The sequence below is a fragment of the Nicotiana tabacum genome, chromosome 16, assembly GCF_000715075.1.
Source record: "Nicotiana tabacum cultivar K326 chromosome 16, ASM71507v2, whole genome shotgun sequence".
Classification (NCBI taxonomy): Eukaryota; Viridiplantae; Streptophyta; class Magnoliopsida; order Solanales; family Solanaceae; genus Nicotiana; species Nicotiana tabacum.
In genome coordinates this window covers 80,512,623-80,584,711 of record NC_134095.1, presented here as the reverse complement: position 1 = coordinate 80,584,711, position 72,089 = coordinate 80,512,623, and the positions used below count along the sequence as shown (strand labels likewise).

Genomic DNA, 72,089 nt, shown 5'->3' with positions numbered 1-72,089 from the left:
GAAAGACGTAGTATTTTCAGACAAAGACTGACTAGACAGGTTTGTCACACCTCCTTTTTCAGCCGCCGCGAGGGTACAAGGAGTTTTTTCGAATTAAAGGACAATCGAAACGGGATCTGTTTGTTTATTTCAGAGTCGCCACTTGGGAAATTTAGGGTGTCCCAAGTCACCAATTTAATCCCGAATCGAGGAAAAGAATGACTCTGTATTACAGTCCGCGAACCAGAAATCCGGATAAGGAATTCTGTTAACCCGGGAGAAGGTGTTAGGCATTCCCGAGTTCCGTGGTTCTAGCACGGTCGCTCAACTGTCATATTTGGCTTAAATATCTGATTTTATACAATTATGAGCTCATGTGCAAATTTTTAACTCTTTACCGCTTTTATTATTATATTTTTAAAAGAATGTGAACATCGTTTAAAAACATGTCTTTGGATTGCGTCACATAAAATGCACCCGCGATCCGGAACGTATTTTTATTCAATGTTTTGGGATTTGGATTTGAATCGCATAAACGCGCACCCGTGTTTAGGAATGTATTATTATTATTATTAAAATCGTGCCTAAAGCGATTAGCGTATTATTATTTCTGGGTAAGACCGCGGAATTCACTAAACGGTCCATCCCGAATTCTAAATATTCAATTAAACATTTATTGAGGGCCCCGCAATTGGTGCATTTTATTGGGCAAGGCTCATCTCATTTTATTTTTAAAGGACAGTCCTAAAATGCCTACATTTTTCTCTTATTAAATTTGTCTCTACAAAATAAAAGAGAAAATATCTTAATTTATTTACATGCTTGAGTTGTTATAGATGGGTTTCGAATATGATTCATAAAATCTGAAAATGATGTAAACAGGACAGTCCGTTGCCACTGCGGGCCCAGGCCTAACGTGTATGACATAAAACTAGACCTGGACCGTCTTATTCACATGTTACTACCTAGTTACATTATACTAGGCATGTTCTCAGTTTGTCAAATTAAAAAAAAAACTTAGCAATCTAATTTTAATCCTAGACCATTTACATGCTAAAATTAACCAATATTATATAACTAAACAATATTCCTACCAAGTTCCTAAATGGTCTATTCGTTTGATTTTTTGACTAGACGGAGTTACTACACCATTTATTTATTTTTAGGCAATATATAAATAGTTCGTCCGTTAAGCTATCGTCGGATGTTCCACTATATATATTAAATAGCTACATGATTCTGATTTTTGCAAGCTAAATAATTTATATATACAAATAAAATTCAGAATATAATTAAATTAAATTTAGAACTTCAACTCTTCATTTTCGTATTCATGCTTCATATTTCGGTTTACAATAACCAGCGTGTCAGTTGTGTACCTGATATTGGAAGCAAAAGAAAAGGGAGATCAGCAGAAATTCAGTAGCATACAACAGCAACCCCAGCAACCAGTAACAACCAGCAACGAGAAACTTAGTGACAGATTTTAAAATCAAGACAAAATCCAGAAACACCAACAACAATCAACGGACAGAAGCAAAGGGAATCTTTTCAGATTTTGAAAGACTAGTTAGTGTTTAACCCTTAATTTCTGAATCCGTATATCAGAATATTTGGATTGTATATCAGGTGTATACTATTCTTCTTTTGAATTTCCAGAATGTTTTTCTTTTTTATCTTCTGAAGTCTTAGTATTTTTCGGAATTTCCTCTCTCTTCAGATTTTCTTCTGTATTCTGTCCCTCTCTTGTATTCTTATTCTGTCCGTCCTCTTCTCTTATTTTCTATCTCTCCTCCCTTCTTCTTATTTAGTCCCCAGCTCTCAAATGTAAAAGTCTGTCTAAAAACTCTCCTGTCTAAAAACTCTCCTCCAAAAATCTGATCAAGTTTTTCCATTTATTTCTCATCCCAAACCCTTTAATCAATTAATAAAACCATCACTTCCTCCTACCAAACCCACTATCTTCTCACTCATCCCCCACTACATTAAACAAATATATCAACTCCACCCCATTACATTTTGTCCCCCATGCCTAACATAAACAATTACCATATTCCCCTCCACTACATTATGTCTTGTCCCCCATTTATATTAAACAATTATATCACCCACATCCCATTACATTTTGTCCCTCATGCTTAACATAAAGAATTATTCAAAATGTTCAATTACCAAACTACCCCTCCGACCTTACTAAAATAACCAATTTAACCCTGAATGTACTGCAATTTACCAAACTACCCCATCAGCTATAACCAATCAATTAATCAAACTCAACCAAAATATAGCCAATATGACCAATTTCTACATAAATTCAAACAACAAATCACATGAACACGGTTTCTGAACCAATTCAACAACAAATCACATGAACACAAATTGAACAACATCAAATTAATGTGCATAAATTAACCATATTGGGAACCAATCCTGGTTAACTTAGACCAAAAATTGATGAACAAGGAAACAACAATATTAACAACACAATACATGATTCAAACTAAATCAACAAATCAAAAAACCAAAACATAAACTCACATTAAATTACTGGTTGAACTTCAAACAAAGAATAAACATGCATTAGATCCATATTAAATAACAAAAATGACGGATTCAAATGATTTAAACTAAATCTAACAATATTAAAATTAAACTAACAATTTCTTCTACAAAAATACAAAATAAAAGGACATGAAATAAATTGAAAAACTAATTAATCAAAGTTCCATTTGAATCTGAAAATTAAATCAACAAAACATATGAACAAACTAAAAAAACTTATTTCAACGATGAACAAACAAAACAAGAATTGAATCATTTATCGATTTTGGATCCGAAAAATATCAAACAAAAATATGGACAAAATGAAACTTAAAAACAATCCACTAACCGGATCGAAATGACGAACAATGACTGACCAACGACGAACTTGTATGGACTGTTTTGACGACCCCAACAAAAACTCGCACAAACGACGACGAAGACGATCCTAAGAAGCAACTGAAGGAGGTGAAGCAAACGTGAAGCAACAACGATGGGGTATGTAGTGAATAAGAAGCAGTAGCAGCTGGTCATTTGGATGGAGACAAGTGAAGCGAAGCCTCACGTCTATGGTTAGAGCTCGGAAGCTCGACCACTCAACTCGAGCTCGACGAAACGAAGAAGATGAAGGAGAAAGCAAAAGCAGCGGGGAGCAGAAGCAGAAACGTGAGCAGTAGCAGCAGCCCGGAGGAGTTGGAGAAGATAACGAAGCAGTGACAGCATCAAAAATGGAGGAAAAGAAGCAGCAGTAGCGGCGAAGAGGAAAGGACGCAGCAGCAGCTAGCAGGCAGCAGCAGGTGGTGACGGGGTGGGGCAGCCATGGCGAAGCTGTAGCAACAGCATAAAGAAGAAGACGAAGCAGTTCTGAGGGGTCGTTTGAGCGTGAAGGTGGAGGAAGAATAAAGCAGAAGCAGCTGCAGCAACACGGAGGAACTGGAGGATGCAGCAGCGGCGCGTCGAGCTCAAGCTCGATGAAGCAGGCAGCGATGGGGTTTGGCTTCGATGAAACAATGGCGATAGTGGTCGTTCACGTCGTTGCTGGAACTTGACGAAGAAGAGGTAAGCCATGGACGAGCTTTTTTGAGCTCGACATGGAGAAGATGAAGACGCAGCAGAAGGCAGAAGCGGCATGGCCATGGCTGTGTGTGTTTTAGAGTTTGGAGAAGAAGAAGAAAATGTGGGGGGGGGGGCGGATAGTTTCTTTAGGGTTTTTCTTTTGTTTTGTTTTTTGAAATGCAAGATAGGGGGGTGTTGGGTATTTGGGTATGGATTGGGTCGACCCGGTTTGAAATGGACCGGGTCGTGGGGAAGGTTGGACAATTATTTGGGCCTGTGGCTTACAATTGAAGAAGTGGCCCAATCCGATTTTTCTTTGTATTTTTGCTCTCTTTTCTTCTTTTATTTTTCTAAAACTAAATTATAAAAAATACTTGAATTATTATTAAGAACTAAATTAAGTTATAAAAGTGCAAATTAACTCCCAATAACAATTAACGCACAATTAAGTAATAATTAAGCATAAAATTGAATATTTGGACATTAAATGCTAAAAATGCAAAAGATGCCTATTTTTGTAATTTTCATTTTTTGTAAACTTAATTACTAACAATTGTAGGATTAAATCCTAAATGCAAAAATGCGACATATTTTTGTATTTTTTATTAATTTAACAAATAAACATGCACAGACAAATTATTCAAAAATATCACAAAATTGCACACCAAGAAAAATCATTTTATTTTTTTGAATTTTTTTGGAGTAATTCTCATATAGGGCAAAAATCACGTGCTTACAGCTGCCCCTCTTTGCCCGAAGACACGAAGGGTTTTCGTGCAAAGATAAAGTGAGCGATTTTTGCCCATCCGAGTACTCCGTGTGAAGCATTTTTTGAAAAACGTTTAACCGATCCTTTGCTTCAAAGGTTTCCTACATATCCCTGGCTAAAGGGGAATCAGGTTAATGTAGTTCGGGAAATTTTGGTAGCTGGGACTACCGTGGGACTGCAATGTTACTGCTGTTGCATGCTACTTTTACTTGTTTGCTGACCTTCTTATTATACCATGCTTAAAATAAAACAAGAAGCTAGGCTAGACTGCAACTTGTTCTTGTTGCCTTGCTTTCTTGTCGGCTTGCTTCGATTCCGGTGTTTCTTTTCTTCCGAAAACTGACGGGGATGACACCGACCTTTTGCTACTCTGAATAACAATTCTCATTGTCTGGTTCGGTCCGCTGGGGATATGGCTTTTCTTCATTAAGCTTTGTTATGTTAGGCATAATTCAATGTTCACATGCCACTTCTTTCAAGATGCGTCTTTTCTCCCTTTTGACTCATGCGCTTGAGTTTTTGCTAGGACCTCTTGTTGCAACTGTCACACCTCCTTTTTCCGCACCCGCGGGGGTGCAGAGGAGTTTTTTTCAATTAAAGGACAATCGAAACGGGATTGGTTTAATTATTTCAGAGTCGCCACTTGGGAGATTTAGGGTGTCCCAAGTCACCAATTTTTAATCCCGAATCGAGGAAAACAGTGACTCTATATTACAGTCCGCGTACCAGAAATCCGGATAAGGAATTCTGTTAACCCGGGAGAAGGTGTTAGGCATTCCCGAGTTCCGTGGTGCTAGCACGGTCGCTCAACTGTTACATTCGGCTTGATTATCTGATTTTATACAAGTGTGAACTTATGTGCAAAATTTAACTTTTAACCGCTTTTATCATTTACTGTTATTTTATAAGACTTGCAACGTCGTGAAAACATATCTCGAACCATGTTACATCAATGCACCCGTGGTTGTTGACATATCTCGACTCGGTTGAGATTTGGATTTGGGTCACATAAATGTGCACCCGAATTAAGGAGAATAAATTATTAAGACGCGCCTAAAGCAACTAGCGTATTGTTGTTTTGGGGAAGGCCGAAAAATTCGCTAAACGGCCTGTCCCGAATTCTAAGTGTTTTAATATATATATATACAGTTAGAGGGCCCCGCAGCTGTGTACATTTTTGTTTGACGAGGCTCGTCTCATTCTACTTTTAAAAGGAATTTGCGACGTCATGGACATGCATCTCGAACCACGTCACAATCAATGTACCCGTGATTAGAAATACATTTCGAATCCGTCGAGATTTGGATTTGGGTCACATAAATGCGCACCCGATTTTAAGAAGGTAAAATTATTAAATACGCGCTTAAAGAGGCTATCGCGTTATTATTCTGGGAGGGCCGTGAGGTTTGCTAAACGACCCATCCTGGAAAACTGAATGCTTCGATAATATACATTTAGCGAGGGCCCCGTAGCTTGTGCGTTTTTATTTGTCGAGGCTCATCTCGTTTTTATTTTAAAAGGATATCCTATAGCAACTACGTTTCTTGTCGCATTTGTCTCCATTAGTTGAGAATAAAAAAATGACCCTACTCAATTACATGCTTGCAGGTTATTATAACGGAATTCCAAGTGCCTTTGCAGAGTAAGAAAACATGGCCATGCACATGGGCAACTAATCGAGCATTGTGGGCCCAAACCCAGCCCACACAGTATCGGCTGGACCTGGGCCGATGCCTTTCTGATGAAAGCCTGCTGGGTTCGTTTGATCCGGGATCGACCTTCGTGAGGTTGAGAAGTGCAGGCTTGCGCCGTTTATTTTAAGGCAATGGTTTGCCAATTATAGGGGGACAATTTATCAAAAGGACACAAAATTAACTAACATGGATAGTTCTATGTATTTAAAGACATGCTAACCTTATAAAACCTAAGATACAACCTACTACATTGGGGACCCTTTTATCTATCAGCCTACATATACAAACTAACATTCAATCACCATATATTGATATCTACTGGGCACACAGGCTACCTTCAGCATCTAAACAAGAATGTAAACTATTATACATAAAAATGAGGTTCAATATAACAGTCTATGTACGAAATAAACAACTTCAGCTCTTCTCTTTTATATTCATGCTTAAACTCTCAAGTTACATTGGCACTGTTAATCGCGTACCTGGTATAGCAAAGCAGAAGAAGAAGGAGAATTGTCAGCTGAGGGGTATGCGGCAAATACAACAACAGCAGATAAACAGCAATAACACAGCAACAATCCAACAACCACAAATGTTTTCCACAGCCCACAAACAACCAGCAATATTTCCCAGAACAAAGAAAACCAGCAAATAGTCGAGCACCAAATGAGCAATCCCAGGAAAGAGTGATGAAACAACAGCAATACCAGAGTATTCAATGTAGCAACACCAACAGTTCAACAATCACAAGCAGCTCAGTCAATGCAAACCACAGAACTTGGCCGAGACAGCTTGACCAATATGAACTCTTATACAACTTTTCAGACAGTGTTTGGTTACAGTGTTTACTGGAAATTAACTTATGTTTTCAGTCTTTTTCTTTAAACTCACAAGACCTCTCCTCAGACTAAAAAATTTTCCAGCCTTTTGTTTTCTCTTTTTTCTGAAGACTAAAAGTCCAGCCTAAGACTCAAAACTCCAGCCCCCCCTTATGTTCTAAAACAACTTCTTTATAAGCTAATCGACCTAGTGCAGCTAAGCTGCCTGCATCCTCAACTTTGCAGTCTGCCCATACTCTTTAAAGCCCATGCCTAAGCATCTTTTGGTGTCAGCCCCTTTGTTCCCCACGCCTGGTCTTTGTTTAATCAAGAGTTATGGGCTCGTTTTATTTATTCATTTTAAGTCCCATACTCTTATGTCTTGTTCCCCATTGGCATTAATTTAATCCCAAATTAGTACCCTACTTGTCAGCTCATTTAAACTAATCATTTTTGTTCTTTTCAAACCCCAGACTACCCTTGCTAGCCCTTGATTATCACTGCCCTGCCCATTGCAGTATCGGGGCACTTTGGGCTTTAACCATTCGATTTCAGAATTGCCCCAGCCTGGCTTTTTTAATTGCTTACAAGGTAGTTACAAACTAATATTCATAGGCAATGCCCAATTCAAACCACAATACAGGCTTATTAGTCATGCGACATTATTAGTTCGTTCGTTTCATTAGTTATAGAAAACTAATCGACGACATTATCGAGTCGACTATACTAATTATAGCAGGTAATAATCAATCGCTCACATAAACAATACATTTAGGGACCTAAAGGGCATCAGTCAATTTTTGTTCAATTACTGGGGCCTATATGAGTTAACTTATCTGACGATTAAACTAATCGACGATCATGTTTATCACAGAGTACATTCAGAATCATACACAGAACACAATCGACCAAATAAAAAGGTCTTTACAGAGATGAAAGAAATCCGAATGAAAAAATAACAAAATAACAACCAAACACAAAGAGATATGCTGACAACTTATTTAGAAATAAAACAAAAGAAAGGAAAACTTACCAAAATGTTTAAATCAAACAGACCCAAATCTGATTCAACTTCGAATTTTTGAGGCCGAACAAACTTCAATCAGGGTGTTCTCACATGAGAACACCTTGATTAAGGTCTATTAGACCTCAAACCCATGTCAAAACTGGCCGGGTTCCCCAGGTGCATGTGTTTCAAGTTCTGGATTTCCAGATCTGGATTTTTAGGAGTTGTGGGTAGATTTGGACCAAACCAAGCTTGGTTTGGTCACGAGGAAGGTCAGGGGAGTGTCTGGTATGAAGATGGGATGGTTTGGCATAGATCCGGGTTCGACTCAAATCTTCAAATGAAGATTCGAGACGAACGGAAGTGATTCGAGGCTCGTGGTTAGTGGATTTGTGTTCAGGACAGTGAGGTGGTCCCAGGGTGTTCAGGAGGCGGTCACCGGCGTTCGTGCCGCCGGGTTCTGGTGAAAGGGAAGCTAGGGCGGCTGCTAGGGTTTGGGGGGCTTCAGTGTTTGGATGAAGACGATGAGTGGGGGGGGGGGGTTAGAATAGGGGGCGTGGGGTGTGATAGGAGGCTTATATACGGGGAGGCTGATTCAATCCTGGCCGTTGGATTGATTAAAATTGATGGCCAGGATTGGGGAGGCTAGACCATACGGTGCCGTTTGGTTAATCAAGGGGTCGGTCAGAAACGGGAATGGGTCGGGTCATGAGGGCTAATAAGGGCCATCGGATCACTGGAAATGAACGGCTCAGATTAATCATCCCTGAAACGACGTAGTTTTGGTGTTGAACTACGTCGTTTTGATGGCCTGGGGGATGGGTCGCTTGGGCTGCTGATTTGGGCTGCTTTTGGGCTTAGAATATTCAAAACAAATAGGCCCAAGTCCGGTTAATCTTGCACTATTTTCTTTTTGTTCTTTTTTCCTAATTTTAAAATTAAATAAATAGAAATTAAAACAATTATTAATTTAAACCTTTAACACAGTTATCACTCGCATATTGAAATATTCAAGTAGGTTTAAATCACCACCTAGATGCATTTCATATTTTTTGTGGATTTTCTTTTAACGACCGAATTTAATTACCCTGACATACACGCTTTGTATTTTGATCGGTAGGACTAAATGCAAAATGGACAGACCCGCACATGATTAACAACACATGTAACGGAAAACTTGAAACATTGTATAGCGCAGTCATTTGTCGCTATTTTTTTATTTTCTTTTTGGAGCGATTGCCGGTAAAGCAAAAATCACGTGCTTACAGCTGCCCCTCTTTGCCCGAAGACACGAAGGGTTTTCGCGCCAAGATAAAGCGAGCGATTTTTGCCCGTCCGAATACTCCGTGTGAAGCATTTTTTGAAAAGGATTTGACCGAACCTTTGCTTCAGAGGTTTCCTACATATCCTGGGCTGAACAGGAATCAGGTCAATGTAGTTCGGGAAATTTTGGCAGCTGGGACTACCGTGCGACTGTAGTGTTTGCTGTCGTTGTGCGCTGTTGTATGCTGCTGTAGGATGCTACTGTTCAACCGATCTCCCTATTACATTGCTCAAAGGAAAACAAGAAGCTAAGCTAAACTGAGGATCCTGAAATCTCATCCATCTTCAACTTGTTCTTGTTGCCTTGCTTTCTTGTCGGCTACCACTTTCCTCCGATGCCTTTATCTTGTGACTTTGGGAGATGATGCTGGTCCTTTGCTGACGTTTGAATGCCAGTTTCATCACTTTGCTTGATCCGCTGGGGACACGACTTTCTTCTTTAAATTTTCCAATGGTTTCTTCAGTGGTATGTTTCTTCATCAGCATCGTCATACTGGGCATGCTACAACGCTCCCAAACTGCTTCTTTTGAGATGCGTTCCTTTTTCCTTTTGAATTGCGCGCTTGCCTCTGCAGTTGTCTGCTTCTTGGTGCTGGGGATTTTATGGTTTCCTGCTTGGGGATCTTTGTTGTAACCTTCCGTCTTCAGGTGGGGCTACTGATTCCAAACTCTAGAGCTAAAATATATTCCCGCATTATACTGGTGGGTGACCTAGAACTTAAAATGTATTCTCGCATTATACTGGTGGGCGACCTAGAACTTAAAAGTATTCCCGCATTATACTGGTGGGCGACCTAGAACTTAAAAGTATTCCCGCATTATACTGGTGGGCGACCTAGAACTTAAAAGTATTCCCGCATTATACTAGTGGGCGACCTAGAACTTAAATGTATTCCCGCATTATACTGGTGGGCGACCTAGAACTTAAAAGTATTCCCGCATTATACTGGTGGGCGACCTAGAACTTAAAAGTATTCCCGCATTATACTGGTGGGCGACCTAGAACTTAAAAATGTTCCCGCATTATACTGGTGGGCGACCTAGAACTTAAATGTATTCCCGCATTATACTGGTGGGCGACCTAGAACTTAAATGTATTCCCGCATTATACTGGTGGGCGACCTAGAACTTAAAAGTATTCCCGCATTATACTGGTGGGCGACCTAGAACTTAAAATGTATTCCCGCATTATACTGGTGGGCGACCTAGAACTTAAATGTATTCCCGCATTATACTGGTGGGCGACCTAGAACTTAAAAGTATTCCCGCATTATACTGGTGGGCGACCTAGAACTTAAAAGTATTGAAATTGCTTCCCCGTTTTTCGAGAAAATTTTCGACAATCGGCAGAAAATTTTCTGCCCCGGTTTTGGTGACTTCCATGGCGTTGCATCTTGCTGCCATCATCAATTCTTTGCTCTCCTGCAACAGACAAAAGGATTTAGTCAGTTTTAATCGTGGTGGTGCCTTTCTGGCGAGCCATTTTTCTCTCTTCCCCCTTTCTTGCTCTTTGTCCCCATAATTGGTTGGCGGGCAAAGTTGCCTGTTGGGGGTCTCTAGCCTGCTGGGGATTGGTTTTCAGTTTATCCCCTACTCTGCTTTCTCTTTAAACACATGATGTGGGAGTCTGCTTCTAACTCCCGAAACCACTCCCTTTTGGAGCTTACTTCTTCCAAAATTTCCGGGCACAATCACTGCATTGCCCGGGACCGGCCTTTAAGACTGTTTGTATTATCCTGCACTGGATGAATTCCCCTTTGGTTCCTGGTAGTAAGCTTTGAAAAATCCTTTAAAGACACTTTTTTAGGAAAAGAAATAAAGATATGGAAAAGAGAAAAACTTTCTGAACCAATATTTTGTGGGAGGAGACAATCCACAGAACTTATCTGGAGGACAAAACTAGTCCCCGTGATCATGGCGTGCACCATAGATTCCGACCCAGTCTATTTGTATTGATTGATCTGCTCGATGGTTTGACTTGCTGGGGATGATAAAGGAGTGTTCACTTCGTTTCGAATGTGGTAGCTTTGCTGATCTGTCTTGTCGCCTCATAGTGCCCTTCGAGGGGTTTTCACTAATGAGACTCTCTCTTTTCTCTCATCTCCCGGTGCCTTATGGTGCCTGTGAAGGTTTTCACCAATAAGACTCTCTCATTTCATAGCCCTCATCTTACATCGCCTCTCGGTGCCTGTGAAGGTTTTCACCGATAAGGCTCTCTCATTTTATTTCTTTCGAGGATCCGGGGTGTTGTAGATACGACCCTCTCTTCCGGGGATTCCTTTGACTATCAACTCATTCCTAGTCTTACGATCCTCTTCTTTGCTGGGGATCAGTGTATTACTCTTGGCCTTATTTGCCGGATTTGGCATCTCTCGAACATTGATCGGGAGGTCTTTTGGATGTTGATGTTGGTTCTGGTGTGGAGTTAAAGAAAGGCTATGAAAAAATGAAAATAATTTGATGGGTGATGTGCTACAACTTTTGGAATCAAACCTTTGTTGGAATTTTTAAAGCATAACTTCTGCCCCCAGTTTTCTTGCTTGGGGAATTTATTTATTTTTTACTCTTATGTTGTGCTACGTGCGTTACGCACGCTGTGTCTATTATGCACACTATGTACATTATGTATCCTATATTTATTATGATGCATACTATGACCGAGCCGTGAGGCGCCTACGTATCCTCTTTGAGGAATCAGGTCAAACGTAGTTCCCACGGTTTTGTATTTCTTATGATTTTATCTTCTTTTTTTTTTTTTCATGTCCTTTCCATTAGTGATTCCAAAAGAGGGGTATTGAAAGAATTTGCTTAAAGCTCAAAGGGGGAAGCGAGGGTTAAAAGTGTTTGGATAGAAGAAAGAATTGCCTCCGTCATCTCATTATTCAATAAATGCCAAATACAAACAAATAAACCAAAAATTGCCATAATTAAAGAAATTACGCATAATATCTCTTGACTGCATCTGAATTGATAGCCATGTCGACACATCTACCCTCGACATCTGTCAAACACAAAGCACCGTTGGACAATATTCTGGTCACGATATAAGGCCCTTGCCAATTTGGGGCGAATTTGCCTTTCGCCTCGACCTGATGTGGGAGGATCTTCTTCAATACCTACTGCCCTACTTCAAACTTCCTGGGGCGCACCTTTTTATTATACGCTCTTGCCATTCTCTTCTGGTACAGCTGACCATGGCACACTGCTGCCAATCTTTTCTCATCTATCAGGCTTAATTGTTCCAATCGAGCTTTGACCCATTCATCATCATCAATTCCGGCTTCAGCGACAATTCGGAGGGACGGAATTTCGACCTCCGCTGGTATCACGGCCTCAGTTCCATACACCAACAAATAAGGAGTTGTGCCTATGGAAGTCCGGACGGTAGTGCGGTAACCCAACAAAGCAAAGGGTAATCTCTCGTGCCATTGTCTGGACCCTTCCACCATTTTTCGCAGTATCTTCTTGATATTCTTATTGGCTGCTTCGACTGCTCCATTCGCCTTGGGACGATACGGGGTGGAGTTGCGGTGTGTAATCTTGAATTGTTGGCATACTTCTTTCATCAGGCTGCTATTAAGATTCACACCGTTATCCGTAATGATCACTTTTGGGATCCCAAATCTGCAGATGATATGGGAGTGAACAAAGTCCACCACCGCCTTCTTGGTTACTGATTTGAAGGTTTTAGCCTCAACCCATTTGGTGAAGTAATCAATGGTCACTAGAATGAACCTATGACCGTTGGACGCTGCTGGCTCGATGGGCCCAATGACATCCATGCCCCATGCTACAAACGGCCAGGGTGCTGACATCGTATGCAACTCTGTTGGCGGAGAGTGAATCAAGTCTCCATGTATTTGGCACTGATGGCATTTCCTCACGAAAGTGATACAGTCGTGTTCCATGGTGAGCCAATAACACCCTGTTCGAAGGATTTTTCTTGCCAATACATATCCACTCATGTGTGGCCCACAAACTCCAGCATGTACTTCTGCCATAACTGTCGTTGCCTGCCTGGCGTCTATGCATCTCAACAATCCCAGATCCGGGGTTCTTTTGTACAATATTCCCCCACTGAGGAAGAAACCATTCGACAAACGCCGGAGGGCTCTTTTTTGGTCTCCAGAGGTATGTTCTGGATATACCCCCATCCTGAGGTATTCCTTGATATCATGAAACCAGGGTTCGCCATCTGCTTCTTCTTCTATGGCGTTGCAGTAGGCGTGCTGATCACGGACCTGGATGTGTAGAGGATCAACATACATTTTGTCAGGGTGGTGCAGCATTGATGCCAAGGTGGCCAAGGCATCCGCAACCTCATTGTGAACTCTCGGGATGTGTTTGAACTTCACCGATCGAAATTGCTTGCTCAGATCATGCAAGCATTGTCGGTATGGTATGAGCTTTAGATCTCGTGTTTCCCATTCGCCCTGAATTTGATGTACCAAGAGGTCCGAGTCTCCCAAGACCAAAACGTCTTGGACATCCATGTCGGCAGCCAGGCGCAGACCCAGAATGCAAGCCTCATATTCGGCCATATTGTTGGTGCAATAGAAGCGCAGTTGAGCCGTAACAGGATAATGCCGTCCTGTTTCAGAAATGAGTACTGCTCCTATTCCAACCCCTTTTGCGTTCGCAGCTCCATCGAAGAAAAGCTTCCAACCCGGTTCCTCAGGTAATTCCAACTCATTCGTATGCATCACCTCTTCGTCAGGAAAATACGTTCTTAAGGGCTCGTATTTTTCATCAACGGGATTCTCTGCCAAATGGTCTGCCAGTGCCTGGGCTTTCATGGCCGTCCTCGTTACGTAGATGATATCAAATTCTGTGAGCAGAATTTGCCATTTTGCCAACCTTCCCGTGGGCATAGGTTTCTGAAAGATATACTTCAACGGGTCCAAACGGGATATGAGATAAGTAGTATACGAAGACAGGTAGTGCTTCAATTTCTGAGCTACCCAAGTTAGGGCGCAACACGTTTTCTCGAGTTGAGTGTACTTGACCTCATGCACTGTGAATTTCTTGCTAAGATAGTAGATGGCCTGCTCCTTCCTTCCTGTGTCATCATGTTGCCCCAGTACACAACCAAATGAATTTTCCAAGACCGTCAGGTAAAGGATTAGAGGTTTCCCGGGCTTAGGCGGGACCAATACGGGTGGATTAGACAGATACCCTTTGATTTGGTCGAAAGCCTCCTGACACTCTGCCGTCCAACCTACCGCAGCATCCTTTCTCAGCAGCCGAAATATGGGCTCACAAGTTGCTGTGAGTTGAGCGATGAACCTGCTGATGTAATTGAGTCTACCCAGCAGACTCATTACCTCTGTTTTGTTCCTTGGCGGTGGCAAATCTCGGATGGATTCAATTTTGGACGGGTCTAACTCAATCCCCCGTCGACTGACGATGAATCCTAGCAACTTTCCTGATGGAACCCCGAATGCGCATTTGGCCGGGTTAAGCTTGATATCATACCTCCGGAGTCTTTGGAAAAATCTCCTTAGGTCTGCCACATGGTCCTCCTGATGCCAAGATTTGATGATCACATCATCGACGTACACCTCTATTTCTTTGTGTATCATGTCATGAAACACAGCAGTCATTGCTCGCATGTACGTTGCCCCGGCGTTCTTTAACCCGAACGGCATTACCCGATAGCAGTAGGTTCCCCATGGCGTAATAAACGCTATCTTCTCAGCATCCTCTTCGTCCATTAGGATCTGATGATAACCCGCATAGCAATCCACAAAGGATCCGATCTCGCGCCCAGCGCAATTATCGATCAGGATATGAATGTTGGGTAACGGGAAATTGTCCTTGGGGCTTGCTTTGTTGAGGTTGCGGTAGTCGACGCACACCCTGATTTTTCCATCCTTCTTTGGGACTGGTACCACATTGGCCAGCCACTCGGGATATCGAGTGACCCGAATGACCTTCGATTGCAACTGCTTGATCACTTCTTCTTTGATTTTTACACTCATTTCTGTTTAAAATTTCCTTAGTTTTTGCTTGGCCGGAGGGTATGCCGGGTCAGTGGGTAGTTTGTGAACCACTAAATTGGTGCTCAATCCAGGCATATCATCATATGACCATGCAAAAACATCTTTGAATTCCCTGAGAGTTTCGATCAATTCTGCTTTGACATTCGGCTCAATGTGGACGCTAATTTTGGTCTCTTGGATGTTAACAGCGTCTCCTAGGTTCACAGCCTCAGTGTCATTTAGGTTAGGCTTGGGTTTCTCTTCAAATTGGCACAGTTCTCGGTTTATTTCTTCGAAGGCTTCCCCTTCGTCACATTCGGATTCATTATCACAAACGACCTCTTGCATCATTGAGTCAGATTCAGATTGATTTATTAGACTAGGTCGAGGATCCGCTGTGCATGCCATATCATTAGGACCAGTAAAAGGAGAACTGTTCAGAAAGAAAAAGAACAAAACAAGAAATTAAAATGGGACAAAAGAAAAGAACTTTATTAAATTTGCAGGATAAAAAGGGTTCACACTTTTACAAAACGATAGTAAAATTGGGATTACACCCTTGAATAATCCGATCAAACAAACAAACAAACAAAACATTAATCAAAGCCTACTACCAAGACTCCCCTCGGACAGGAAGAGGAGTAACCGTCCAATTGTTGGTCTTGGCCTCAGGCCCCACGAATTGTATCTCTGCTCTGCTGGAACCCTCTCCAGCTTCCACCATACTGACATCCGCAAATAGCCTCTCAAAACTCTGATTCAGGTCTTCATTTATACCGATCAAAGGTCCTCGAATCTTTGGGATCGCTGACCCCTTGGCACTTGCTTTAACAAAAGACCTTGAGAGGCGTGGCACTGGTTTAGGCAGAGACCAGACTATCTTCTTCATTTTTCGCGCTTGCTTCCTGTCTGCTGCGGTTGGTTTGAACCCCAACCCGAAAGTTTCCAGATTCTTAGGAAGGGAGACAGGTTGGACTATCCCTTGAAGTTCAACTCCCATGCCTTTTCCCGGCACAAACCCATTACCCAACATTTCTGATACCATCATGACTGTTGCGGCAGTCACCCTAGGGTGCGGGATGATTTCTCCTTCAGAAATTTTGTTGGCCGACCCTGTATCGAGAATCTGGTAGACCCAGGGACCCTTGTCATCAGTGGTCTCTATGAAAGGCACAATGGTTCCGCCCATGGTGCATGTCGTATCCTCGCCGTGCAACACGGCCTCTTGTCTTTCCCACTCGAACTTCACTGTCTGATGTAGGGTGGAAGGCACCGCTTTAGCTGCATGAATCCAAGGTCGTCCTAACAGCAAGTTGTAAGATATCGTGGCGTCCAACACCTGGAATTCCATGGTAAATAGGACCGGACCAATGGTTAATTCAAGTACAACATCCCCCACAGTGGCTGTTCCGTTTCCGTCAAACCCCCGGACACAGATGCTATTCTCCCGGATTCTTCCACGGTCAATCTTTAACTGGTCCAGGGTGGATAAGGGACAAATATTGGCGCTTGAGCCGTTATCCACCAATACTCGGGTTACCACCGAGTCTTCACATTTGACAGCCAGGTATAAAGCTTTATTGTGCTCTGTACCTTCCACCGGCAGGTCATCATCTGAGAATGTTACCCTGTTCACCTCGAAAATCTTGCTGGCAATGGTTTCCAGGTGGTTTACAGAAATCTCACTTGGTACATGGGCCTCGTTCAATATCTTTAACAGGGCCCGACGATGCTCCTCAGAATGGATCAGCAGCGACAACAGTGAGATCTGGGCTGGTGTTTTTCTCAGTTGTTCGACCACAGAATAGTCATGTACTTTCATCTTCCTCAGGAATTCTTCAGCCTCTTCTTCGGATACTGGCTTCTTGGTTGCCACTGGGTTGGTTTTTCTTAACTCCACCGGAGCAAAACATCGACCTGATCGAGTCAGCCCTTGCGCTTCACAACTGACTTCTTCCACCTGTTTTCCTTGGTACGTCACCACTGCTTTTTCATATTTCCAGGGCACAGCCCTGCTGTCAAGCATTGGCAGTTGGACCACCGGCTTTATGGTCACCCGTTCTCCACATACCCCTTTCAACATGACTGCCGGTGTGGGCAGGATCCCTGGTATTACCAACTTGCTTGGCTCGGGTTTGCTTGCTATGACGGACGGGCTCTTCCCCCATATTACTACCGGCTTGACGCCTTCTTCCTGCGACTGTACATTTGTTCCTCCACTGGTTAAGACTTCTTTTGGGGCAGCCTGGATCATCATCACTGTTTGTGAGGGTTTTCTTAATTCTCCTCCCTCACACACCAACTCAATCATGTGAGTTTCGTGGTGCGCTGGCAGTGGGTTTTGGTTGATGTTAGGAGCCTCCGGTGTCTGGACCTCGATCTTATTGGTGTCAATAAGATCCTGTATGGCATGCCTTAACTTCCAGCACTTCTCGGTATCGTGCCCGAGCATCCCTGAACAGTATTCACAACTGATTGAACGATCCAAATTTTGAGGCGGGGGATTTGGTTCCCGAGTATGGACAGGACTAACCAAACCCAATTGCCGCAGCTTGTGGAACACAGCGGTGTAGGTTTCTCCCAGTTCGGTGAAGGTTCTTTGCTTCCGCAACCTGTCATTTCTGGCATCTGGATTTCCCCGAAAACCTGCCCCTGAAGGATTTCTATATGCCTTTGGTGGAGGGTAAGTGTTTTGTGGTGGTGCATATATGTTCTGGGGAGCCGGTGCGCGCCATTGTGGGCGAACCGGAGGCTGAGTGTATACCTGGGCTTGGTGTACGGAACAATGTGGTTCTCGAGGTGGGTAGAAATTTTGTGGTGGGTTGTATGGGTAGTTTGACCTGTGAGGCCTGGGTTGGTTGCAGTGCGGCCTGCCAGCCCTGGACCAACTGCCTGCCTCGATCGTGGCAACCTCTTCTTTCTTTCTTCTTAACGCACCTCTCGTGCCGCTTTGAATAGCCTGGGTTGTGGCCTTAAGTGCCGAATAGTTTAAGATCTCTTCCGACCTCAAACCTTCTTCTATCATGACCCCTATTTTGACCACCTCGTTGAAAGATTTTCCAACCGTTGTCACCAAGTGACCAAAGTAGGTTGGATCCAATGTCTGCAAAAAGTAGTCTACCATCTCTCCCTCTCTCATGGGAGGATCGACCCTAGCTGCTTGTTCTCTCCAGCGGAACCCGAACTCGCGAAAACTTTCCCCGGGTTTCTTCCCAGTTCTCAGTAACGTGAGACGGTCAGGAACTATCTCCAGATTGTACTGGAAATGACCTGCAAAAGCCTGCGCCAGGTCATCCCACGTGTACCACCTGCTGAAATCCTGCCTGGTATACCATTCCAGTGCAGATCCGCTCAGACTTTGGCTGAAATAAGCTATCAAAAGCTCATCCTTGCCTCCTGCCCCTCTCATTTTGCTACAGAATCCCCGCAAATGTGCCATGGGATCACCGTGCCCTTCATATAAATCAAACTTGGGCATCTTGAACCTAGCCGGGAGTTGGACATCTGGGAAAGGGCACAGATCTTTGTATGCCACGCTGACTTGATTGCCCAACCCGTGCAAGTTCCTGAAGGACTGCTCCAGGCTTTTGAACTTTCTCAACACTTCATCCTGTTCAGGGGCCTTAACCAGCTTCTCAACCTCTGCCGGTATTTCCAAATGGGGATCGTAAGCCTGTGGTTCCGGTGCGTGGAATGTAGGCTCAGGGGGATAGTATTGCGTATCGTGAGCCTGAAACAATGGCTCACTGGTCGTTCGCTGCAAAGGGGCTGATGCAGGTCCCACAAAAATGGGAATATTGGGTGTTGGGAGAGGTTGATGGGGTGGTGGAGCTTGGGAATCATGAGGGCTTCTTTCTTGATGATAGAGGGGATTTGGGCGGCTTGTGGAAGGGCCAGAGTGAGGGTACTCCGGCACGTGTCCCACTGTCTCAGGGCTCTTTTGCGTTTTGGCCAGGGCTAGCTGCATTGCATGCATCTCTAGTCCCATCCTTTCAATCTTTTCCATTGCCTCTTTTAGCAACTGGCTCATCGGCCTTTCTTCCTCATTACTATTCTCTGAAGTAGTCATGCTTGTTGCTACCGGTCCTTTGGATCTGGTTTGGTATGAATGTGTTGCCAGAATTCTTTAACAACTAACTGTCTGGTATCAGACAACAACAAACTTTGTTAGTGTTAGAGCTTAACAGATTTGATCATAACACATAGAGGATGCAATGCACCTAGGCAGTTAATCGTTTCTACATGCTTTGCCTCATACGTCATCCCGGTTTGCTCATTCATCCCTTTTTAAAGTACTTTGGGAAACCCTGTGTTTTATTTTGTATTTTTATTTTTATTTATTAAAAGCGGTCGAATCTTATGGGGATTGCCTACGTATCACGTCCCCGCGTGAATCAGACCAGGCGTAGTTCTGCCTTAAAGTAAAGAAACACACAATTCTTGTGAAATCATTGAATTCATTCTCAAAATTTTGCTATTACAAATTACATCAAGCAAGGAATAGCAATAGTACAGACTCCACGGTTTTAAACTCGGTTTAACGAAAAAGAAAACAACATATGGAAAAACAACCAAAGCCAAATAAACAGGACTTGACCAAAACTAATTCTCCAATTTAAGGGGCCGCGAGGCATCATCCGGCCTTTTCGCGGCTCTAGGTGTAAGGTCTCTTTGCAAGCTCTTCAACTCGTTCATAATCCGGTGGACGCAGCCCATGATGGAAACAAGGAGGGTCTTCCGAGGTGTTTGCTCATATGCCAAGCATTTCATGTAGATGTAATGCCCTATTTCATCAATCCTTCCCCGGATGTTGTCCCTTTCTGTGAACAAATGCCTTATCTGTTGGTTCTTCAATCCCAGTGTTTGCGCATTGTTGGCAAGCTGATCCTGGAACATCTCCATTTGCCTTTCCATTCTGGTCATTGCATCGTAATATTGCCTTCTGTCGGCTTGGGCATTTCGTGTTTGCTTGAGGATCCTTTCTCGAAGAGAGGCATTCGTTTCCCTTAATGTCCCGATGCTCAGTTCATACTCCCTTATGACTTGTTGCAGGCGCTGCCTCCGAGCCATCGCACCCTTTTCCCACTTGGTTCGCAATTTTGCTGTGCTGGCCCTGGCTTTTTCCAAATCTTCCTGGCATTCCGCAACCTGATCTTTTAACCCTGCTATCAATCTTTTATCTGCCCGGCTTCCTAGCTGGCTATTAGCCTCTTTTTCATTCTCCGGATCTGAGCTTTGAGGATCTCGCCTTCTCTGATTAACTTGTTCTTTTCTCCCTTGTGGGCAGCAGACTGTAATTGGCACTCAAACTTCATATCCTGAACTTGTTGTTTCAGTTTGCCTGCTTTGACAAGATATTCCTGCTCTTTGGCCAACCAGCCCCACTGTTCTTGTGAAGATTTGGCAAATTCTTGCAGGTGAGGTCTTTTGGTCGGTCTTCCAGATGATGTCTCCCCTTTGTACCAGGCCTGATACCCGGGCGAAACTTCCCCTTTTGCCCGATTCATTACACAAGTATTTGCTTCTAAGTATTGACATTGGCTCCAAATTTGACGAACCCTTGCTTCAGGAAACTGGCCGTCGGGACTGATCTCGATTACCTGGATGCTCAGATCCTCGTCTTTCGGCACTATCTGATACCTCCAAAGTTGCCTTAAAACCCGATGCGGCGCGTATGGTTGAATGCTCTTAAGTCCCATTAAGAGAAAATGGGGCCTGGCTGCCGGCATGTATATGACTTCGTCGATCGGTAACCATCCTAGCGCCCACTGTATTTGACTGGCGTTGAGGGTATGGAAATATGAGGTCCATGCTGTGACTCCTTCTGGTAGGCAGGTTTCATTAACTCTGGTATAGAACTCCTCTATGCAGGTCTTTCCAGCGGATCCATGGCTCAGAAACTGGGCTCGGTGACATAGGTGTTCGGTCATCCACATTTGCAACAACAAATTGCAACCCTCGAAAAAGCTTCCTCCGGCTTTGCAAGAAGTGAGTGCCCGGAATATATCAGATACTATCATGGGCGCCAACGTACTATCACTCTGTGTGAGCAACGTACTGACGACCCCTGCTATCTTTATGTCAATATTCCCGTCTTTTCTTGGGAATACCAGCAGTCCTAAGAAAGCTATCATGAAAGCAATCCGTCTATGTTCTTCCCACTTTTGGCGATTACCTTTGCTGCACAACTGGTTTTCTGGCTTGTCGAATCCTCCTATGTGACCATATCTTTGATATACGAAACTCATGCTGCAAAAACCTTTTGCCAAGTCAGGGTTATGAATTGTTCTGACTATCTTTAAGGAGTCCAGGAACCGGTGTATTGCTACAGCTCTTGGAGCAATCAGGTATTTGTGCCTCAAAGGAGTCTCAGTGCTGCCGATATACCCTGCTATTTCTTCTAAAGTTGGGGTGAGTTCAAAATCTGAGAAACGGAAGACATTGTGCGCAGGATCCCAGTGGGGGACTAGTGCCCTTATGATATCTCCTCGTGGCCTGATATCCAACAAACTCGTGAGGCCTTTCAGATACTTCTTGATTTCGTCACGCCCCTCTTTGCCCAAATCATTCCACCAGAGCCGCAATTGGAGGGGAATTTTATTCATGATTGAAAAGGGTTCATTCGGAATCGTGCTCATTCTGCACATTTATTAATAAGATTTTAACAAACGACACTTATCCTGATAAAAACAAAAATATATGCGATTTTTTGTGAATTTTGAATTTTCGTATATATATATAAAAACTTTCTAAAGAAGTCAATAACGGAAAATATTTCGGATTTTTGTTTCGAAAACTGGGAGCCTGAAAGGACTTTTCTAGACCTTTAGCAAGATAAATTCTTTTGCCACAAATAAAGATATATATACATTTTGAAGTAAAGCAAAACTTTTGAATTTTTCATATAAATTTTTCATATATATATATACATATATTTGCAACAAATAATAAAAGTAAAGACAACACAAGACTTTTTTTTATTATTATTTTCATAAAAAAAAACCATTTTAAAAATAAGATCTCTTTTTTTTTTTAATTTTTATGACAAGACAAACTCTATATTTCTATTGATATTTAATTTTGGCAGAGTTTTGACAGTATTTGTTTTTTTTCTTTGAGTTTTGACAGTAAACAATCAATTCCTAACCGTTATTTCCCTTTTTTTTCACAATATTCCAAATATTCAAACACCGGTCAGCATGCGGGCATGAGACAAATAAATGCACGGAAAACAATAGGATGCGTCAGAATGGCCTTTTCATATCAGGTTGCTAGTCCTAGACGGACCCAACCCCTGTGTTGAGTCCCCTAAGTCATATGCAACATGATGCAAATAAGCGTTCCTACTAGGGATCTGGCATGAAGTCACGTTATTCTATGTTCAAAACCTGGGTCGGTGTTCTAGACAGTGTACCCGAGCGGACAACTCGAGTTGAGGAAGGAGCTCCTTTCCGGGAACCAAAAGGCCAGCCGGCTTAGAAACTTTCCGAGCCTCTTTTATTTAGGGTATGACACTAACAGAATAGGGAGTCTCAACCAGTGAGCACATCCCCGGAGGTAAGAAGAGAAAGGTTTCGGCACAGTTTATATACAGTTCAAATAATATCAAAGCGGTAAAAGCAGCATTTAGCACATTAGGCTCAGGACATGTAATAATCAGATAATAAATAAAGCCAAATAATAACAATTATTCTAAGCTCGAATTCTTAACCCTGAACCAGTGGTTCTGGGTTATAATCCCCAGCAGAGTCGCCAGAGCTGTCACACCTCCTTTTTCCGCACCCGCGGGGGTGCAGAGGAGTTTTTTTCAATTAAAGGACAATCGAAACGGGATTGGTTTAATTATTTCAGAGTCGCCACTTGGGAGATTTAGGGTGTCCCAAGTCACCAATTTTTAATCCCGAATCGAGGAAAACAGTGACTCTATATTACAGTCCGCGTACCAGAAATCCGGATAAGGAATTCTGTTAACCCGGGAGAAGGTGTTAGGCATTCCCGAGTTCCGTGGTGCTAGCACGGTCGCTCAACTGTTACATTCGGCTTGATTATCTGATTTTATACAAGTGTGAACTTATGTGCAAAATTTAACTTTTAACCGCTTTTATCATTTACTGTTATTTTATAAGACTTGCAACGTCGTGAAAACATATCTCGAACCATGTTACATCAATGCACCCGTGGTTGTTGACATATCTCGACTCGGTTGAGATTTGGATTTGGGTCACATAAATGTGCACCCGAATTAAGGAGAATAAATTATTAAGACGCGCCTAAAGCAACTAGCGTATTGTTGTTTTGGGGAAGGCCGAAAAATTCGCTAAACGGCCTGTCCCAAATTCTAAGTGTTTTAATATATATATACAGTTAGAGGGCCCCGCAGCTGTGTACATTTTTGTTTGACGAGGCTCGTCTCATTCTACTTTTAAAAGGAATTTGCGACGTCATGGACATGCATCTCGAACCACGTCACAATCAATGTACCCGTGATTAGAAATACATTTCGAATCCGTTGAGATTTGGATTTGGGTCACATAAATGCGCACCCGATTTTAAGAAGGTAAAATTATTAAATACGCGCTTAAAGAGGCTATCGCGTTATTATTCTGGGAGGGCCGTGAGGTTTGCTAAACGACCCATCCTGGAAAACTGAATGCTTCGATAATATACATTTAGCGAGGGCCCCGTAGCTTGTGCGTTTTTATTTGTCGAGGCTCATCTCGTTTTTATTTTAAAAGGATATCCTATAGCAACTACGTTTCTTGTCGCATTTGTCTCCATTAGTTGAGAATAAAAAAATGACCCTACTCAATTACATGCTTGCAGGTTATTATAACGGAATTCCGAGTGCCTTTGCAGAGTAAGAAAACATGGCCATGCACATGGGCAGCTAATCGAGCATTGTGGGCCCAAACCCAGCCCACACAGTATCGGCTGGACCTGGGCCGATGCCTTTCTGATGAAAGCCTGCTGGGTTCGTTTGATCCGGGATCGACCTTCGTGAGGTTGAGAAGTGCAGGCTTGCGCCGTTTATTTTAAGGCAATGGTTTGCCAATTATAGGGGGACAATTTATCAAAAGGACACAAAATTAACTAACATGGATAGTTCTATGTATTTAAAGACATGCTAACCTTATAAAACCTAAGATACAACCTACTGCATTGGGGACCCTTTTATCTATCAGCCTACATATACAAACTAACATTCAATCACCATATATTGATATCTACTGGGCACACAGGCTACCTTCAGTATCTAAACAAGAATGTAAACTATTATACATTAAATGAGGTTCAATATAACAGTCTATGTACGAAATAAACAACTTCAGCTCTTCTCTTTTATATTCATGCTTAAACTCTCAAGTTACATTGGCACTGTTAATCGCGTACCTGGTATAGCAAAGCAGAAGAAGAAGGAGAATTGTCAGCTGAGGGGTATGCGGCAAATACAACAACAGCAGATAAACAGCAATAACACAGCAACAATCCAACAACCACAAATGTTTTCCACAGCCCACAAACAACCAGCAATATTTCCCAGAACAAAGAAAACCAGCAAATAGTCGAGCACCAAATGAGCAATCCCAGGAAAGAGTGATGAAACAACAGCAATACCAGAGTATTCAATGCAGCAACACCAACAGTTCAACAATCACAAGCAGCTCAGTCAATGCAAACCACAGAACTTGGCCGAGACAGCTTGACCAATATGAACTCTTATACAACTTTTCAGACAGTGTTTGGTTACAGTGTTTACTGGAAATTAACTTATGTTTTCAGTCTTTTTCTTTAAACTCACAAGACCTCAGACTAAAAAATTTTCCAGCCTTTTGTTTTCTCTTTTTTCTGAAGACTAAAAGTCCAGCCTAAGACTCAAAACTCCAGCCCCCCCTTATGTTCTAAAACAGCTTCTTTATAAGCTAATCGACCTAGTGCAGCTAAGCTGCCTGCATCCTCAACTTTGCAGTCTGCCCATACTCTTTAAAACCCATGCCTAAGCATCTTTTGGTGTCAGCCCCTTTGTTCCCCACGCCTGGTCTTTGTTTAATCAAGAGTTATGGGCTCGTTTTATTTATTCATTTTAAGTCCCATACTCTTATGTCTTGTTCCCCATTGGCATTAATTTAATCCCAAATTAGTACCCTACTTGTCAGCTCATTTAAACTAATCATTTTTGTTCTTTTCAAACCCCAGACTACCCTTGCTAGCCCTTGATTATCACTGCCCTGCCCATTGCAGTATCAGGGCACTTTGGGCTTTAACCATTCGATTTCAGAATTGCCCCAGCCTGGCTTTTTTAATTGCTTACAAGGTAGTTACAAACTAATATTCATAGGCAATGCCCAATTCAAACCACAATACAGGCTTATTAGTCATGCGACATTATTAGTTCGTTCGTTTCATTAGTTATAGAAAACTAATCGACGACATTTATCGAGTCGACTATACTAATTATAGCAGGTAATAATCAATCGCTCACATAAACAATACATTTAGGGACCTAAAGGGCATCAGTCAATTTTTGTTCAATTACTGGGGCCTATATGAGTTAACTTATCTGACGATTAAACTAATCGACGATCATGTTTATCACAGAGTACATTCAGAATCATACACAGAACACAATCGACCAAATAAAAAGGTCTTTACAGAGATGAAAGAAATCCGAATGAAAAAATAACAAAATAACAACCAAACACAAAGAGATATGCTGACAACTTATTTAGAAATAAAACAAAAGAAAGGAAAACTTACCAAAATGTTTAAATCAAACAGACCCAAATCTGATTCAACTTCGAATTTTTGAGGCCGAACAAACTTCAATCAGGGTGTTCTCACATGAGAACACCTTGATTAAGGTCTATTAGACCTCAAACCCATGTCAAAACTGGCCGGGTTCCCCAGGTGCATGTGTTTCAAGTTCTGGATTTCCAGATCTGGATTTTTAGGAGTTGTGGGTAGATTTGGACCAAACCAAGCTTGGTTTGGTCACGAGGAAGGTCAGGGGAGTGTCTGGTATGAAGATGGGATGGTTTGGCATAGATCCGGGTTCGACTCAAATCTTCAAATGAAGATTCGAGACGAACGGAAGTGATTCGAGGCTCGTGGTTAGTGGATTTGTGTTCAGGACAGTGAGGTGGTCCCAGGGTGTTCAGGAGGCGGTCACCGGCGTTCGTGCCGCCGGGTTCTGGTGAAAGGGAAGCTAGGGCGGCTGCTAGGGTTTGGGGGGGCTTCAGTGTTTGGATGAAGACGATGAGTGGGGGGGGGTTAGAATAGGGGGCGTGGGGTGTGATAGGAGGCTTATATACGGGGAGGCTGATTCAATCCTGGCCGTTGGATTGATTAAAATTGATGGCCAGGATTGGGGAGGCTAGACCATACGGTGCCGTTTGGTTAATCAAGGGGTCGGTCAGAAACGGGAATGGGTCGGGTCATGAGGGCTAATAAGGGCCATCGGATCACTGGAAATGAACGGCTCAGATTAATCATCCCTGAAACGACGTAGTTTTGGTGTTGAACTACGTCGTTTTGATGGCCTGGGGATGGGTCGCTTGGGCTGCTGATTTGGGCTGCTTTTGGGCTTAGAATATTCAAAACAAATAGGCCCAAGTCCGGTTAATCTTGCACTATTTTCTTTTTGTTCTTTTTTCCTAATTTTAAAATTAAATAAATAGAAATTAAAACAATTATTAATTTAAACCTTTAACACAGTTATCACTCGCATATTGAAATATTCAAGTAGGTTTAAATCACCACCTAGATGCATTTCATATTTTTTGTGGATTTTCTTTTAACGACCGAATTTAATTACCCTGACATACACGCTTTGTATTTTGATCGGTAGGACTAAATGCAAAATGGACAGACCCGCACATGATTAACAACACATGTAACGGAAAACTTGAAACATTGTATAGCGCAGTCATTTGTCGCTATTTTTTTATTTTCTTTTTGGAGCGATTGCCGGTAAAGCAAAAATCACGTGCTTACAGCAACCTTCTGCTTTCTAGTGCTGAGGATTTTTATTGTTTCCTGCAGGGCGGTCTCCCAACTTCAACGCTTGAAATGTAAAGACTGAAGCGTATTCCTCTGTTATATGGGCGGGCTCCCAACTTCAACACTCGAAATGAAAAGACTGAATGTATTCCTCTATTCTTATGGGCGGGCTCCCAACTTCAATACTTGAAAAGTAATACTGAAATGTATTCCTCTGTTCTATGGGCGGGCTCCCAACTTCAACACTTGAAATGAAAAGACTGAATGTATTCCTCTGTTCTATGGGCGGGCTCCCAACTTCAACACTTGAAATGAAAAGACTGAAATGTATTCCTCTGTTATATGGGCGGGCTCCCAACTTCAACAACAACTTTAAAAATAAACGACATTCCTCTCTTCAGGCGGGCTCCTGACTTCAACAACAACTTTAAAATTAAAATGCCATTCCTCTCTTCAGGCGGGCTCCTGACTTCAAACAAACAACTTTTAAAATAAACGCCATTCCTCTCTTCAGGCGGGCTCCTGACTTCAACTTTAAAATAAAATGCCATTCCTTTCTTTAGGTTGGCGAGATTTCAACAATTTTTAAAAATAAAATGTCTTTCCTCTCTTCAGGCGGGCTCCTGATTTCAACAACAACTTTGAAAATAAACGTCATTCCTCTCTTCAGGTGGGCTCCTGACTTCAACAACTTTGAAAATAAAATGTCATTCCTTTCTTTAGGTTGGCGAGATTTAAGCAACTTTAAAAATAAAACGCCTTTCCTCTCTTCAGGCGGGCTCCTGACTTCAACAACAACTTTAAAAATAAACGGCATTCCTCTCTTCAGGCGGGCTCCTGACTTCAACAACAACTTAAAAAATAAAATGCCATTCCTTTCTTAGGTTGGTGAGATTTCAAAAACTTTTAAAAATAAAACGTTTTTCCTCTCTTCAGGCGGGCTCCTGATTTTAACAACAACTTTAAAAATAAACGTCATTCCTCTCTTCAGGCGGGCTCCTGACTTCAACAGCTACTTTGAAAATAAAATGTCATTCCTTTTAGGTTGGCAAGATTTAAACAACTTTAAAATAAAACGCCTTTCCTCTCTTCAGGCGGGCTCCTGACTTCAAACAAACAACTTTTAAATTAAACGTCATTCCTCTCTTCATGCGGGCTCCTGATTTCAAACTTAGGAGGAAATGCCTCTCCTATGGGTAAAACAAACTTAGGAGGAAATGCCTCTCCTATGGGTAAAACTAAACTTAGGAGGAAATGCCTCTCTTATGGGTGAAAACAAACTTAAGAGGAAATGCCTCTCCTATGGGTAAAACAAACTTAGGAGGAAATGCATCTCCTATGGGTAAAAAAACAAACTTAGGAGGAAATGCCTCTCCTATGGGTAAAACTAAACTTAGGAGGAAATGTCTCTCCTATGGGTAAAACTAATTTAGGAGGAAATGCATCTCCTATGGGTGAAACTTTAAACTTAGGAAGTGCGTCTCCTATGCGTGAACCATTTCCTTCTTCCTGAATTATTTACTTACCTGTGTTGTCTTCCCTCGAAACTGCTGGGGATTATTTTGCTGGGGATGAATTTTCCTTTTCTTCCTTACCCACTCTGGGTTGTCCGACCCTCTTGAAACTTGGTCGAAACTCTGTCGAGGATGCTTCTACATCTCGATGATCCGCTGGGGATAACACTGCGAACTGCTGAGTAACCCTGTTGGGGATAACACTGTTGAGGATAACTCTGCTGAGTAAATATGTTATCTTACTCCTTCCAAAATTACCTCCTTTTAAGTAGGATGTTTCATTCCTCTGCAAACTACTTCCCCCTTTTTTTGCTTTTTCTTTTCTTTTTCTTTTTTTTCTTTTTTTTTTCTTTTTTTTTAGCATTTTTCTCCCTTTTTTTTTGCATAGCTTCTTCCTTCGAAGACTACCTCCCTTAAGACTCGTTTTGCCTTTCCCCGAAAGGAACCGCTGAGGATACCGATTTTCACCAAACTTGTGTTGGACTCCTCGAAACTGCTGGGGATAACACTGTTGGGGAATTATTTACTTACCTGTTGGGGATAAAATGTTATCAGTTGGGGATAACGCTATCGAGGATAACACTACTGGTGGATTCTGATTCCTTCAGAACTAGTGCTTCACTCTTCGGAAGGCTGTTGGGAATGATACTGGCCTTCTGCTTTTTCTGAGCTCAAGTTTCATCCCTTTGTTCTGTCCGCTGGGGAACAACTTCCTTTATTGAAACTTGTTATTGGGGGGTAAAACTAGTTCAAAGATCACTTCCCTTGAGACTGGTGCTATCTTTATTCTTCCTCGAATGGGTACCTGGAAAATTTTCTGCCCCAGTTTGACAGTCTCCCTTATGGCATGCATTTCTGTCATCAATGCCATTTCCTTTACCTGTTTCAAATCAAACAAAATTTGTTAGTTTAAAACGCGGTGGTTGGTTGTGATACTCCTACTGGGGATGACTTTCCCTTTTTCCTTCCTTGCTCTGCGTTCCACAACTTGTTGGGGATGATATTATTTGCTGGGGATAATCCCTTTCTGCTGGGGATATCCCTCTTCTTTTTTGGCATAGCTCGGAAACTGGCATTTCCCCGACCTTTTAGTCTAGTATGAATTTCCCAAATCATGCTCACTGCTCTCGTTGCTTTGTTCACGGGCCTTGGCCTTGAGGTTTATAACCTTTGATTTCGGCAAGGGTACCCCTCTTGACACTCGTCAATCCTTTTGTCAATTCCCTTTTGCTGGGGATATCTTTTTTGACACTGGCCTCGCGCTTGTTCCTTGCTGATTACACCACTTGGATGTACTAGCCAGATCTCATCTTGCATAATTGTAAAGCTGATGCCATATTTTGAAGTCAATTCTCACTTGTTCTGACCAAACAGACTCTACTGGAAAAATTTTCTATGAAAGGAAAAGATAAAAGGGAACAGAATAAAAAGACAAAGGAAAAGATGACTCTTCAACAAAAGAAACTACAAATAAAAACCTATCAAACGCAGATACCGACTCTAATGGTCATGACATGCATATGTGGCCTATCCTCTACCGTCAATCATCTTTCAAGATCTTCATTTGGCGATTCCCCATCTGATTCTCAATCTTATTCGACTTGTAGTGCCCAAAAGGTTTTCACAATCAAGCCTCTCTCATTTTTTTTTTTAGCTTTCATCATCTTATGGTGTCCGTGAAGATTTTCACCGATAAGACTCTCTTAGTTGTATCACTTTACAACTGGGGATTTGGAGTGTTGCCGACATGACTCTTTCGGCTGGGGATTATAGTCCTTTCTGCTGTGGAACAGAGTGTTCTGTTCACCGGTAAGACTCTCATTTGTCTGACTTGGCGTCTTTTGCAGACTGGTCAGAAGGTCTTTCTTTGGACCGTAATGTGGGTTTTGGACAGGCTAGAAAGAAAGGGTATTAAAGGCTCAAAACAAAATAAATTTGGGGTTTAAAATTACAACCTTCGGAACCAATTTTGCTTACTACAAGCGCGACCCTTGCCCCAGTTTCTTGCTTGGGGATTTTTTATTTATTTTTATTTTTATTACACCATGCACATTATGCACATTATGACCATTATGGCCATTATGACCGAGCCGTAAGGCGCCTACGTATCCTCTTTGAGGAATCAGGTCGAACGTAGTTCCCAATTCCTCTTTTTTTCATTTGACTTTCTTTTGTTTTCGTTATCATTTTTCTTTTTTTTCTTTTTTTTTCTTTTGTTGTTTTTTGTTGTTTTCTTTTCTTTCTTTTTTTTTTCTTTATATGCCATGCTTGCGTTTTCTAGTCGTTTTTACTGATTCCGAACGAGGGGTACGAAAGAAAAACAATAAGGCTCAAAAGGGGTTAACGAAGGATAAAGTGTTTAGGTAGCATAACAAAATGCCTTCGTCATTCCAGTCTTCAAAACATACCAAGTGCAAACAACACAATTAAACAAAGATTCGTAGCCTCTTCTGATTGTGCTGGACTTGACAATTATATTCACACGTTAGCTTTTTCAATTGTCATTTCTAAACCACCGTTGGGCGACACTCTCACTTCTCATTATCATGAAGACCCTTATGTCAATTTGGCGAATCTTGCTTTTAACGGTTTTCTTTATGGTTTACTTGCCCCAGTTCCACATGACTCGAGCTCCGAATAATCTCAAACCGTCCTTATTTTATTTAAATGTTTTGATCACCTTTCCAGGATTTTATGATTAACTTTTAAGATTAGGCCCAAACTGTGTGCGTATGTCATGTCACGAGAATCGGTGCTGAACAAAAATGATAAAAGGACTAAACAAAAAAAAAATGACTGGAAATAATAAAAGACCGGATTTTGCATTGGACTACCGGTGAAATGGTTAAAAAAACGGAATAAAATCCTAAACAACCTGGACAAAATTTAAACAAACCGCTATGACAAAACGGAAAGATAAGCGGAAAGATATTGACACAAAACAATATCCGAATTACAATCCTAATAATCAGAACAACAGAAATGACAACAAAATAAGCCACCACAATCTTCTCTCTTGCTAACCAAGGAACGGAGCGCCCTCCCACTTTATCAAAACTGCCATCTTAGCCACTGAGCTTCGCATCAGTATTGCCTAGACCATTACCAACTTCAATATCATCAACCTTAGTCAACAAGTCCCCAATAGAATTTGAGTGCTTCTGCTATCAGACCTGATTCCCGCAAAGTGTGCATCATGATGTGCGGGTAAAGGATTCTGCGCGATGTTCTGGGTGTCATTGTCCGGCTTACCACAAACCAACCACCTTCTTTTTTTGTGATTCAAAACGAAACAGGTTAAAATGGACTCAGTCGGTCCTCATTATTAACATCTTTTCATCTCTTTTTTTCATTCATTTTTTCGATTTTTTTTTCATTTTTTCATTTGTTTTTCTTTTTTTTTTCATTTTTTGTTTTTTCATTTTTTGTTGTGGTCGAATTTTATGGAGATTGCCTACGTATCATGACCCCGCATGAATCAGACCTTGCGTAGTTCGGACCAATAAAAGATAAACAATAATAAATATTTTTTCACAATTTTCATACTAAACAAAACTAGGTTTCAAAGGGTTGAAGATGACCTACAAACTCGAAAATCAAACAGCCCACATATTCTAATCAAAAGATTTACAAACTCCAAAACAAATGGCCAACTTCCTTTCTCCGTTTGACAAATGCAATCAAACGGTTATTTTTGCAAATGTGGCCCCTTCCAAATTTCACATGAATTTTAAGGCCGGGGAGGATTATTTTATGACACTTTACAAACTTGCCCATTCTTTTACGAAAATAGCCTTTCGACAACTGAAAGATACTCTGAGGCTATTTCGGCAAGAACGGTTTAAGACGTGGCCGAAGCTGGCTTGGCTTATTTTTGACTAAAAATCCAGACGGTGTTCACCTGACCGCTGACTCTTTGTTTTTTTTTTCAAATTACAATGAAAACGTGGTGTTGCAAACACGGCCCTTCAGCGCCTCGGGGACGAAGATTTTTAAGGCCGTGGGGGTCAACTGGACCAAATCTTAAACATGACCCAAAAGGTGGCTGTTTATGCAAAGTCAGCCTCCCGGCGTCCCTTTCGGGAACATTCGGCTATATTTTGACAAAACAGCGTCACCTGACTTATTCATGACAAAATTAATACATGTTTTTTCTTTATTATTTATTTATTTGTTTGTTTTTGGCTATTTTAGCAAAAGGGGGTTGGACCCGATGAGTGTTGCCTACGTATCTCACATCCGGTGAGAATCAAACTCGCGTAGTTCGGGTAGATAATGAATAAGTAAATGAACTAACTTTTTTTTTTTTATTTTATTTTTTGAAGGGAAGACTTATAAGGAAGAAATGAAGCATTTTTGCAAAGAAGGATTTCTAAGAAAATATTTTTGGAATTTTACCTTCAATGACAGAAATGCTTCTAAAAGTATTTTTTTTTTGAATTTTGAATTTTCTTTTCAATTTCGAAAGAAGAAGGAAAATATTTTCGGATTTTTTATTTTATTATATATTTTTTTTAAATAATTAAAAAGACTTTCTAAAGAAGTCAATAATGAAAAATATTTTTGGATTTTTTGTTTTGAAAATTGGCGGTCTAAAAACTTTTCTAGACTTTTTGGCAAGACAAATATTTTTGCAACAAATAAAGATATATATTTTTTGGAAATAAAAAAAACATTTTGTATTTATATATATATTTGCAACAAATAATAAAACCATTTTCAACGCCCGACTCTTTTTTATTTTTTATCTTTAGCATTTTTATAAATAAATAAACCATTTTAAAAACAAGACTCTTTTTCATTTTCATTTTCATGGCAAGACAAACTATTTTTTTTCTATTTTTTTTTTTGAAAAACAAGACAGAACAACGACTTTTTTTCTATTTTTCCTTTGCTTTCAATAAAACAAACTAATAAGACATTTGTTTTCTCATTTTCTCAAATTTCGGCAGAGTTTTGACAGTATTTGGGCATTGGATTTTTTCAAAAATAAACAATCAATTCCCTAACCGCTATTTCCCTCTTTTTTTTAATTTCAAAATATTATTGATATTAAAAAAAATCGGTCAACACACAAGTCTGAATCAAATAAATGCGCAAGTAGCAGCAAGTAAGATGCATCATGATGGTCATTTTCATTTTTGGTACACCTGTCCTAGACAGACCCAACCCCTATGTTGAGCCTCCAAAGTCAAATTCACGTGATGCAAACAAACGTTCCTACTAGGGATCCAACATGAAGTCACGTTATTCTATGTTCAAAACCTGGGTCGGTGTTCTAGACAGTGTACCCGAGCGGACAACTCGAGTTGAGGAGAGAGCTCCTTTCCGGGAACCAAAAGGCCAGCCGACTTAGAAACTTTCCGAGCCTCTTTTATTTAGGGTATGACACTAACAGAATAGAGAGTCTCAACCAGTAAGCACATCCCCGGAGGTAAGAAAAGAAGGGTTTCGGCACAGTTTATATATACAGTCAAATAATATCAAAGCGGTAAAAGCATCATTTAGCACATTGAGCCCAAACATGTAACAAAATCAGATAAAACCAAATATAACAATTTATCTAAGCTCGAATTTCTAACCCTGAACCAGTGGTTCTGGGTCTAGTCCCCAGCAGAGTCGCCAGAGCTGTCACACCTCCTTTTTCAGCCCCCGCGAGGGTAAAGGAGTTTTTTCCAATTAAAGGACAATCGAAACGGGATCTGTTTATTTATTTAAGAGTCGCCACTTGGGAGATTTAGGGTGTCCCAAGTCACCAATTTAATCCCGAATCGAGGAAAAGAATGACTCTGTATTACAATCCGCGAACCAGAAATCCGGATAAGGAATTCTGTTAACCCGGGAGAAGGTGTTAGGCATTCCCGAGTTCCGTGGTTCTAGCACGGTCGCTCAACTGTCATATTTGGCTTAAATATCTGATTTTATACAATTATGAGCTCATGTGCAAATTTTTAACTCTTTACCGCTTTTATTATTATATTTTTAAAAGAATGTGAACATCGTTTAAAAACATGTCATTGGATTGCGTCACATAAAATGCACCCGCGATCCGGAACGTATTTTTATTCAATGTTTTGGGATTTGGATTTGAGTCGCATAAACGCGCACCCGTGTTTAGGAATGTATAATTATTAAAATCATGCCTAAAGCGATTAGCGTATTATTATTTCTGGGTAAGACCGTGGAATTCACTAAACAGTCAATCCCGAATTCTAAATATTCAATTAAACATTTATTGAGGGCCCCGCAATTGGTGCATTTTATTGGGCGAGGCTCATCTCATTTTATTTTTAAAGGACAGTCCTAAAATGCCTACATTTTTCTCTTATTAAATTTGTCTCTACAAAATAAAAGAGAAAATCTTAATTTATTTACATGCTTGAGTTGTTATAGATGAGTTTCGAATATGATTCATAAAATCTGAAAATGATGTAAACAGGACAGTCCGTTGCCACTGCGGGCCCAGGCCCAACGTGTATGACATAAAACTAGACATGGGCCGTCTTATTCACATGTTACTACCTAGTTACATTATACTAGGCATGTTCTCAGTTTGTCAAATTAAAAAAAAACTTAGCAATCTAATTTTAATCCTAGACCATTTACATGCTGAAATTAACCAATATTATTTAACTAAACAATATTACTACCAAGTTCCTAAATGGCCTATTCGTTTGATTTTTTGACTAGACGGAGTTACTACACCATTTTTTTATTTTTAGGCAATATATAAATAGTTCGTTCGTTAAGCTATCGTCGGATGTTCCACTATATATATTAAATATATTAAATAGCTACATGATTCTGATTTTTGCAAGCTAAATAATTTATATATACAAATAAAATTCAGAATATAATTAAATTAAATTTAGAACTTCAACTCTTCATTTTCGTATTCATGCTTCATATTTCGGTTTACAATAACCAGCGTGTCAGTTGTGTACCTGATATTGGAAGCAAAGGAAAAGGGAGATCAGCAGAAATTCAGTAGCATACAACAGCAACCCCAGCAACCAGTAACAACCAGCAACGAGAAACTTAGTGACAAATTTTAAAATCAAGACAAAATCCAGAAACACCAACAACAATCAACGAACAGAAGCAAAGGGAATCTTTTCAGATTTTGAAAGACTAGTTAGTGTTTAACCCTTAATTTCAGAATCCGTATATCAGAATATTTGGATTGTATATCAGGTGTATACTATTTTTCTTTTGAATTTCCAGAATGTTTTTCTTTTTTATTTTCTGAAGTCTTAGTATTTTTTGGAATTTCCTCTCTCTTCAGATTTTCTTCTGTATTCTGTCCCTCTCTTGTATTCTTATTCTGTCCGTCCTCTTCTCTTATTTTCTGTCTCTCCTCCCTTCTTCTTATTTAGTCCCCAGCTCTCAAATGTAAAAGTCTGTCTAAAAACTCTCCTGTCTAAAAACTCTCCTCCAAAAATCTGATCAAGTTTTTCCATTTATTTCCCATCCCAAACCCTTTAATCAATTAATAAAACCACCACTTCCTCCTACCAAACTCACTATCTTCTCACTCATCCCCCACTACACTAAACAAATATATCAACTCCACCCCATTACATCTTGTCCCCCATGCCTAACATAAACAATTACCATATTCCCCTCCACTACATTATGTCTTGTCCCCCATTTATATTAAACAATTATATCACCCACATCCCATTACATTTTGTCCCCCATGCTTAATATAAAGAATTATTCAAAATGTTCAATTACCAAACTACCCCTCCGACCTTACTAAAATTACCAATTTAACCCTGAATGTACTGCAATTTACCAAACTACCCCATCAGCTATAACCAATCAATTAATCAAACTCAACCAAAATATAGCCAATATGACCAATTTCTACATAAATTCAAACAACAAATCACATGAACACGGTTTCTGAATCAATTCAACAACAAATCACATGAACACAAATTGAACAACATCAAATTAATGTGCATAAATTAACCATATTGGGAACCAATCCTGGTTAACTTAGACCAAAAATTGATGAGCAAGGAAACAACAATATTAACAACACAATACATGATTCAAACTAAATCAACAAATCAAAAAACCAAAACATAAACTCACATTAAATTACTGGATGAACTTCAAACAAAGAATAAACATGCATTAAATCCATATTAAATAACAAACATGACGGATTCAAATGATTTAAACTAAATCTAACAATATTAAAATTAAACTAACAATTTCTTCTACAAAAATACAAAATAAAAGCACATGAAATAAACTGAAAAACTAATTAATCAAAGTTCCATTTGAATCTAAAAATTATATCAACAAAACATATGAACAAACTAAAAAAAATTATTTCAACGATGAACAAACAAAACAAGAATTGAATCATTTATCGATTTTGGATCCGAAAAATATCAAACAAAAATATGGACAAAATGAATCTTAAAAATAATCCACTAACCGGATCGAAATGACGAACAATGACTGACCAACGACGAACTTGTATGGACTGTTTTGACGACCCCAACCAAAACTCGCACAAACGACGACGAAGACGATCCTAAGAAGCAACTGAAGGAGGTGAAGCAAACGTGAAGCAACAACGATGGGGTATGTAGTGAATAAGAAGCAGTAGCAGCTGGTCATTTGGATGGAGACAAGTGAAGCGAAGCCTCACGTCCATGGTTAGAGCTCGGGAGCTCGACCACTCAACTCGAGCTCGACGAAACGAAGAAGATGAAGGAGAAAGCAAAAGCAGCGGGGAGCAGAAGCAGAAACGTGAGCAGCAGCAGCAGCCCGGAGGAGTTGGAGAAGATAACGAAGCAGTGGCAACATCAAAAATGGAGGAAAAGAAGCAGCAGTAGCGGCAAAGAGGAAAGGACGCAGCAGCAGCAGGTGGTGACGGGGTGGGGCAGCCATAGCGAAGCTGTAGCAGCAGCATGAAGAAGAAGACGAAGCAGTTCTGAGGGGTCGTTTGAGCGTGAAGGTGGAGGAAGAAGAAAGCAGAAGTAGGCAGCGAACGGAGGAACTGGAGGATGCAGCAACAGCGCGTCGAGCTCAAGCTCGATGAAGCAGGCAGCGATGGGGTTTGGCTTCGATGAAACAATGGCGATAGTGGTCGTTCACGTCGCTGCTGGAACTTGACGAAGAAGAGGGCAGCCATGGACGAGCTTTTTTGAGCTCGACATGGAGAAGATGAAGATGCAGCAGAAGGCAGAAGCGGCATGGCCATGGCTGTGTGTGTTTTAGAGTTTGGAGAAGAAGAAGAAAAGGTGGGGGGGCGGATAGTTTCTTTAGGGTTTTTCTTTTGTTTTGTTTTTTGAAATGCAAGATAGGGGGGATGTTGGGTATTTGGGTATGGATTGGGTCGACCTGGTTTGAAATGGACCGGGTCGTGGGGAAGGTTGGACAATTATTTGGGCTTGTGGCTTACAATTGAAGAAGTGGCCCAATCCGATTTTTCTTTGTATTTTTGCTCTCTTTTCTTCTTTTATTTTTCTAAAAGTAAATTATAAAAAATACTTGAATTATTATTAAGAACTAAATTAAGTTATAAAAGCGCAAATTAACTCCCAATAACAATTAACGCACAATTAAGTAATAATTAACCATAAAATTGTATATTTGGACATTAAATGCTAAAAATGCAAAAGATGCCTATTTTTGTAATTTTCATTTTTTGTAAAACAAACGTAATTACTAACAATCGTAGGATTAAATCCTAAATGCAAAAATGCGACATATTTTTGTATTTTTTATTAATTTAACAAATAAACATGCACAGACAAATTATTCAAAAATATCACAAAATATCACAAAATTGCACACCAAGAAAAATCATTTTATTTTTTTGAATTTTTTGGGAGTAATTCTCATATAGGGCAAAAATCACGTGCTTACAAGGTTTTTGACCCGACCCTTATTTAGAGAGACTAAAACTAAGAGAAAATGGGAATGTGACCGAGCCCTGGTATCTGGGCTGCCTACATATCCTTAGCTATAAAGGAATCATGCCACGTGTAGTTCAGAGATGAGTGAAGTGATGGAGTATACCAAGGTGGAGATCCGGTCAAGGTGTCGTTCCGCCGAAGTTCCGTTCTGCAGTCGTGCTATTACATCAAAATCAAAACATGAAAAATACTAGTTAAGCCTATCAACTACGAGTTACAAGATTCCTATCTATAAGTCTTCTGAATCTTGATCTTGAGTCTTGAATGGTTCTTCATGCAGACTTTAGATTTAAACCTTGGCGCTTGTTAGCTGCAGGTGCTAGCTCGTTCTTCTACAGCTTTTGGGTCAGGACCGGACATGTAGTGCTTGTGACTTCCACCACGTCTTAAGCAGTTCACATCTTTCATCAACTTCTGTATTTGGATTCACTTCTTGCCTTTCTCTCTTTTCTTTATTGTGACTAACTTCTGTTGATCACCTTGGACTGTTGACTCGCATTCTTGCTGCGAGATTCTTTGGTTATGCACCTTGAACCATTTTCTCCTGAAACTTGAACTGTCTTCCTTCGAAACTGCTTTCCCTAGAAACTTGAGTTGTCTTCCCTTGTTCTCCAGGTGGGCGCCTGATTACAACAAAATAGACAAAACAAAGAAATTTTTCTGCCCCAGTTTGCACTAGGATGATTTGTGAGTTGTTAGCAAAATTGTAAACCACTTGTACTATTGATGCAATGATGAAATTAAACTAAAGAATAGACTAAAAAAACTATAAACTAAGCTTGACTAAAGTAAAAACTGACCCTATTCTCCAGGCAGGGCCCCTGACTGCTAACTTGAAATGTATTCCCTGCTCTCCAGGCGGGCTCCTGACCGCTGAACTTGAAATGTATTCCCTGCTCTCCAGGCGGGCTCCTGACTACTAACTTGAAATGTATTCTCTGCTCTCCAGGCGGGCTCCTGACTTCAACATAGACAAAACAAAGAGTTTGAAAGCTAAAACTTAAATTGTACTCCCTTGTTCTCCAAGCGGGCTCCTGACTGCTGCGCTTGAAAGTATTCCTTGCTCTCCAGTCGGGCTCCTGACTTCAACTTGAAATGTATTCCCTGCTTTCCAGGCGGGCTCCTGACTTCAACATAAAAAAAACAAAGAATTTTTTCTGCCCCAGTTTGGTGGCTGGGGACAGATGTGATCGTAAAACTAGATCATATTACCAAGCATTACTAAGGATTTGAAAGCTATGTCCCATTATTTAGGGGGGTCCTGACAACTCTTAATTAAACGCCAATTTAAAATCTAAGTTATATCTTCTACAGGTGTGACTTCTGCTAAATCTTGCTATCTAAGAGGGTCTTTAAACTACTCCCCATTATCCAGGAGGGTCCTAAAAATCAAAAAGTCCAATTTTATCTTAAGAGTGACAACTTTTATGGTTGCGTTATACTACCCTACAACAGACTTTACGCTAAATGTTGTTATCTAATCGAAATCTTAAAGCTAAGTCCCATTATTCAACAGGGTCCTGAAAACTCTTAATTGATTCTTATCTCAAGCATGCAAACTTCTATACCAACTTATATTCCTTTGGGATACATTTTATGCTAGATTATGATATTTCTGAACTTTAAACTAGGTTCCATTTTTTAGGAGGGTCCTGAAAATCAAAAATCAAACCTGTTTGGTGACGGCCTTTCTCCACGGAGGGTTTCTCCGAAACAACCAAAATTTCCTGGCCCTGTTTCAAATCAAAGAAAAATCTTATCAGTTTAAAAATGTGGTGGTTGGTTTGTGGCCTTGACTTTGAGGGCGATTGCTCCTTCACTTCCCTATGATAACTGATTTCCCCTCGAGGACCTTGCTTGCTTATGGACTAGCCACTTTCTCTGTCATCCTTATCACAGAAAATGCCCCTTCTCCGTTCAGACCCAATTCCCTTTATTTGTTGCATTGCTCATGAACTAACATTTACCAACCTTTGTGTTTCACCGAAAAAACCTTTGATCCGTCCACCTAACACCCTCCATCTGTTACATCGTGCTTCTTGTGTTGACATGAATTCCAAAGCACGTTAATTGCCATCCACTTAGTGCGCATGCTGTTCCTTCTTGACTTAAATCACTGGCCTTGGCCTTGAAGTCTATTGTTCCCTCACTTGTCACGATAACTTTGATTTCGGCTTGGAATACCTTGCTTGTTACTGGTTAAACATTTTCTTTGTTGATCTCATCACAGAGAATACCTTTGACCCGTTCACCCAACATCCTCTATCTGTTGCACTGTTCACGAATAGAAATATACCAAACCTTTGTATTTCTGATGGACCCCGAAGCATGTTGATTGTTACCAACTCAGTGTGTTTGTTGTTCTTTCCTGACTTATGACACTGATGTACTGGCCAAATCCTGTTTTGTGCAATTGGAAAGCTGGTGGCAAATTTTGAAGTCATTTTTCACTTATTTTGACCAAACTGACTCAGGAAGAAGAAGTAAGCAAGACAAAAAGAACAGAGTGAAGGACAAAGGAAAGAGATGATTCCTAACAAGAAAACTACAAAGTAGAAACCTATCAGATGTGGATACCAACTCTAATGACCATGACATGCACATGTTGATTAAGTGGCCTAATCTGTCAAACAAGTCTGATGTTCGACTCTTGTTATACCCCTGAACTATGAAACTGGACTTCAATGCTCTGATTATCCGATCTGATTCACAATCCTTATTCGACTTGTAGTGCCCGAAGAGTTTTCACCATCAAGCCTCTCTCATTCTGTTCTTTCTCTCAGCTTACCGTTGCCTTACGGTGCCCGCGAGGGTTTTCACCAACAAGACTCTCTCATTTTTGGATTTCTCTCAGCTCATGTTGCCCTACGGTGCCCATGAGGGTTTTCACCAATAAGACTCTCTCATTTTCATTATTTTTCTGCTTGGGCTAGAGTATTTCCCCTGATATGAATTACCTCTCCTTGCTTGACTTGGCATTCCTCGAAGACTGATCGGAAGGTCTTGCTTTGGACCGTAATATGGGCTTTTGGATAGGGTTAAAAAAGAAAGGATATCAAAGGCTTAAAAATAATTCTCATAGGTTCAAAATTACAACTTTCGGAATCAGATTCCTTACAACAACCACAATTTATGCCCTAGTTTCTTGCTTGGGGACTTTTGAATTTTTATTTTGATGAGACCGAACCGTGAGGCTGCCTACGTATCCTTAAAAGGAATCAGGTCAAACGTAGTTCATGACATAGGAATTGCTCTGTTGTTGTGATTTTGTCTTTTCTTTCTCCCTTTTTGTTCTATTCTTTTCTCTTTTTCCTTCACTTATCTTTCACGCTTGTGTTTCTGATCTTTGCTACTGATCCCGAAAGAGGGGTATGAAAGAAAATAAATAAAGCTCAAAGAGGTAACGAAGGATAAGGTGTTTAGATAGCAGAACAAAATGCCTTCGTCATTCTAATCTTCAAAGCATGCCAAGTACAAACAACCCAATTAAACAAACCAAAGAAAACATTCGTAACATCTTTTGATTGCGCCAGACTTGATGACCATATCCACACATTCGCCTTCTACATCTGTTACATACAAAGCACCATTGGACAACACTCTCACTCTCGCTACCACGAACGGCCCCCTACAAATTTGGGGAAAACCTGCCGTTATCTTCACCCGATGCAGCATGATGCATTTCAATAATGTATTTTTATATTCTATCTACCCCAGTTTCACACAATTCGAGCTTGAAGTAATCTCAAAATGCATTCACTTATTTCCCTCAAATGTCCCTACATCTTCAACATTGTTTCATTCATTGCTTCATGACTAAACTGAATTTTAAGACCAGGTCGAGAATTACGCATACATGTTATGTTACTAGAGTCAACAAGAAAAGAACTATAAAAGAAAAGAGAACTAAACGAAAATGACTAGAAATCACACAAAACAGAAAATTGCATGAGACAAATAGTGACAGGGTTTGGACAGCAAAACAAACAAACTAAACTGGAGCTACAAACCTAGACAACACTAAACAGGCTACTAGACTAAACAAATTAGGCAAAATAAGAGGATAGAAGGGTTTGAGTCACAAGACAATATCTGGATTACAACCCTGAAATAACCCGGACAACAGAAATGACAACAAAATAAACCACCAAAACTCCTCCCTAGCTAACCAAGACAGGAGCGTCTTTCCAATTGCCAAGCTTGGCATCTTAGCCACTGAATTCTGCATCAACATTACTAGGACCTTCACAAACTTCCATCACGTTGTTCTTAACAAATTGCTTTTGGGTTCCCTTTGCTGGCTCGTTCTTAAGATCAACCTCTGATAGCACTGAAAACTTTGTAGCACGTGGACCTCCAGGGCTCCCAGAAGAATTATCACATTCCTTTTCAGAATAAACCATACCCACCATATGCGTCTCATTATGCACAGGCGATGGACTTTGGCTAGTGTTTGCTGCATCTGGATTTTGTACGGCAATGTCACCTACATCAATAAGCTTCTGAATTGCTTTCTTCAGATTCCAACACTCCTCTATGTCATGCCCCGGGGCATCTGAGCAATATGTGCACTTTTGAGAAAAATCAAACTTCTTTGATAGAAGGTTTGACATTTTTATATGAATCGGCTTCAACATGTCCAATTGCTTCAACTTTTGGAACAAACTGGCATATGACACTCCCAATAGGGTGAAAGCCTTTTATTTTTTCATCAACCTCTCATTCTTAAATGCTTGATTGGGTCGGAAACCTGATCCAGGGGGTTTTCGATAGGCTCGTGGGGGTGGATAGGCATTTTGTGGAGCTAGGTACTGAGAGAGTGATGTACGATTTTGGGAGTTCCGTGGAGAGAAGTGGCATTGGGAAGGATCATCTGGTGCATCAAGATATCCATGGGGATGATGTCGAGGCTGGAAGTATTGATCGGGAAAGCCCATAGGATCATCTTTTCTGTTTCTCTTTCTTCCACCCAAGCTTACTGGGATGTTCTGAATGTCTTTCGAACAACTCATGATTTTGCCTGACTTGATTCCCTATTCTACTAGCTCCCCCATTTTTAACACATCTTTGAAAGGCCTTCCCAAGGCCGGGATCAAATGACTAAAGTAGGTGGGCCCCTGGGCTTGTAGGAAAAGCTCAATCATTTCTTCTTCACCAATCGGGGTATTGACTCGAGCAGCTTGCTCCCTCCACCTGGGCCCAAACTCCTTAAAGCTTTCCTCCGGCTTCTTTTCCATTTTAGATAGGGAGAAGCGGTCTGGAGTAACACCCGATCTGTATTGAAAGTATCGAACAAAGTCTTGAGCCATGTCACCCAATGTAGGACAATTACCAACATCTTAACGATTATGCCATTCCAAAGATGCCCAAGTCAGGCTCTCACTGAAGTACGCCATCAACAAATCATCTTTCTCACCAACACTTCTCATTTCATTGCAATAATCCCTCAAATGGGCTACCGGATCTCCACACCTATCATACAAGTTAAACTTTGGCACTTTAAACCCCGCGGGCAGGCGAACTTCATGGGACACAGACAGTTCTCTGTAAGCCATGCTACCCTGGTCCCCCCTTCCTTGTTTGTTCTTTAAGGATTGTTCTATGCCTTTCAGCCTCCTGGGTATCCCATCTTTCCATTCTCTTCCTGTGAACCTTTCATTTTCAACATGCAACTTATCCTGAGGGCTCTATTTGTATGAGTTGGGAACTTTGTGGGCAACCTCTGAGGGGTAATTTTGGGCATCGTGAGCTTTGAGTGGGTGTTCATTATTGGGGATGGTGGAAAAGACAGGAGGGCAATTTTTGAGAAAGGTAATTGGAAGATGAGTGACGGAGCTACTAAGTTGGATGGGAAAGCCATGATAAGCGAGTGGATCTGGAGAGTATGGGGGATCATCTGGCATTGTGTCCGGAGTTTGGGTAAGGGCAGTATATATGAAGCTAGGTGGTGGCGGGGGTGGTGCCTTCCCAGTCATCCAACCCTGATACATGTTAGTCATGTGTTGTTTTAACATCTTTACCTCTTCAAACAACACATTGTCCTGTTCAACCAACTGCTTTCGAGCGCCGGTGTCAACCAACTCAGTTCTGTTGTTGTCTGACATTGCCTTTTGACTTTATGTTGCAGAGAAGAGTTACCACTTTAAAACCACAAACCAATCACCCTTCTGCTATGAATATAACAAAATGAAGCCATCACGTTAGCGTTAGGGCATTTAACATAAGATAATATCACTTTATGTGCAATGCACCTAGCCACAGTTATCGGTTCTAAAATGACTTCGAGGGTACAAAGGTCAGTTGGCATCATCCCAATTTGTTCATTTCAACCTCTCTTTTCTTTGCTTTTCTAGCACTTGCTGGCTTGCCCATTTTCCTTCATTTCTCCTTTTTTTTTCATCATCACTCTTTTCTTTCTCTCATATCTCACATAAAGGTGGCTAACGGGCGGGGTTTTTTCCTCTTTTTCTTTTAATAATAATAAAAAAATAATTCGATCGAACCCTATGTAGGTTGCCTACGTATCATGACCCCGCATGAATCAGATCTTTGCGTAGTTCTAGAAGATCGGGAATAAAGTAAACAAACTAACATTTTTATTTTCTTTTCTTTCCTTTTTTCTTTTCTTTTTAAAACGGATGCTTCTATGAAAAATTATCAAGGAAAAACCCTAAAAGAGAAAAATATTTTTTGATTCTTTTTTTATGAAGGAAATCTAAGGAATAAACCATAGAAAAAATATTTTGAATCTTCATTTGATATCCTAACGCAAGATTTCGAAGAAAGCAATGAAAAAGTTAAAACAGAATGTTTTTTGAATTTCAATTTTGATTGCCTAAATGAAAAATTCTAATGATAAACAAAAGATAAAGTATGCTTTTTTTTCTATGTACAATATCCTAAAGTTCTAATAAAAATAAAAGAATTTTTTTTTCATCTTTCATTAATTTCCCAAAGAAACACCTCACGAGAAAATCTTTTTTTGGATTTTGGAATTAACACGTTAAAGAAAGCTTTTAAAGAAACACTAAAATAAAATTCTCTCTGTCTTTTTGAATTTTGGTCCTAATATACTAAAGGAAACATAAAAATAATTCATTTTAAGTCCTAGATATTAATTGCCTAAAGGAGAAACGACCTCAAATTTTTTCCAATTCTAGAATTAGTATTCTAAAGAAAACTTATAACGGAAATATAAAATGCAACATCTCTTTTTTGGATTTTTGAGTTACAGCACATTTTTCAAAATATAAAGCAGAAAATAACAATAACAAAGGACTTGACATTACTGTACAAAAGTAGAAAGTAAAAGATGACATAAACTGAAGAACAGCCTCAGGACATAAAAATAAAACAAATCTCCTTAAGCAACTCCCGACTGAGCGATCCTGACTGGATGGTCACGGGGTGTCTGTCATGCTTAAACTCCGGTAAATAAATCCACACTTGTATAAGAAAACTTAATAAACCAACACTATGTGAGACAAAAACATTCCTTACTAGACACATGGAAGATATGATTGAGGCTATTTTTGCAAAATGGCTTATTTGGCCAAAATGTGGCTAGAAGTGCAAAATTTGGCTATGACCCCGCAAAGCCAAGAACCTAAGATTTACTAGGAATACCGGACCCTATGTGGGTTGCCTACGTATCACGCCCCGAAAGACGAGAATCAGGTTTGCGTAGTTTGGGCAGATTGGATACGGGCAAGAATTAAAAAAAATAACTAATTTAGAGAAAATATGTTTTTTGTCTCATTTTTTTTTTGAAAAAATGATGAAACATGCAACATCTTTTTTTTGAATTTTCTTTTTCCTTTTTTTTTTATTTTTCGGAAAATGATGAAAAAGTGCAAAATCTTTTTTTTTTTTAATTTTCAAGCTCTTCTCTCTTTTTCTCTAACAAAAATGTGACAGAAAACATAATTAGGCCTCACTCGCTTTATCTTCACACTTCACCCTCTCTTTTTCATTTTTTATTTGCCCTCAACTATCATTGGTCCGCCAAATGATCCTTTTACCTTTGAATAAATACAACATGTAGCACATAGGATGCATCAAGATGGTCTTGTTATTTTGGGTGCACTTGTCTTAGACGGACTCAACCCCTGCGTTGAGTCCCCAAAGTCAAAATGCACATGATGCAAGCAAGCGCTCCTACTGGCTTACCCGAGCGGACAGCTCGAGCCGAGGAGGGGGCTGTGTACCGGTAACCAAAGGATCATCCGACTATGTAACTTGTCTGAGCCTTGTTTTATTTGGGATTTGACACTAACAGAAAGAAGTCACGACCAGCGTGCACTCCTCAGGAGAGAGAAGTGAGGGGTTTTGTAGCAGTTTATATATACAGTTCAGATAATATCAAAGCGATAAAAAGCAACATTTAACACATTAGGCCCAAACATGTGAATAAAATCAGATAATAAATAAAGCCAAATACAACGATTCATCTAAGCTCGAATTCTTGAACCCTAAACTAGAGATTCTGGGTTCGGTCCCCAGCAGAGTCGCCAGAGCTGTCACACCTCCTTTTACCACCTACACCCCCCGGAAGGTGTGTAAAGGAGTTTTTCCAATTAAAGGACAATCGAAACGGGATTTATTTGTTTAAAGATTCAGAGTCGCCACTTGGGAGATTTATGGTGTCCCAAGTCACCGGTTGAATCCCGAATCGAGGAAAATATGACTCTATTTAACTGTCCGCGAACCAGAAATTCGGGTAAGGAATTTTGTTAACCCGGGAGAAGGTATTAGGCATTCCCGAGTTCCGTAGTTCTAGCACGGTCGCTCAAGTGTTATATTCGGCTTAATTATCTGATTTTAAACAATTATGAACCTATGTGCAAATTTTAGTTTTAACCGCTTTTATCCATTTTTAAAGAAAATTGCAACGTTATTAAAACACGTCTCGAACCACGTCACATAAATACACCCGTGGTTTTTGACATATTTTAACATTGTTGAGATTTGGATTTGGGTCACATAAATGCGCACCCGAGTTTAAGAAAATTAAGCATCGTAACTATATCACGGGAACCGTACCTACAATCACGATATTCATTATTAATCGTGCCTAAAGCAAGCTACGATGTTCATAATTTTCCTAAACTAATTTGGGATTATTGTGAGGCCAAAAGTTATGGGTTTTATTTGTGTATGGCGCACCTCAATTTATTTAACGTGAATAGACGAAAATAACTAGATTTCTCCAATTTTACCTAGAATCTTAAACACGATATCAACCACTAATTAATGAACCAAACCAGATTTAAAGGTTTTTTTTTAAAAAAAATTCTCATAAAGCACAAAGGAAAAAAAATCGTACGTTATACTTCAATAAATTTCAACCAACATTCACATGGTCCATTATTGCTAATTCCCTTATTACTCAATTAATTAAATTTTATTTTTTGCAATTTCCTTGATTAACAAGAAGATGAAGTAACCAACATGAAACAACTAAGTGAAAATGATATCTACGATAGAATAATTAGCACCCATAACAGATTATAGAAATTTAACCATCCAAGCAAAATGATAAAGAAGAAAACAACGGACCTTTGAAGCCTTTCGATATATTAAGATCTTCCAACTGATTACAAGAAAAAGACGACACTATGGCTGAACATGAACAGACCGTAAGCTGAAAACTATGACGGAAATCTCGAACCGGCGTCGACCTCGGACACATGAAAATGAGATGCTTCGTCGGAGTCTCAATGAAACTCGACCGCACATGTTCGAACTCGAACACAACCGCTACCGTTCCAACACCCCAGCTCAAGTTTAGCTTAAAAAAAAAAGATTTCGAATTGTTTAACAGGCCCCCTCGGTCTCTGTAATTTGTCGTCCTCTTTTCCGTTTTGTGTATGAGTGTGCTTGTTCCGGTGAGCTCGAAAGTGGAAGAAAAATGGATTTTTAGGTGGGGGAGGGGTCTGTGGTTTGGTTGAAGAAGATAGACGCGAGGGGGTGGGGGTCGTGAAGAAGACGATGTGCAAGGGGGTGGGGTCCTCCTAAAGGCTGCGCAGCTTTTCTTTGCTGATTTCAGCTTTTTGTTCCCCTTTTCCATTCCTTTTTTCGTTTTTTTTAGCTTGTTCGTTCTCTTCCCCCTCTTCTTCCTAATTCTTTAGTGTTAAAAATTCTTTTATAGAGTCTAGGTTGTAGTGCTTTAGTTAAGGGGTATGGGCCTAGGAATTATGGGCTTGACAATTGTGAGCTAGGTCCAAAATTAGGCCTAAAAATGGGTTGCTCGAGCCCAAGTTCTATTCTTTTGCTGCGAACGAGATTAAAAATAAGGGCCCATTTATTAATTATTCCTACTATTTAAATAATTATTAAAATAAAACTAATCATTAAAACAAATCTATTTTTGGTATTTTCAAATATCATATTAAAATAAAAATACGATACTATTGTTGTATATTTTTTTTAAGATTTTTTTTAGATTAAAAATGACTACAAAATGAACCTATTTTTGTGATTTTTTTGTTTTCTTGTAATAAAATAAAGTAAAAGAGTCAAAATTACTTAAAATATCTATATTATGCCTAAATTAAATATTTTACGCGCTAAAATATGAAAAATCTTGGGGAGGGTCAAAAATCACATTTCTACACTAGGACAGAGAAAGAAAGCCAATTACAAAACGAAGGAAGAGCAGATTAATCAAAACATAAAAATTGAATCCAATACATTTGCAATAGCATTTTTTATTCTATTAAAAATAATTATTATTGTATTTCTTATTTGTTAAGAAAATAAAACAATTGCATTTTGGTCGTGAGAAAAAAAGACCGTGTTTTGATAAGTTTTTTTGAATGAGATGATTAAGGACTTATAAGTGGAGTTTCTTAATTTATTGAGTTAACTAAATAGAATCAACAATCATTATTTTTAGAAACTTACACTTTTGTTAATATTAATTTTAAACTCAAACAAAAAATTTAATATAATATTTATTTAACTTTTCAAAGTTTTATATTTATTGAGATAAAATACTCGCGCAACGCGCGTACTTTAAGACTAGTCTATATAAATATATAAAGCTGGGAATTGGCTAGCTGATGTGGCATCCCTATATGGCCAACTTTCATATTTATCTTTTTCCTAGATTTTTGAGATTTTTTCTTAATTTTAATACAAAAAAATCATTTACTGCCTAGAACTAATGACAAAACTGATGAAGCTTAAGGATGAGGAGATTTCAGTTATGGAATATACAAAAAAGTGTAATTACTACTTTCTTTCAGTTATTGAATACAAAAAGAGAGAAATTAATTAATTAACTTGTAACTGAAGTGCACATTGGTTATATGGGCTACCATGTGGCAATTCACAAGATGTAATAGTGACGAGCTATATTATCCCATCAGTTGTCTTGCCCATATATATAGAGAGAGAGAGAGAGGACGAAAAAAATGCTGACACGACACATCTCTTTGATTGGTATTTATCTTTTACCTCCTTTTATTTGACTCCTATACCTTTTTTTTATACCTTTTTATTTTTTAATAGGTACTCTTGAAAGAAGAAACTCTTCCAATTAATTTTGAGTAGTTATTTCTGAAACTCTTCCTATTTTGAGGAGTAATTTCTCTTTTAACTTCTCATTAATTACGCTCCGAAATGTAACCTTCATCCCCTCTAAAAAGTGTAAATCTAAAATCTAAACCAACAAACAAATGTTAGTATTTTTCTCCTTTTTTCCTCTCTCTTCAAATTTGCAGGGGCTACGGTTATCTTTAATCCTTCTTCGTTTGATGTGGCTTTGGATTAGTTGAGGCGAAATCATCATAATCAGCTTCAGATATTTTATTTTTGTTGACTTCTTTAACACTAATAAGATAACAATGTGAGAAAGCACCTCTCCCTTATTTCTCCTTTTAAGTTCTTGTAATGATATTTCCTACAGCATTTGCCATGACAAGGTAAGACCGTTTTATTTAGTTCTAATTCATTCATTATTTTTGAAATTTTTATTTAAAAACTAACAATTCCATGCGATTTGGTATGTGCTATGTATATAGTAGTTCTTTGCCTAGAGAATATGAAATTTGGGTTCATCAGAATTATTCTCTCTTTAATTTTATCACAAAAAAATTATGCCTATTATAGCAAGATGTTAATACGTCAGGTTCGCACTTGATGGCCGTGGGATTATATTTGGTGTAGAAGATAGTATGGTAAATCTCAAAGCTTATATCTTTTATTATTATCATTCAGTAATATATATATTTAAGAGAAATTACCTCAATCTCAATATTATTGTTCATAAAGTGAAGTCTCGTGATACTATTGTGTTGTTTCTTACATCAATTCAATATGAGTAGTTGTTGAATTTTTCATAGTTCATAGAAAAGACTTTTATTCATTTCTCATTTTTCTGTTGATCTAGGTCTTTTCTTTTTATTAGACTTATAAGTTATATTATATCTCTGAGACATCAAAGAAAATTGCCATACTAGACCATGAGAAGAAAAAAACGGACTATAAGAAAATTGGCTTTTAGCGAAGGAAAATCCAGTCGTTAAAAGTTCAAATCCAATCGCTATAAGTCAATAACTACCAAATAAAATCCGGTCGTCGTCGGTCGCTAAAGTCTCCATCGTTAAAAGTTAACGACCGGATTAGAATGCGATCGTTAAATTCCTTTAACGACCAGAAAACTTCTCGTCGTTGTTCCTATTTAGCGACCGATGTTCCCGTCGCAAATTGCCAAATTTCCCTTCGCTAGTGCATCTGTAACCATTTGATAATCCTGTTGTTAAGGAGTTTTAAAGACCACATTTTCCTTCGTTGATGAGAAATTTTAATAAATATAATTACACCAATTTATATTTTTTTTCTGTAGTTATCCAATAATAATCATTACCATATGCTTTTTCTCACACACATATATACAACTACTAAAAATATACCAAATAATCAAAATTCATACTCAACAAAATTTCATTGTTCATTACAAAGAACCGAAGGATCACAATGTCTATAAATATACCCAATCAAATTGCATGACACTATTTTTATCTAACTCCTAAAAACAGACACTAGAACTATAGCACGATGTACAAATGATAAAATCCTAACAGAACAAAAACTATATAGTGCTTCAACTTGCTCGGCACATTCAAGCATTGCTTTTTCAGACTTCAAGTTCCTGATGTGTTAAGAGAAGAAGTCATGTCACTTTAGTGAAAAATTTATGAACCAGTGCAAAACCTTAAGGATCTCTTGCGCAACAGTGTTAGGTCCTATTGATGAAAAGGCTGCCATGACTGGAGCGGCTTTGTTCCCAATTGAGTCGTTGGATGTGTAATGAAAGCTGTAGGTGTACTACATAAAACGTTTAACAAGAGAATGAAGTGGCGGTTAGTGTATATAAGTTAAATCCATTCATAAATTGTTATACCTTGTTGAATTAACATAAGCAAAGAGTTCAAGCCCATCAGTGTAGCTAATTTGTGTAGCAGGTAAGACGTGAGGATCAGCAATAATTTCATCGCCAGATGCATAATCGTTGGCTGGAACCATTCCAACTGCGCCTGCCAAAGCATCTTGCTGTCCCTTGTCAACCCTTGCATTATCTCCTCTTAGACAAACTAAAATAGTTCCCTTTACCTTTTTAGGGTCCAATGCCCCAGCTTTGCATAAGCGACTGCAATTAAACAAGAAAAAGAAAGAACTAAATGTCAGCCAAGCAAAGTCTCAGATTTATTTGTAGTAAAAGCTAGTGATTTTATACAAGTAGGGCAATTTGCGATTCTAGCAGGTCATCATTTTATTTTTCAGACTTGATATAGACTTGTATGTTCTTGCAAGTCAACTTAACTTGATAGCATTTATAAATTGGCAACGTACTCTTCTTGAAGTTATGTCACGAGTGGATCTAGTGCTTCGACATCGATTTATTTACATCCAATGTTTTTGACTAGGGGTGGCAAATGGGCGGGTTGGGCTAAATTTGGGCGGGTCAAGATGGATTAGGTCAATAAATGGATCATTGCCCAACCCAGTCCAAAGTGTACTTGGGCTAAGATGGGCTGGGTCAAGATGGGCTAAACAATGGGTCATAACCCAACCCACCCAAATAATAGCAACGGGGAATACAATATCTGAGACGAACAAAACCACATAACGTAATAAAAATCTAAGAATATGAAGGGACATGCATATGCTACTAAGACTATCGGTGAATAACTAAAAACTACACACTAACCTTCTACCTTAATCCTCGACCTCCACACCCTTCTATCAAGGGTCATATCCTCAGTGAGCTGAAGCGGTGTCATGTCCCGTCTAATCACTTCTCCCCAGTACTTCTTAGGCCTACCTCGACCTCTTCTCAAACTCTCCATGGCCAACCTCTCAGGATCAATGCTTTTTCTCTTAACATGTCCGAACCATCTCAGCATCGACTCCCGCATCTTGTCCTCCACGGAGGCTACTCCCACTCTGTCCCGAATAACTTCATTCTTAATCTTATCTCTCCTGGTACACCCACATATCCATCTCAAAATCCTATGTGAAGACTCATAATAATTTCAACAAATGCATATCAGATTTGAACCAAAAATGTTAAAAGTTAAATGAGTTTAGTGCTAATAACCTTAAAAGTCGAACCCACCAAGTTAAAATTCTAAATACGCCTCTTCTTATCGTCATTGAAAAATGGATGAACATCTTTAAGTCTCACCATCACCTCATTATAGTACTTAAAAATTGCCACAAAAGCACCCCGCGACATCCTATTCGCTAGAAGTTATTCCAAATAATTTGGTCACAAAATGTTGTAATCTCCTGAATGTCCACACTTCTTTTCTAAAACCTGCACATGAGTTTATCCTTTGTAGTCAGCTACCCACATCAGATCAAATTTTTTCTCTTTAAATCTGAGTTTGAAGTTTGAATACATGCCTGATTACCTGACACAAAATATTTTTTAGAAAAGCAATCCCTGAAATAAGAAAATTACAAACTTATTTCTCAAGTAATGAGTAACAGTAGACAAATGATGAAAATTATGGATAGCCTAATGACATTAATATCGAGCTCTATTCTATCTATATACTAGCAGGGCTTGCCCGTGCATCGCAACGGGCCCAAAGGGAGCAATTTTTTTTCAAACATCTAACATTATGAATATTTTAGAACTATACTACAAACAATAGTTGATGCTTGTCACCTCAGATTACTATAAATAACCATCAGTTTTGCTTGCTTAAACATCTGGAAACAATGTTTTTTTTTGGGCCGATATGCATTGTTCTTAAGCAAAACATAGCCTAGACATTACTGAAGTTAAGGTTCTCAACCACTTTGGTATTTCTGATAAAGTTTTCTGCGCAATTAGATCTCTTTCGACCTCACAACTTTTTCATTGGCAATTGGAATAGCAAGTGGATGAATGTGTTCATCCAGTATCATTAAAAAGTGATCTAACATATGCGGTGCCACAAATATGTATTCACGATCCAAAATGATCCTACTACCCCTATTATAACCAAAAATCTTATTAACTTCATTTTTACTGGTTCTTTGAAAGGCCAATATACAATGAAATGTAAACTAAAATACCACAAGCTTAGTAAATAGACTACCTAATTTCCAAATGAAAATACCATATCATTACAATACCATATCATTCATCAAGCTAGTATTATTTTTTTATCTTAAAGTAAAAGCTTACAAAAGAGATGTAAGGTGTAATCTGGTGCAAACAAAAAGCCTAGAATAGCTAATGCTTATCTCAAGGTGATCTTTCTTCTCATATGAGAGGTACTAAAAAGAGAAGACATACAACTCATTTAACAGGTAACAATGTTGAGTTGTCATGGACCTTCTCTATATTTTACATTTAGGATGAGAAATATGGCAAGTGGACCAGGTTAACTCCTACAAAATCTGGAATATTCAAACGAAGAGCAGCCATAAATTTCCAAAATGTTGAAAGATGAAAGAAAAGGCAAACCTGGAAAATCTTCTTGAGTGGCTAAAAACCTGCAAAAAAAGAAGAAAAAAAAAGATAACGAGAAATTTAATGCTAATGTCTCCTATATTTACTGGGCAAAACAAATGTCGAGCATAAATTATAAAGAATTTGGATTAAAAGGTCTGCAGCTGCTTCATTATTTCTTCAGTTATAAACACCATTCTTTGTATCATTCTGGTCGATAAGAGGTTACCTTCTCTGCAACTCAACAATTTATCCAAGAAAAGATATTGACCCTTTTAAAATACTACCAAATATTCACAAGAACAAAAACAATACAAAACAGTAAGAAACGTGACTCCGTGTTACCTCCATTTACAACAAAGTTCATGACGTGGAAAACCTTTTGTATTATCCAATCACATTGGGGACTCTTAACTCAATTATGATATATGAATCTTCACAATAGCAATCAATTGAAAACTTACAAAGGTGAAGTTTCAGAAAGAGATAGTGACTGATATTAGCAGAGGTTGAATGATAAAAATGAATATGTATTTTCAAAAATATTCCAAGTACCAGCACAGAAAATGTAAAAGACCTTTTATAGATACATCCGTGAACTATTATGATGATTTTCAGAACAGGTGTTCATCACCAATGTAGTACAAATACTATAATCAGCACACGCATAAGAAAGGATATGGTGAAATCTTAATTACTGTCAATATAAAAATCTATTCCTAGGAGATTTCCTACAAGGACTAAAGAACATTCAAGAAGAGAGCTTATCGCACCAACAGATGATAGATTATACAATCTCCTTTGAGAAAGATTGACCATCTTTTGCATCATACCAGCAAAAGAATCACTCATAAATATACAAAATCAATGCAAAAAAATGTGTATGTATATACATGGCCTCCACACAAATATGAACTTCAGAGGCATTTACATAATTTTATAAATCGCATTTTAAATTTAATTTTTTTTATATATTGGCAAAGTTCACAAACTGGTGGTATATTATTAGTTATTTGACAAAGAATAATGCCTCGTTTCCTATTAACCCCTTAACATTAACTACATATTCAAATTTCAAAAAGCTTTAATGTAAGAAATCTAGAAAGTATATCTCTTTTGTATAATAAATTTTTGTCACCCGCAAACCAGCAGTTACAGGAGTACCAAACTCTTCCATTTTGGTTGTGCAACTGACACAGGACATAGCAACTTCCAAGTAAGTGCAAGAAATTATATCTACATGAGAGTTCGGAGATAGAATATAGCTATCAAATATTAGAAAAAAATTTAGTGGCCAAATGACTCCAATAACATATTTGGGCATCTAAAAAGAGCAACTTATTGTAATATGATTGCTTGAATTTACTGAGCTTCCTTCTTCTTTCTTTATTATATTGTCATTTCAACCACAGTTTCTTGAAGGTTTCATGTAAGACACTTCATAATATAGTTGTGAAATACTAAATAAATGATCAAATTATAGTTCGCTGCTTAGTTTCACGGGCAAGAAGCATGATATTTCAAGTTTGGCTTAAGAATTAAGATTGCTTGATAAATTAAATATAGAACTATGGGCAGTACTTAAAAGGAAAAACACCAAATCAGTTGATCTGCAGCCTTCCTCTGCACATGAAAGAAGACCTTACTGATTGATAATCACTTAGTACGTGCAATGGAGACATTATAAATTTGATATTAAAAAAGAGCATAATGAATGGAAAGCCACCTCTCTTGGTGCTTCATGATCATCCTTGTTTCGTTCTGCTACCGGTATAAAAAGTACATGTTCAAAGTTCCAAAGATGTTGCAGAATCACTTGTCTAAAGGTCATGACAAGTATATTTGTACACGTCGTGTCAGACAAAATTTCTGTAGTTATGATACTTATAAAGCTTTTGAGCTTTCTCCATAAACTCGCTGGTAAAAATTTTCAGAATGTCATATTTTAGACACACCACAACTATGTTTTATAATACATAATTCTAGAAGCAATAAACAAAATAGGCAACCAAATCAAAGAGCGGGAAAAATTTACCATTGTTTTGGAGAATAGGCATTAAACTTTGCTTAAGTTTCGGTAATTTTCATTTCCACCGCCATGATATGTAAAGAAGCTAGATCCGTCAGTCTCATCTCATTTCAATCAAATAATGCTTTCCTCATGTAAGCAGACTGAAAAACCAAATTTTGCCAACAGGGAGTCCTCAAAGTTAGAAGTACATAGTTGTCAGCATAAGGAGTGGCCCTGTTGCAGCTAATATTTTCAGTTCTCCTGTATAAAGGTATGAAATACATCATTAGATTATTTGTACAACTAAAAATGCTCCTTAAAAGAATATGAGTGAGACCTAATAATAAGCCTCAAGGGACATTAAGTCACAGCTAGGTGCTTGGTCCAAGAAGCTTTTGCTATCAGGCTCCGTAGTTTATTGATTGGAAAATAATATTGCTATAAAAAAACTCCATAGTTCCAAAACCAAGATACATTATCAAACGATTCTCACCGGTCATTTTATTAGACAGAGCTCTTACCAAAAACGATGATCACATTCATTTTCTGAGATGTCTTGGGTCGTGCAAACCTTGAATAGTATTTTGAATCTCAATTTGCTAATTGCAGTAATAACATAAACTACTTAAACTTAAGTTAAAATCATGGCAGAATGGTTCGTGCAAACCTTGAATAGTAATTTTTACATATGTGTGATGTAGCTAATTTGACGCATTCTTCAAACCAAATTCTGATTACTATAGAGATACATGCAACATGCACCCCAATTTAACACCACAAGCATGTAACTGCAGAATGCAGATTGTATATCACAAAAAAGATTTCTAGAGATGTATTTCGATCCCATGCAACCGTCCATAAACGGGTTAGAAAGATAACTTTTCCGCTTCAGGTAAAAGCTAAGACAATTCACTTATCCCAGAGCTTGAAAACGACCTCGCAATGGAACCAAAAAATTACTCCCTCCGTTCCAATTTATGTGAACCTGTTTGACTGGGCACGAAGTTTAAGAAAAAAATGAAGACTTTTGGAATTTGTGATCCTAAACAAGTCCAAATGGGGCCCAGAGTATTTGTGTGGTTATAAAAGCTTCTCATTAAGGGTAAAGTTGTAACTTTAAGCTAAATTGTTACCAAATTTAGAAAGGGTTCATTCTTTTTGGAACGAACCAAACAGGAAATAGGTTCACATAAACTGGAACAGAGGGAGTATCAAGAGTGAAGAAAAATTCAAACTTCTAGATATTTCAATTATCTTAGTGATAACATGCGCAGATAAAACTGAAATAAAAAATTAAAGGAATGAAAACCCAAATGGGATATCAAGAGATTAGTAAGAGAAGAAGGGCGCTGGAGGAGAGAAAGATGACAAGTGTTTACTTAAGAGAAGAAGGGCGCTGGAGGAGAGAAAGATGATAGATCTTCTTATTGGTGGAAATTCTTATTCTTTTTGTATACAGATTGGAATTTTGTGAGCTATTCTAGACATGCATGAGCCCAAAAAATTGAGTCTACTAATGTGTTCAGTTGTAGAACAAAATTAAAGGGGGAAAAGGGAACAGTTGATTTAGACATATTATCAAAAACCTTTCGTGCGTCAAGGGTGCAAATTGGATACAATATAGGAAACTATCCAAAAGAGTAGAGAAACTCTCAGATACCTACCAAAATCCTATTATCAATAATCGGTGCATTAAAAGAAATGCAAGAATAGAGAAAACCCTCACCACAATTGAACAGAATAAAGCACATACCAGAGACAACTTTAAACTCTAATTGAGAAATTTGAAAAGGAAAAAGCTCATCTACATATGCATGTGTGTGCAAAGTTTTCCTTTTAAAAAAAAAAGAAAGAGGGAAAAAATTCAAACGGATTTTACCAAAATGAGCAGAGCAGTAGTTGCAAATAAATGCAGGAAAACAGTCAAAAGCATAACAAAATAATAGAGAACAAGCAGCTTGGGTTCATTTATGGCAAAAGAAACTCATCAAAGCAAACAGATGATACTTCGAGGGAGTGAAGCACATAATCGGAACTCCAAAGTCTGAACTTGAGCGATAGAACATAAAATCAAGAGTTGAGCAGTGAAATTTGTCTATCTAAAGTGCATATATACGTGGTTTGCTCATATAAATTGCATTACACGCGTCTCATGAAAGACAATAGGCCCAAATGACCAATTTAACCTTTAAAGTGAATATAATATCCATAGTACCCCTATTCGTACGCCCCAACTGTCTCTTCTAAATATTACTGACTCTGTTTCAGATTTGACTCTGTTTCAGATTATGTGAACTTATTTCCTTTTTGGTTCATTCCATCAGATTATGTGAACTTATTTCCTTTTTGGTTCATTCCAAAAAGAATGAACACTTTCTAAATTTGGTAACAATTTAGCTTAAAGTTACAACTTTACTCTTAATGAGAAGCTTTTATAACCACACAAATACTTTGGGTCTCATTTGGACTTGTGTAGGATCACAAATTCATCTTCATTTTTTTCTTATGCCCAGTCAAACAGGTTCATATAAATTGGAACGGAGGGAGTAGTAACTAGAGAGTGGATGCCCATGACATCGACAGGAACTCAGGGTCAATTGGTTTTTTTTGGCTCTTTTACAAACTTGTTTTTAGTTTTATGACCCTACCTCTTTTTTACTTTTTTACACCTGAGAGATTTATTTTTACACGTAAGAGAACTCTCTTTTACAGATAAGAGATCTAAAAAGATCATTTTCTTAAATTCAAAATTGTAAAGGGGCATGACATACAAACAACACAGCTTTTTTTAAAGATGAGTATTACAAAAGGAAAATGAATAGACAAAGATAAATATCAAATCTATTACTATGAAATAACATTATATCCATCAGAAAAGTTAATGACTTTCAGATACTTTCACATTCCACTATGGATTGCACCAATTGACAGAAAAGTTATTAAAAGTTTTACACCTATAAATCATCGCTTAACGCTAAAAATAGATGCCACAGGACTTATAGTTTTACCAACATATCTATGGTGTCAATATTATTTAAAGTGATCACCTCCCCTAGTTTTTATACAGTCAAACAGAAAACTTCCAATGAAAACTACCATCAAAACAGTCTTAACCTCAATATTAAACATAAAGCCATGCTCTTCTTAGCTGCTTCCTTCTTCTCTCTGCCTGGATATGTCTAATACAAATAAAATGATTACAAAGAAGTAACATTATATGGAGAGTACTATAAATACTAAGTAGCGATAACAAAAGAAAGTTTCAGCCTGCAAAATCAGTGAAAAGCCAAAATATACCATGAGCTGCAAATGCGCATAAGAGGTTTGAATATGTAAAATCGCAACACTTCATGTGAGAAAAAGCTATTGTTTATATTCACCGAAACTACAATTTTGCATCCACCTCATAATATTTCCTTGTGACATCTCCCTGATGTATATATGTACATATTGTCATGAAACTCTTTAACACATTCTAAATTTCAGTTTTGATAGTTCGCCATCTACTACGTAAAAGAGGACTTCACTTCTGACTGCCATTAGAAATCTTTCCAATGTGAAGCCATCTAGCAATTTTGTAACAACAAAGCATATTAGCAAGTTAAACACACAACATTGACCAACCCAGTTTCTCTGAACACTTTAATATATGGCATGAGAGTTGAAAGGGTTCCGTCCGAGTTTTTCTTATTTCTATGGCTATCACATCTTGATTTTTGCTCTCGGAATAGTTGAAGCGTAGAATTAACTAAAAGGTTGACAAATCAAATTGGAGGAAGATCGTATAAAGATATTTAAGACTAACAATCACTAACATCGGATAGGTGAAGATTAGCTTGACCATCAAATGATTTACTAACAATAACAACAAACCCAGTGCAATTTCACAAGTGGTGTCTAGGCATCAAACTATCGAGTGCTGCATAAATTCTAAAAAGACATCCATAGATGGACAGAGATTCATACTCCACACTGTATAAGCTGCATCATAACTTAGACAGACAACTTTTTGATTAATACTATTTTCAAATAGACATAAAGACAAAAGCAGACTTACAACTCTCTATCCAACCAAATCTGTGGTAGTTTCACTTGCTAAGGGACCAGCAGAAATAATTTTTGATCTTATAATGTGGCTTAAGATTGCCTAGAAGTTCTTCATGTCCAATACTGGGATCTAACTTTGAAGAAATTTCTTGTTTCTTGAACCTTTCAAAGTAGAGAGATTTTGCTTCCAAGTGCTAAATCTAAAGAAGCAGTAAAGCTACTATCTCAAATAATCAGAATGCATGGTCAAACATAGGATGCACAATAGACTGCAAATCACTCAACCAAATAATATTCGGTTAAGGGTCTGATTTGCCCCTCTACTATCATAAATAGGTCTTATTTATCCTCTGTTTAAGTTTTCTATCAAAAATATCCCTACCGTTATACATTAGGGTTATATTTACCCTTACACGTTAAAAACACCATCCCTTCTTTTAAAATCCACTTGGCATCCCCTTATTGGACCAACTGACTCGCTCCATTTTTTTTAATCAAACTCGACCGATCCCAGCAACAAAACTACACCCACCCATTGGTTTGGTTTTGGTTTTGTATTTTAAAAATCCGATCAAATTTGGTTTAGTTTTGATTTTAATAAAAAAATAACCGAAAAAATCGAACCAAACCAATTATAAAAGTAGTTATTTGAATATATATATAAAGTATTTATATAAACTTTCTAAATTTTTATGGTGCATATTAGTCCGCCTCATTTTAGTCTAGTTCTTTGTTGTTATAACAATCTAATTATTTGACTCATGACACTGAGATATGTCTCAGTAAGAAGATAAATGCCAAATCTAACTGCTAAAATGGACTCTTTTTCTTTTTCACTTTTGGCTGATAAACCTACGTTTCCCCCTAACATTTCATTAAAATTGCCGTAATTAAAAATCGATTGACCCGCCCCAAGTTCTTTATTTTTTTTTTTAGAATATAAAGGCAAATAATTAGATTATTATAATAACAATAAAGAACTAGACTAAAACGGGGCGGACTAATATGTACCATAAAATTTAAGAAATATTATATAAAAATATACATATATATACGTGTAATAATAAATTCAAATAACTACTTTTATAATCGGTTTGGTTTGGTTATTTTTTTATTAAAACCAAAACCAAACCACATTTGATCGGATTTTTAAAAAACAAAGCCAAAATCAAACCAATGGATGGGTGGAGTTTTGTTGATGGGATCGGAGGGGTTTGAATTAAAAAAGGGGCGGGTCCGTTGGTCCAATAAGGGGATGCCAAGTGGATTTTAAAAGAAGGGATGGTGTTTTTAACGTGTAAGGATAAATATGACCCTAATGTATAACGATAGGGATATTTTTGATAGAAAACTTAAACGGAGGATAAATAAGACCTATTTATGATAGTAGAGGGACAAATCAGACCCTTAACCGAATAATATTTGGCAAACTAATTTACTTATTATACTTAATACCTGTCTTATCTTTCCTGAGAGCATATCAGTGGAAAAATATATGAGATTGCACCTTGTGAAAAATAACAGCAGCGCACTCCTAAACTGGTATCCGCCTCAGGTTACCAATATCATACTCATCTTTGATCCATAGTCTTCAAAAAGTAGTGGATCATCTCCAATGTGAGAAGGGGGCAGTTTCATACTTTCAAAGACATCAACAACAGTCATATCATAGTTTATTACGTTTTAAAAGAAGTATTGATTTTCTCACTCTTCGAGCACAATATAGGTGAGGCATAAGAGAAGTAGTCATAAAATCGACACACTATGCCTCCTGCATTTCTGTATTCCTAACCTACCAACAGAAGACTGCAAAGGTCCAAATATAGGAACTGCAAACATATCATCTTTAATTTTCAAAACTCACATTGTTTTACAATTTCAGGTGACTATATCGTAATGTAATATATTCCACTGTTATAGCAAGTCCAAGTGAACTTCAAGAGCCGAAATAGGTAAGTGACACAAAATATTTATATGGCATCCTAAAATGCTTTAGATTGAGGAAGTAAATGCGATGGAGATAGAGAGAAGGGGGGAACCGAAAACTATATCAAGTCATTTTAACATTGAAAAGAAAAAAAAATTACAAAAGCTAAAATGTTTAAGTAGAAAAAGAACATTATGGACTATGAGAGAGCTTAGATTAGAAGTAAAGCTACATATTTCAAAGAACGACAATAGAACTGCCAATTTGATCTGCTTATAGAAAAATACAGGAAAGTAAATTCTGTCATTTTTGTCTTTTTGGAGAATATACTCCAAAGAGGGTCACAACTTGATAAAGAGCAAGTACAAAACTGCAACACCTGGATGCAGAAAGCTAAGAAAAAAAAGGAGGCTAAATTTTTCATCTCATAAACTAAAGATACAACATGGGAATGAATAAAATTGCAGCACCTATATACCAAAAAATTAAAAATTAAGAAAAGGCCCATATAATTCATATCATAAAGTATATCAAAATCAAACAAGTAAGACCTTGAGAATGATCACCTTAATCTTTGTAGTAGACTGTAGTTCCTCAAAAGCTAGCTTATCCTTTATTTTTATTGACACAATATAGCTCTTATTATAAATTAAATTAATCGAATAAACAGGACAGCATGAAAGTAGGACCAGAGTCACACCCAATTTCAACCAATAGAAAGTTAAGTACAGCATCGTTATGAGGTTGTCATCTTGGAGCCAGTTCCTTACGAATGAAATACCAATGTGTCTTAAACCCGTAGGTACCATCCATTTCTTTTTACATATAAGTATTGAAATAGAAATAATCTAAAATCGTGAAATCGATATGAAAAATTGAAATAACCCAAAAAAAAAAAATCTTAATATTATTCAGGAAGTAAAAAATTCATCCATTACCTCTCATTATGAACTGCCCACAAATCACTATGAAGCAGCTTCTTTGTAACCTTCACCCGTTTCCTTTTGCATATGTGCCTTTCAGTTGTTTGGTCAAATTGAATTCTTAAATCCCTAATTTCAAATCTTAGTTAAAATCTCAAAATTGTCATTAAATAAAAGAAACTACTTACATGCAATACTTCAGAATGCGTAACATCAGACTAACCAGTAATACATATAGAAAGAGAATTGTGAAACGGAGCTCCTAGATTCCCAAGAGAAAACAGCAAAAGGAATAGTACTATGGAAAAGCCAGAGAAGAAGAAGAAGAAGAAGAGAGCACGAAAGACAAAAGGATATCAGCAAAAAATCAAGAGTAAATGTTGACGTGAAAGAGTAGGAAAAGTGGAAGTGGAAGACAGATGTCCTACCAAAATACACACATGTCAGGAATCAGGATATTGAAGAGAGTGAAAGAAAATACAAAAATGCCCATGACAAACATGTGTTCGTCCATACAAACTCCCATTTCTAATACATATGAAAGATTCTTAAAAATATGCAGTTGCAATTCTTTGTTAATAGCCTATAAATTACCTGCTACCATAAGCTTATCTCTAAGTGGCCTACCATGCATAAGCTTCTTGTAGATTGCCACTGATCTCATGCTAAAATACCAGGATTTTGCTTAGCGTCAACAGTATTATACATGTCGCCTTACTATATACTAGCGCCTGCTAGTTAGTTTTACATCAGTAAAGTATATGTCCATAACTTTGTGTAATGAAATGCATATTATGAAAAGTTAGAACCTAGACTTCAAATGTTTTTTTTCTTAAATCGCTCTAAGTCAAGGTCAGATAGGTTTGATATTAACAGAGTAAATATCAAACTTTAAACGTCATTGGTTTGTTTTTCTTTTATACTAGTACTAGACTACCAACTAAGAGAGCAAACGATTAAATATCTACCATAAAATCTTAAAATTTTTATAAAAATAATATACATATATATATGTATAATAATAAGGTTTAAAATAAATATTTTTATAGTCGGTTTGGTTCGATTTTTTTCGGGTTTTTTTTAGTTAAAGCGTAAATCAAACCAAATTTGATCGGTTTTTAAAATTCAAAACCAAAATCAAATCAAACAAAAATATTATCGATTTTTTGTGACGGTGTGATTCAATTTTCGGGTTAGTTCGAGTTTTCGATTTTTCATGAACACCCCTGTAAAAAGGGAAAATTTATATTAAAATAAAGACAAAAACAAGGATGAAAAAGAAGACAATTTAAGTAACTGCAGGACTTAAATAGAACAACAAATAAAATATTGCAATGATCCCACCACATCAAAAGAACCACGATACAATAAATTTTAAATAACAATCACAATAAATATTATATTGATAGTAACAATACAATATAATTTAATGGGTAACAATCATCCAAATAATTAAGCTGTAAGTATAAAAAAAAAACGTCAAAAGGAAAAGTTATGAAAAGAGAAAAAAAAATCTTATGTTTTTTATTAATTCCGATTAGGAAAAGTCATAAAAGGAAAACTCTATTTATCTCGATCCTACATGTGCGTGCTACTTTTTTATTTTTGCAATCTTGCTAGCTAAGTTTGACATCAGTCTGCATTTAATGAGACTTCTTTTTGCTAATTCAGTGCAAGTACTTTTTATACGTTATAACTATTGGAATTGGAATAAGAATTCTATTATATACGCAACCTGTTAAATCATTAACTACTTTTACTTTCAAGATTACAAATTTCATATTTTAAAGAAACTTATCCGTAAATATTATTTAGCTGATAGTTTAAAAGTTTATCGAATGTCTTCAAAGAGACATGACTATTGGACTGCTAGCATAAATTGAAAATGAAAAAAATGAGTGGGGAAAATGTAAAAAATGGTGAAAAAAGATAATTAGTTTCGTTGGCATATTAGAGATGCCAAGTCACCTTCTCCAGTCCCTCAATTATATATATATATATATATATATATACTAGTAAGTTAATCCGCACTTCGTGCGGTTGTTTCGGAAAGAACGCAAATGACTTTAAGAAAATAATTTCTTTTTGTGAGTTCTGTTGAAAAAATAAAATATCGTGAGAATTGGTAAATTAAATTCTTATATAAATAAATCATGCGGGCTAACATCATACCAATGATAATTTAGCCAAGTAAAACAATAAAAGAAAAAGCACAAATATATTTACTTTTAAATCCTTTTTGAGTGAGAATTTACGGTAGAATCGTCGCCCATCACACAATATCACTATTCGATACTTCTAAGTTACTATCAAATCTGAAAATTCTAATTTTACATTTATTCCCTGAAAGTAATAACAAAAAAATTGATTGGTTGGAGAGAAAATAAAGAAAAATGGTCATTACCAAAAATAAAAAAGGGAAAATCAAAAGTTTAATGAGAGGAAAGAAAAGTAGAGTTTCTATTAATATTACATCTCGTTGTAATCAATTTAATTTGAATATTTTACTCATCAATTTGCTCTAAAAAAAATTCTCCAGTTACAAAGGGTTAGATTTAGATTAGAGTTTTCTTTTAATATTGTACTTTAGTTCTTTTAATTCTAGGATGATATAATGCAAAGGAAATTATCTTCTGCTAATTTTAGAATTGTATTAATCGCACTGTAGCAGATAAGTTTGGTTGAATTTCTCAAATAGCAATTCCATTATATATTTTTATAAATAAATTTATATGCTATCGAATAAATGATTTTAGGTGGATATTTAGTTTCTATTTAATTTTATTTCTTTAATTGAACTTGAATTTTTATACATGTAGTATAAGATCTATAAAAGAAAAATGACATTAATCAAAGTAGAAAAACGAATTAATCAAAGTAGGAAAAAATATATAAAAACAAACAATGCCAAATTTGCGTGTTCAAAGACATAATTGAACTAAAAAAATCTCAAAGTTCTTTTTAGGAAAACAAAATTTATCAAAGTAGAAAAGAGTAAAAGAACAAACAATGCCAAATTTTCATGTTAAGACGGAATCGAACAAAAAAATTCGTGTTGTAATTTTTAGTTTCACTATTCTATTATTCTTTATTACACTCCAAAAGGTTAGAATGTTATCACAATATTGTGATATCAATTAAAACTGTTTCTATCTTTTAGCTAGTGCTAATAGAAGTCATGATAAACATATTTTAAATTCTTCACATCCCATTCATCAGAAGGTTTTACTATAACTATACATTCCTCAATTTTTTTTTATAGAGACAAAAGTTTCGCTCACTAAATAAAAAATCAAGCAAGAAAAGAGACGGGAAAGAAAAAAGAAAAAGGAGGAAAACAAGAAAATATTTGATATTCCTTTCTATTTCTTGCGAAATTAGACTTGTACGTGAAGCCTATTTTGTATTTCCTCGCAAGAAAATTCAGCTCAATCAAAACTACCGTCAGAATGCTAATTTTGAAACAGCTCTAACAATATCTTCAAAATTAAATAATCCAAATTCAACAAAATTAACCTTCAAAGACAACCAAACCTAAAAGTACTAAAGAATGAAATTACAATAGATATAACACCAGAGGCTAACATAGTTCAAGGAGAAAAAGGCCTCAAACACAAAGCATAATACTTCTAGCTAACCTCAATGAGAATAGGAAAACTGAAAACGTAGAAAGCAAAAAAAAAAAAAAAAGAAAAAAAAAAGGGCGGGGGAGGAGGCAAAAGGTTGGTGGCAGCGATAAAAAATTAATCTTTAAGATGCATCTTCACATTCGGCTTCTTCTCTGCTAAAGTTTTATTGACGGAAGGTTTCTCTGACACTGACTTATTCTCAAACATTGGCCTATCTTAAGGGCTTTGGATTTTACAGAGATTAGAAAAAACACATTCTAAGATAATGAAATCATAGAAGGAAGAGAGATGGATTTGTAGAAAAGAAATAAATAGAGTAATAATGAGCAAAAATAAAAGGTATGAAAAGTAAGAAAGAAAGAGGGATTTGAGGAAAAGGAAATAATGTAGATTGAGGATGAAGAAAACGGAAGAAAGAGAGATTAAGTGAAATTTGATGAATAGAAATAAATGAAGTAATAACGAGGATAGAGATATATTTTTGGCAGTTTTTGACAGAAAATAAGAAAAAAGTTGAAAATTTTGAGAGAAAAGATATATTGTCATATCATGCCACATCATTTTTTTATTCCCAACTTTATATTTTTATATAAATAAATATAGATTAGTATATAGTTTCCAATTACAGAAGACACTATTAACAACCAATTTTCCGAATTATGACTAGAAAATAATTGAAACGGTATACTATCAAAAAAAAATTAAAAAAGAAACAAGAAGAGAGTTGTTGACTTTGTAAATACAAATCGGGTCAATAAAAATTAACGAGGAAGGATTGAGTACATTTGATTAAAATATCATCTAAATTATAACTTTGAAACATTTTTCCTTCTGAATTCAAATGGGATATTTTTCTGGAGAAGCAAACACAAAGAAAAATAAAAAAATATCAAATTGCTTGAGTAATGTAAATAATAACCTCTCCACTTTACATGATAATAAATTGTTTAACTTATTTATTTTAGTTAAATAATAAAATAAAAGAAAAAAGAAAAATAAAACTCATGCGGGACGGGTAGGTGGGGCGGGTTGAAAACAAAAAAAATTCCATGCAGGGCGGGTGGGACGGGTTAAAAATTTTGCGGGTTTAATCCCCGCCCCGCCCCACTACCATCTCCAAGCCAGCACCTACCCCGCGCCGCCCACATGAAATCACTCGTGTGGAGACTCTATCTTCTTCGGACGAGTGATTTCGAGCTCGCTGATAAAGTTGTTGGCCATTCTTGCAGAGGAGTGGAGAGGGGTTTAATCTCTGTCCTTTTGCGTGAGACGTGTAAGATGGAGATTTGTTTTACTAATAGAAATTCTAAAGCTAGTAGTACTACTATAGAACAGAGGGTCGAATATTACATTTTCTAACCATTATCATCTCTATATAATTTTAAAATGGAGTACAATTTACTTGCAACGAAATTATCCACTACTCCACTTCGGTCCAAAATAAGTGATTTTTTTACCTTATTTTTATGGTCCAAAATAAGTGATTTTTCCAGATTTCAAGAATGAATTAATTATTTTTTCCTACATTGTCCTTGGAGTAAATAATGTTGGACTATGTGTTAGGAGTATTTATGTGAAGAGATAATAAAGGTTACTATGGTCAATTTCATTGTTAATTAATGTTAAAAGGTAAATTTTTTAATATGTGCGAAAACAACTAAAAAATCACTTATATTGGATCGGAGGGAATAGCGTAAATTGTGGCAGGACTTATAGACTTATAGTAGGATTCACTTAGCTACAATTACCAAGACGCATAGAAACGTGCCTGAAGAGTGAAGATTGATAGTCTGTTTGGCCAAGCTTCTAACTTAACTTATTTTTATTAGTGTTTTTTTCAAAAGTACTTTTGGTAAGAAGCATAAGTTAGGACACTTTTTTTCCTTCTAAAAGATTGGCCGCCAAACACTTCAATTTTCTTTTTAAAAAATATTTTTTTTGAAAAAAGAAAAATTCTTATAGCCTTGAAGAAGCATAAGCTATGAATGTAAGAGTAGATATGCAAGATCCTAGGGGCAGCGTGCCCAACAAGACCTGTATTGGATAATCGACTCGCTTTTTCACATGCAAATATCCTTGTGGGCTATTTAAGCCCATTTCCTAGGCCTACAATAAGTCAAATACTTGCACAAAATTGCACTGATTGTCCTCTTAAGGGACTGCTCGCTAAAACTTATCCTCGTTTTTGCTGCGAATATAGATTCTTTTTTTCACCAAGAACACACTAGTTATTCAACATTAAAAACTTGAGATTCTTGTTTAGGGTAAAAACTAGAAATTAATAATCGACTATTGTTAAAATCGTCTCAATATTGATAATTTGTGCTTAAATTTTAGTTCAATTACTAATTTAGTTATTTTCTTCTAAAAATCTTAAAATTATATTATTGGTCCTTAGAAAATATTGATAACGACAAAGTAGATCTTCTTAATTTGATGTTATTTGACTAAGCCGGTGACCGGGGACATATATGTTGGCATTTGGAGGCTTTAATTTCAAATTTGAGTTCATTTACAGCATATTTGGGGTGCTTTGATCGAAAGTAAAATCATAAATTGAAAGAACACTTTTTAACGCAACACCAAAAAATTATTCCAATCAGTTAGCTTTCATGATTTTATATTTGTTCAATTCTTTACCATATTTTACTAGATTAACAGATATGTCGATTGTGGATAAAAAAGGCATGTTAATCTAGTAAAATATGGTAAAGAATTGAACAAATATAAAATCATGCCAACTGGTATATGTAACGACCCAATAGGTCGTTTTGAGTACTAACCTTCATTTCTGTATTCCAAAACCTCTCATAGCTTCATTAAATGTTATATGACTTGCGTGCGTGATCCGTGTTATTTTCAGAAAGTTTTTACGTGAAATTTAAAAAAAATGTGATTTTTGACCTAAAATGAGGATAGAGTTGACCATAGTTAATGTTTGTGGTAAACGACCTCAGATCAATATTTTGACAATTTCGGTAGATTCTTATGATGTTTTTGGACTTTTACACACGTTTGGTTGGGGTCTGAGGTGATCCGAGCGCGTTTCGACGTATTTTGTGAAAGATTGTGAAAAATAAGTTTTCAAGTTGAAATCATTGAGTTTTAAAGATCGATTCTTGTTGTTTGATGTTATTTTGATTATTTGAGGTAGAGAGCAAGTTTGTGAGCTTCACGAATGCAGCAGGTGCTTCGCGAACGCTAAGAACACTGACGCCCTATTAAATAAAAGCTGAAAGTCACGATTTTATTGTTCTTCACCATTTTTAAAAACTAAAGCTCCGACTAGAGAGATTTTCATCATAACTTCATTGGTTAGTACTTTTTAACTAATTGTGATGTATTTCCATAATCACCCATTGATTTTTAACCTTAAATCTGTGAACTTCATGGTATAAATTAGGTCAGCTCCCCCTTAGGGTGGCGAGTAGGCACACCGATGCTAGATCAGCTCTCCGACTAAGCGCATCAGCAACATGATTAGTCTTCCCACTTCGGTACTCCAAGTTGAAGTGAAATTCGACTAGGAGTTCCTACCACCTGGCATGTCGACCATTCAGCTTCGACTGGGTTATGAAATGGCTAACAGATGTGTTGATTGTCTTGACCACAAACGAGGTTCGCAGCAAATAGTGCCTCCAAAGGCGTAAGAGATGAACGACAGCCAATAATTCTTTCTCGCAGGCGGCATAGCACCGCTCTACATCCTTCAGCTTCCGGCTCTCATACGCTACAGGATGTCGTTCTTGTAGCAAGACTCCGCCAAGGACATAGTCGGAGGTATCCGTTTGTACCTCAAATGGCTTGGCCAAATCAAGGAGGGCATTCTATATCTTCAATACAAAGGGGAGCCAGGAATGTAGGTTCATGTCTTTTGACCCCCTTTTTCAACTACAAGGCCGAGATGTTCTTAACGGCCATCTTCATGGGTATGCACGGGATAATGCAGGGCTTGGACCCGTTTGTTCCCATCATCAGTCAGGATAACGCCAAGGACATAGTCGGGATAACGCCAATGAGGTTCGCAGCAGATAGTGCCTCCAAAGGCGTAAGCGATGAACGACAGCCAATAATTCTTTCTCGTAGGCGGCATAGCACCGCTCTACATCCTTCAGCTTTCGGATCTCATACGCTACAAGATGTCGTTCTTGTAGCAAGACTCCGCCAAGGACATAGTCGGAGGCATCCATTTGTACCTCAAATGGATTGGCCAAATCAAGGAGGGCATTCTATATCTTCAATACAAAGGGGAGCCAGGAACGTAGGTTCATGTGGGTTCATTTCTTTTGACCCAAGGCCGAGATGTTTTTAACGGCCATCTTCATGGGCATGCACAGGATAATGCAGGGCTTGGTCCCGTTTGCTCCCATCATCAGTAACATGTCAGCATACAGTACAGGCATGGTGTTGGTTTGCCTCAGGAATTCCAACCCAACTATCAACTCGAAGTCATCTATGATCACCACGCGCGGGTTGAATTTTCCTTCATAAGGGCCAAACTTCATTGGTACTTCTTTGGCTATTCCACCCACTGGCTGAAGAGGTGAGTTGATAACTTTGACACGACCTCTTCCCTTTCCTACAACTAGACCAAGGAGCTCCATCTAAGTCGAGGCTAAGTAGTTGTGGGTAGCACCCGTGTCTATAATCGCCCGAATGGACTTACCATTTACCTTCATCTCGAAAGACATTAAGATCCTCTCTTGTTTAAGAGGAGTCCTATCATTCGCCTTCTTTTTCCTTTTCTTAGTGATTGGGCAAGGGTCATTCTTCTTATGGATACCAGAAGTGGTTCCCGCTAAGGCCTCAGAAATAGATCCAACAATTGCATTGAAGGCACTTAGTGGTTCGGTCTGGTCTGCATCATCTGCGTCATCATCTGTCTTATAATCAAAAGCTTGATGGGAATTCATCTGTGCATGTGGGCATTCATTATTCCAATGTGGTCTGCCGCACTGACGGCATCCTGAAGGGGGTT

General features: G+C 38.1%; 1 protein-coding gene across 15 annotated transcripts; it reads right to left on the bottom strand.

Moving 5' to 3' along the window:
• Positions 1-51,536: 51,536 nt before the first annotated feature.
• On the bottom strand, positions 51,537-63,898 carry LOC107791125 (subtilisin-like protease SBT5.4). Of its 15 annotated transcripts, XR_012700119.1 has the most exons (9): positions 63,706-63,898; positions 63,498-63,611; positions 56,610-59,754; positions 54,590-54,618; positions 53,536-53,575; positions 53,228-53,446; positions 52,845-53,109; positions 52,240-52,276; positions 51,821-51,954 (listed from the first exon to the last, which is right to left on the bottom strand). XR_012700119.1 is itself a non-coding variant. In XM_075232989.1 (8 exons), exons 4-8 carry the CDS (start codon positions 56,629-56,631, stop codon positions 51,805-51,807), a joined length of 627 nt encoding a protein of 208 aa, XP_075089090.1. In that variant the 5' UTR covers positions 56,632-56,846; positions 62,088-62,952; positions 63,498-63,611; positions 63,706-63,895; the 3' UTR covers positions 51,537-51,804. The 15 variants fall into 15 exon arrangements, 12 of the variants coding, with proteins under 12 accessions (XP_075089090.1, XP_075089091.1, XP_075089089.1 ...); XR_012700117.1 differs by having other exon boundaries at positions 51,537-52,276; XM_075232989.1 differs by lacking the exons at positions 52,845-53,109; positions 53,228-53,446; positions 53,536-53,575 and adding exons at positions 56,301-56,491; positions 62,088-62,952 and having other exon boundaries at positions 51,537-51,943; positions 52,031-52,276; positions 56,610-56,846; positions 63,706-63,895.
• Positions 63,899-72,089: the final 8,191 nt, after the last annotated feature.

Coding starts and splice junctions, on each gene's coding strand:
- LOC107791125 (XM_075232991.1), bottom strand. CDS start 56,631: ATGCCTATTCTCCAAAACAATG. Junction 52,277..54,589: donor CACTCAAGAAGATTTTCCAG/GTTTGCCTTTTC, acceptor GTTTAATTGCAG/TCGCTTATGCAAAGCTGGGG. Junction 51,944..52,030: donor GCTTATGTTAATTCAACAAG/GTATAACAATTT, acceptor GTACACCTACAG/CTTTCATTACACATCCAACG.